Source organism: Pan paniscus, chromosome X, assembly GCF_029289425.2.
Source record: "Pan paniscus chromosome X, NHGRI_mPanPan1-v2.0_pri, whole genome shotgun sequence".
Classification (NCBI taxonomy): domain Eukaryota; kingdom Metazoa; phylum Chordata; class Mammalia; order Primates; family Hominidae; genus Pan; species Pan paniscus.
Window position 1 is genome coordinate 109,001,027 of NC_073272.2, and position 70,099 is coordinate 109,071,125.

At 38.1% G+C, this 70,099-nt stretch overlaps 1 protein-coding gene and 1 pseudogene across 2 annotated transcripts; both read left to right on the forward strand.

Annotated features, from left to right (window-relative positions):
• Positions 1-24,768: 24,768 nt before the first annotated feature.
• NXT2 (nuclear transport factor 2 like export factor 2) lies at positions 24,769-33,718 on the forward strand. 2 transcript variants are annotated; one of them, XM_003822022.4, is made up of 5 exons: positions 24,769-24,994; positions 25,955-26,039; positions 27,075-27,161; positions 30,495-30,639; positions 31,526-33,718. In XM_003822022.4, the coding sequence occupies exons 1-5, from the start codon at positions 24,900-24,902 to the stop codon at positions 31,705-31,707; spliced, it is 594 nt and encodes a 197-aa protein (XP_003822070.2). In that variant the 5' UTR covers positions 24,769-24,899; the 3' UTR covers positions 31,708-33,718. The 2 variants fall into 2 exon arrangements, with proteins under 2 accessions (XP_003822070.2, XP_034805864.1); XM_034949973.3 differs by lacking the exons at positions 24,769-24,994; positions 25,955-26,039 and adding an exon at positions 26,081-26,288.
• Positions 33,719-40,499: 6,781 nt separating this feature from the next.
• On the forward strand, positions 40,500-59,373 carry LOC100995905 (mitofusin-1-like; annotated as a pseudogene).
• The last annotated feature ends 10,726 nt before the right edge of the window (positions 59,374-70,099 follow it).

Below are 70,099 nucleotides of genomic sequence, written 5' to 3' on the forward strand. Positions count from 1 at the left end.
ATGACAGAAGAGTCAATTCACCAGGAAGATATAACAATTTTAATATGTATGTACCTGTCCATCCACACATAAGAAGAAAACATTGGCAGAATTGAAGGGAGAAATGCATAGTAACATAATAATAGTAGGAGATTTTAATACCCCACTTTCAATCAGGGATAGATTAACTAGACAGAAAATCAATAAGAAAACAGAGAACTTGGACAACACTACAAACCAAATAGACCTAATAGACATATACAAAACATTCTCCTCAACAACAGTAAAATACATATTCTTTTCAAACACACACAGAACATTCTCCTGGAAAGATCACATGTTAGTCGCAAAACAAGTCTTAACAAATGTAAAAAGACTGAAATCAAACCAAGTATCCTTTGTGACCACAATAGAATGAAACTAGAAACCAATAGCAACAAGAAAACTGGAAAATTCAAAATATGTGGTAATTAAACAATACACTCTTGAACAACCAATAGGTGAAAGAAGCAATCATAAGGGAAATTAGAAAATATTTTTGACAAATGAAAATGGAAACACAATATATCAAAACATGTAGAATACAGTAAAAGCAGTACCAAGAGGAAAGTTTATAGCAGTAAACACCTACACAAAACAGAAGAAAAATCTCAAATCAACAACCTAACTTTATACCTTAAGACACTAGAAAACAAAGAACAAACTAAACATAAAGTTAGCAGAAGAAAATTATAAAAATTAGAGCAGAAATAAAACAAAGAGAGAAGAGAAACCCAATAGAAAAGAATAAAAATTAAGAGTTTTTTTAAAGAGATTAATAAAATCAATAAGCTATTCTCCAGACTAATAAAAAACTGAAAAGACTCAAATAAAAAAAACTAGAAATGAAAGAAGGACATTACAGCCAATGTCACAGAAATGAAAAAGGGTCGTAAGAGATTATGATAAACTATTATACACCACAAAATCGGGTAACCTGGAAGAAATTGATAAATTTCTAGAAATATACAGCCTATCAAGATTGAATAATTAAAAAATAAAAAACCTGAACAGATCTATAGCTAATAAGAACATTGAATCATAACCAAAAACTTTCCAACAAAAACAACAAAATTGCTCAGAAGAGAATTCACTGGTAAATTCTACCAAACCTTTAGCGAACAATACACATCAATTCTTCTCAAATTCTTCCCAAAAACTGAAGAAGAGGGAACACTTCCAAACTCGTTCTATGAGGCCAGCATTACCCTGATATCAAAATCAAAGATACAAAAGGAAACAAAAACTACAGATCAACATCCCTGATGAATATTGATGCAAAAATCTTCACCAAAAATACTAGCAAACCAAACCCAACAGCACAGTAAAAGGATTATACCTAATGAGCAAGTGGGATTTATTTCTGGAATGCAAGGATGCTTCAACATACAAAAATCAATGTAATACACCACATTAACAGACTAAAGGAAAAACTACATGATTATCTGAATTGATTCAGATAAAGTATTTGACAAAAGTCAATACACTTTTATAATAAAAAAAAAACACTCAACAAACTAGGAATAGAAGAAACTTACTTCAACATAATAAAAGCCATATATGAAAAGCCCACAGCTAATGTCATACTCAATGGTGGAAAACTGAAAGCTTTTTTTCTAAGATGAGGAACAATGCAAGGATGCCCACTCTAGCTACTTCTATTCAACATAGTACTGGAAGTCCTAGCCACAAGAATCAGACAATAAAAAGAAATAAAAGGTATCCAAACAAGAAAGGAGGAAGTGAAATTTTCTTTGTACACAGATGACATGGCCTTGTATGTAGGAAACCGGACTATGTCATTTACAAAACAATTGTTAGAACTAATAAACAGATTCAGCAAAGTTGCATTATACAAAATCAACACATAATCAGTTTCATTTCTATAAATTAAAAATGAACAACTCAAAAAGAAAATTAAGAAAAAATGTTATTTACAGTATCATCAAAAAGAATAAATTATTTAGGAATAACCTCATCCAAAGGGGCAAAATATTTGTACACCAAAAACTCAAAATATTGTAGTAAAAAAATGTTTAAAACATAAATAAATGGGAAGACATTCCATGTTCATGGATTGGAAGACTTAGTATTGTTAAAATGTCCATACTATTCAAAGATATCTGCAGATTAATGCAATCCCTGTCAAAATCCCAACGGCATTTTTCTTCAGAAATGGAATAATAATCCTAAAATTCATATGGAATCTCAAAGAACTATAAATAGCCAGAGCAATCTTTAAAAAAATAAACAAAGAAAGAAAACTGGTGGCCTCACACTTCCTGACATCAAAACATATTATAAGTTTACAGTAATCAAAACAGTATGTAGTAGCATAAAGACAGGCATATAGACCAATGAAACAGAAGAGAGAACCCAGAAATAAATCTTTACATATATGGTCAAAGAATCTTCAACAAAAGTGCCAAGGCTTCAAAATGGGGATAGGATAGTTTCTTCAGCTGGATATTACAAATACAAAAAATAAAGTTGGACACTTACTTAAACCATATACAAACTTAACTCAAAATGGATTAAACACATAAATATAAGACCTGAAACTATGAAACTCCTAGAAGAAAACATGGGTGAAAAGCTTCATTACATTGGATTAGCAATGATTTCTCCAATATGCACACCATACGCACAGGCAACAAAAGCAAAAATAGACAAAAGAGAATACATCAACCTTAAGAAACTTCTACAGAGCAGAGAAGACAGCCAACAGAGGAGAAAGGCAATCCATAAAATTGGAGAAATATTTGCAAACCATACATCTGATAAGGAGTTAATATCCAGAATATGTAAAGAACTACAACTTATCAACAAAAAAAAAATCCAATTTAAAACTGGACAAAATACTTGAATAGACATTTATCCAAAGAAGATAAACAAATGGCTAAAAAGCAAATGAAAAGATGCTCAATCGCATTAATCATTACAGAAATGCAAATCAAAACCAAAATGAGATATCCCACACCTATTAAGATGGCCATTATTTAAAAACCAGAAAATAAGAAGTGTTGACAGAGATGAGGAGAAATTGGAATCCTTGTCCACTGCTTGTGGGAATGTAGAATGGTGTAGCTGCTGTGGAAAAGAGTGTAGTGGTTCCCAAAAAATTGATAATAGAATTACCACATGATCCAGCAATCCCATTTCTGGTTACATATCCAAAAGATTTGAAAGCAGGATGCCAAAGAGATATTTGCACATCCATGTTCATGTTAGCATTATTTACAATGGCCAAGAGGTAGAAGCAACATAAATGTTTATATGCAGATGAATGGATAAAGAAAATACAGTATATACATACAAGGAAATAAAAGTAAAACTACCATTTGATCCGGCAATCCCACTACTGAGTATCTACCCAGAGGGAAAGAAGTCATTATACGAAAAAGATACTTGCACATGCATGTTTATAGCAGCACAATCACAATCGCAAAAATATGGAACCAGCCCAAATGCCCATCAATCAATGAGTGGATAAAGAAATTGTGAGATATATATATATATATATATATATGCCATGGAATACTATTCAGCCATAAAAAGGGAAAAAATAATGGCATTTGCAGCAACCCGGATGGAATTGGAGACCATTATTCTAATTGAAATAACTCAGGAATGGAAAGCTAAACATCATATGTTCTCACTCATAAGTGGGAGCTAAGCTATGAAGATGCAAAGGCATAAGAATGATACAATGGACTTTGGGGACTTCCGGGAAGGGGTGGGAGGGGGTGAGGGATAAAAGACTATAAATTGGGTTCAGTGTATACTGCTCGGGTGATGGACACAACAAAATCTCACAAATCACCACTAAAGAACTTACTTGTGTAACCAAACACCACCTGTCCCCCAAAAAACCTATGGAAATAAAAAATAAATAAAATTAGATTAAAATTTAAAATAAGGAAATCTTGTCATAATCTACAATGTAGATGAACCTTGAGGACATTATTCCAAGTGAAATAAGCCAGTCACAAAAGGACAAATACCTCATGAGTCCAACTGTATGTGGTATCAAAATAGTCAAACTCTTAGAAACAGAAAGTATTTATGTTTTCCAATACAATCGTGGTTGCCAGGGGCTGGGGGGAGATGGAAATGGTGAGTTGTTATTCCATTAATATAAAGTTTTGCAACATAAAAAAAATTCTAGACATCCGTTGCTCAACAATGTAAATAGTTAACACTACTATACTATACACTCAAAATGGTTAAGATGGAAATTTATTTTTAATTTTTTTTTTGAGACAGGGTCTCACTCTGTCGCCCAGGTTGGAGTGCAGTGGCATGAGCTCAGCTCACCACAATGTCCGCCTCCCAGGTTCAAGTGATTCTCCTGCCTCCGCCTCCCAAGTAGCTGGGATTACAGGCACCCACCATCACGCCTGGCTAATTTTTGTATTTTTAGTAGAGATGGGGTTTTACCATGTTGGTCAGGCTGGTCTCGAACTCCTGACCTCAGGTGATCCAACTGCCTCAGCCTCCCAAAGGGCTGGGATTACAGGAAGATGGAGATTTTTATGTTACATTTTTACCATGATTTTTTAAAAGGATATATTGAGAATTCTAGAAGTGTAATTTAAAATTAACTAAATGGACTTATCAACAAATTAGGCACAGCAGAGCAAAAGATTAGTGAACTAAAAGACATTACAGTTGACCTTGAACAATGCAAGGGACAGGGTGCCAGTCCCTCGTGCAGTTGAAAATATGTGTATAATTTTGACTCCCCCAAAACTTAACTGCTAATAGCCTACTGTTTACTGGAAGCCTTACTGGTAACATTTACACTCGATCAACACATATTTTGCATGTTTATATATTATATATTGAATTATTACAATAAAGTAAGCTAGAGAAAAGCAAATGTTATTAAGAAAACCATAAGGAAGAGAAAATATATCCACTATTTATTAAGTGGAATTTGATCATCATAAAGATCGTCATTCTCACCATCATCTTCATATTAAGTAGACTGAGGAGGAGGAAGAGGAAGGGTGGATCTTTCAGTCGCGGGGTGGCAGAGACAGAAGAAAATCCATGTATATATGGGCCCACGCAGTTCAAACCTGTGTTGTTCAAGGGTTACCTGTAGTAGAAAATATCTATATTGAATCCTATAGAGAGAAAAAAATGAAAAATACAGAAAGAGGGCATTGGAGATGTTAAAAATATTTTATATATGTGCAATCAGGGTCAGAGGAGAGAAGAATGACAGTGGGTAGAAGCAATATATGAGGAAATACTGGCCAAAAACTTTCCAAAACTGAAGAAAGACATGAAACCACAGACAAGAAACATTATAAAACCCAAATAAGATAAACCCAAATAAAACTATACCAAGATACACCAGAATCAAACTTTTGAAATTGAAAAGAATAATTGAAAAGTAGCCAGACTGGGGAAAAAAACCCAACATTACCTACCAAGGAGCGATGATAGATTTTTTTTTTTAACTTTTCTACAGAAATGACAGTAGACAGAAGACAACAGTATGGCACCATCAAACTGCTAGAAAAAAAAATATATTTACAAACCTAAAATTCTTTAGTGGGCCAAAAAAAAAAAAAATTCTTGGCCAGGCACGGTGTCTCACACCTGTAATCCCAGCACTTTGGGAGGCTGAGTCGGGTGGATCACTAGAGGCCAGGAGTTCAGTATCAGCCTGGCCAACATGGTGAAACCCCCATCTCTACTAAAAATATAAAAATCAGCCCAGGCATGGTGGCATCGGACAGATCCTCCAGACCGAAAATCAACAAAGAAACATGGGACTTAATCTGTACTATAGACCAAATGAACCTAGTAGGTATTTACAGACCATTTCAGCCACCAGCTGCAGAATACACATTCTTTCCTTACTACATGGATCATTCTCAAGGATAGATGATATATTAGGTCACAAAACAAGCCTTAGAACATTCCAAAAAATTGAAATAATATCAAGCATCTTCTCAGACCACAATAAAATAAAACTGGAAATTGATAACAAGAGGAATTTTAGAAACTATATAAATACATGTAAATTAAACAATTTGCTCCTGAATGACCAGGAGTCAATGAAGAAATTAAGAAGGAAATTGAAAAACTTCCTGAAACAAATGATAATGGAAACACAACATACCAAAACCCATGGGATACAACAAAAGTAGTACTCAGAGGGAAGTTTATAGCTTTAAGTGCCTACATAAAAAAGAGAGAAAACTTTAAATAAACAATCTAACAATGCATCTTAAATAAGTAGAGAAGCAAGAGCAAAGCAAACACAAAATTGGTAGCAGAAAAGAAATAATAAAGATCAAAGCAGAAATCAATGAAATTGAAATAAAAAAACACAAAAGATACATGAAACAAAAAGATCTTTTTTGAAAAGTTAAATAAAATTGACAAACCTTACCCAGACTGAGAAAAAAGAAGATCCAAATAAATCAAATCGGGAATGAAAAAAGACACATTACAACTGATACTGCCGAAATTCAAAGGATCTTTGGTGGCTACTATAAGCAACTATATGCCAATAAATTGGAAAACCTAAAAGTAATGGGCACATTCCTAGACACATACAACCTACCAAGATTGAACCAGGAAGAAGTCCAAAACCTGAGCAGACCAATAACAAGTAACAAGATTGAAGCAGTAATGAAAATTCTCCAAGTAAAGAGAAGCCTGGGACCCAGTGGTTTCACTGCTGAATTCTAGCAAACATTTAAAGAACTAATACCAATCCTATTCAAACTATTCTGAAAAATAGAGGAGAGAATACTTCCAAACTTATTTTATGAGACCAGTATTACCCTGATACCAAAACTAGACAAAGTCACATCAAAAAAATAAAACTACAGGCCAATACCTCTGATAAATATTGATGCAAAAATCCTCAACAAAATACTAACAAACTGAATTATTCAATACACTGGAAAGATCATCCATCATGACCAAGTAGAATTTATCTCTTGGATGCAAGAATGGTTCAACATATGCATATCAATGAATGTGATACATCATATCAAGAGAATGAAAGATAGAAACCATATAGTCATTTCAATTGATGCTGAAAAATCATTTAATAAAATTCAGCATCTCTTCATGATAAAATGATCAAAAAACTGGTGATAGAAGGAACATAATTCAACATAATTAAAGCCATATATGACAGACCCACATCTAGTATTATACTGAATGGGAAAAGCTGAAAGCCTTTCCTCTAAGATCTAGAACATGACAAAGATGTCCTATGTTGGCCGGGCGCGGTGGCTCACACCTGTAATCCCAGCACTTTGGGAGGCTGAGGCGGGTGGATCACAAGGTCATGAATTCAAGACCAGCCTGGCCAAGATGGTGAAACTCCATCTCCACTAAAAATACAAAAATTAGCCAGGCGTAGTGGTGGACACCTGTAATCCCAGCTACTCAGGAGGCTGAGGCAGAGAATTGCTTGATGCTGGGAGGTAGAGGTTGCAGTGAGCCAAGATCGCACCACTGCACTCCAGCCTGGGTGACAAAGCGAGATTCTATCACAAAAAAAAAAAAAAAAGATGTCCGATGTCACCACTGTTATTCAACATAGAATGGAAGTCCTAGCTACAGCAATCAGATAAGAGAAAGATATAAAGGGCATCTAAATTGGAAAGGAAGAAGTCAAATTATCCTTGTTTGTAGATGATATGATCTTATATCTGGAAAACCCTAAAGACTCCACAAGAAAACGATTAGAACTGATAAACAAATTCAGTAAAGTTGCAGAATACAAAATCAATATACGAAAATCAGTAGCATTTCTATATGCCAACACTGAACAATGTGAAAAAGAAATAAAAAAGTAATCCCATTTGCAATAGCCACACATAAAATTAAATACATAGGAATTAAGCTAACCAAAGATGTGAAAGATCTCCATAATGAAAACCATAAAACACTGATAGAAGAAATTGAAGAGGACACAGAAAATGAAAAAATATCCCATGTATTGAAAGAATCAATATTTCTGTTTGTTTATTTGTTTGTTTTTTGAGGCAGAGTCTCACTCTGTTGCCCAGGCTGGAGTGCAGTGGCATGATTTCAGCTCACTGCAACCTCTGCCTCCTGGACTCAAGTGATCCTCCTGCCTCAGCCCCTGCAAGTAGCTGGGAGTGCAGGCATGAACCACCATGCCAAGCTAGTTTTTTTATTTTTTGTAGAGACAGGATTTCACCATGTTGCCCAGGCTGGTCTCAAACTCCTGAGGTCAAGCAATCCACCTGCCTTGGCCTTCCAAAGTGCTAGGATTACAGGCATGAGCCACTGGACCTGGCCAGAATCAATATTGTTAAAATGTCCATGCTACCCAAAGCAATCTACAGATTCAATGCAATCCCTATTAAAATACCAATGACCATTCTTCATAAAAATATGAAACAGAAAAATGAACGGAATGAATAGAAATAGAAAAAACAATCCTAAAATTTATATAGAACCACAAAAGACCCAGAATAGCCAAAGCTATCATAAGGAAAAAGAACAAAACTGGAGGAATCACATTACCTGACTTCAAATTACACTACATAGACCAATGGAACAGAATAGAGGACCCAGAAACAAATCCATATATCTACAGTGATCTCATTTTCGACACTTTCCAAGAACATACATTGGGGAAAAGAAATAATCTTCACTAAATGATGCTGGGGAAACTGGATATTAATATGCAGAAGAATGAAACTAGGCTCCCATCTATTGCCATTTAAAAAATCAAATCAAAATGGATTAAAGAAAGCCCTGGACCAGATGGCTTCACTGGTGAAGGCTGCCAAATCTTTAAAGAATAATTAATATCAATCCTTCACATAATCTCCAAAAAAATTGTACAGCCAGGGACACTTCCTAACTTATTCTCAGAGGCCATTATTACCCTGATACCAAGATCAAAGATATCGCAATAAAATAAAAATATATGCTATACTCCAAAGAATTGAAAAAAAGTACTAAACAAAGACATGTACATGAATGGTCACAGCAGCACTATTCACAATAGCTAAAGGTGGAAACAATCCAAATGTCCATCAACAGATGAATGGATAAGTAAAACATCATACAGCTATAAACTGAAATATTATTCAGTCATAAAAAGTAATGTACTGATATAACATGAATGAACCTTGAAAACCTTATACCAAGTAAAAGAGACCAGACATAAAAGGTTATATATGATCCACTGTATAAACTATCCAGAATAGCTAAACCCATAAAGACAGAAAACAGATTGGTGGTTACTTGGAGCTGAAAGGAGGAGGAAATTAGGAGTAACTGCTTAATGAATACAGTGTTTCCTTTTGAAGTTCTGAAAATATTTTGGAACTGTATTGAGGTGGTGGTTGATCAACATTGTGAATATACAAAATAATACCGAATTTTTCACTTTCAAGTTTTTGATTTTATGTTATATTACTTCACTTCAATAAACCAGGCAAACAGGGTATGGAGTGGACCTCTAGCAAACTCCAACAGACCTGCAGCTGAGGGTCGTGTCTGTTAGAAGGAAAACTAACAAACAGAAAGGACATCCACACCAAAAACCCATCTGTACATCACCATCATCAAAGACCAAAAGTAGATAAAACCACAAAGATGGGGAAAAAACAGAGAAGAAAAACTGGAAACTCTAAAAAGCAGAGCTCCTCTCCTCCTCCAAAGGAACCCAGCTCCTAACCAGCAACGGAACAAAGCTGGACGGAGAATGACTTTGATGAGTTGAGAGAAGAAGGCTTCAGACGATCAAACTACTCCGAGCTACAGGAGGAAATTCAAACCAAAGGCAAAGAAGTTGAAAACTTTGAAAAAAATTTAGACGAATGTATAACTAGAATAACCAATACAGAGAAGTGCTTGGAGGAGCTGATGGAGCTGAAAGCCAAGGCTCGAGAACTACGTGAAGAATGCAGAAGCCTCAGGAGCCAATGCGATCAACTGGAAGAAAGGCTATCAGTGATGGAAGATGAAATGAATGAAATGAAGCGAGAAGGGAAGTTTAGAGAAAAAAGAATAAAAAGAAACGAACAAAGCCTCCAAGAAATATGGGACTATGTGAAAAGACCAAATCTACGTCTGATTGGTGTACTTGAAAGTGATGGGGAGAATGGAACCAAGTTGGAAAACACTCTGTAGGATATTATCCAGGAGAAATTCCCCAATCTAGCAAGGCAGGCCAACATTCAGATTCAGGAAATACAGAGAATGCCACAAAGATACTCCTTGAGAAGAGCAACTCCAAGACACATAATTGTCAGATTCACCAAAGTTGAAATGAAGGAAAAAATGTTAAGGGCAGCCAGAGAGAAAGGTCGGGTTACCCTCAAAGGGAAGCCCATCAGACTAACAGCGGATCTCTTGGCAGAAACCCTACAAGCCAGAAGAGAGTGGGGGCCAATATTCAACATTCTTAAAGAAAAGAATTTTCAATCCAGAATTTCATATCCAGCCAAACTAAGCTTCATAAGTGGAGGAGAAATAAAATCCTTTACAGACAAGCAAATGCTGAGAGATTTTGTCACCACCAGGCCTGCCTTACAAGAGCTCCTGAAGGAAGCACTAAACATGGAAAGGAATAACCGGTACCAGCCACTGCAAAAACATGCCAAATTGTAAAGACCATTGAGGCTAGGAAGAAACTGCATCAACTAACGAGCAAAATAACCAGCTAACATCATAATGACAGGATCAAATTCGCACATAACAATACTAACTTTAAATGTAAATGGACTAAATGCTCCAATTAAAAGACACAGACTGGCAAATTGGATAAAGAGTCAAGACCCATCAGTGTGCTGTATTCAGGAAATCCATCTCACATGCAGAGACACACATAGGCTCAAAATAAAAGGATGGAGGAAGATCTACCAAGCAAATGGAAAACAAAAAAGGCAGGGGTTGCAATCCTGGTCTCTGATAAAACAGACTTTAAACCAACAAAGATCAAAAGAGACAAAGAAGGCCATTACATAATGGTAAAGGGATCAATTCAACAAGAAGAGCTAACTATCCTAAATATATATGCACCCAATACAGGAGCACCCAGATTCACAAAGCAAGTCCTGAGTGACCTACAAAGAGACTTAGACTCCCACACAATAATAATGGGAGACTTTAACACCCCACTGTCAACATTAGACAGATCAACGAGACAGGAAGTTAACAAGGATATCCAGGAATTGAACTCAGCTCTGCACCAAGCGGACCTAATAGACATCTACAGAACTCTCCACCCCAAATAAACAGAATATACATTCTTCACAGCACCACATTGCACTTATTCCAAAATTGACCACATAGTTGGAAGTAAAGCTCTCCTCAGCAAATGTAAAAGAACAGAAATTATAACAAACTGTCTCTCAGACCACAGTGCAATCAAACTAGAACTCAGGATTAAGAAACTCACTCAAAACCGCACAAGTACATGGAAACTGAACAACCTGCTCCTGAAATGACTACTGGGTACATAAAGAAATGAAGGCAGAAATAAAGATGTTCTTTGAAACCAACAAGAACAAAGACACAACATACCAGAATCTCTGGGACACATTCAAAGCAGTGTGTAGAGGGAAATTTACAGCACTAAATGCCCACAAGAGAAAGCAGGAAAGATCCAAAATTGACACCCTAACATCACAATTAAAAGAACTAGAAAAGCAAGAGCAAACACATTCAAAAGCTAGCAGAAGGCAAGAAATAACTAAAATCAGAGCAGAACTGAAGGAAATAGAGACACAAAAAACCCTTCAAAAAATTAATGAATCCAGGAGCTGGTTTTTTGAAAGGATCAACAAAATTGATAGACCTCTAGCAAGACTAATAAAGAAGAAATGAGAGAAGAGTCAAATAGACACAATAAAAAATGATAAAGGGGATATCACCACCAATCCCACAGAAATACAAACTACCATCAGAGAATACTACAAACACCTCTACACAAATAAACTAGAAAATCTAGAAGAAATGGATAAATTCCTCGACACATACACCCTCCCAAGACTAAACCAGGAAGAAGTTGACTCTCTGAATAGACGAATAACAGGCTCTGAAATTGTGGCAATAATCAATAGCTTACCAACCAAAAAGAGTCCAGGACCAGATGGATTCACAGCTGAATTCTACCAGAGGTACAAGGAGGAACTGGCACCATTCCTTCTGAAACTATTCCAATCAATAGAAAAAGAGGGAATCCTTCCTAACTCATTTTATGAGGCCAGCATCATCCTGATACAAAAGCCAGGCAGAGACACAACCAAAAAAGAGAATTTTAGACCAATATCCTTGATGAATATTGATGCAAAAATCCTCAATAAAATACTGGCAAACCAAATCCAGCAGCACATCAAAAAGCTTATCCACCATGATCAAGTGGGCTTCATCCCTGGGATGCAAGGCTGGTTCAATATATGCAAATCAATAAATGTAATCCAGCATATAAACAGAACCAATGACAAAAACCACATGATTATCTCAATAGATGCAGAAAAGGTCTTTGACAAAATTCAACAGCCCTTCATGCTAAAAACTCTCAATAAATTAGGTATTGATGGGACATATCTCAAAATAATAAGAGCTATCTATGACAAACCCATAGCCAATATCATACTGAATGGGCAAAAACTGGAAGCATTCCCTTTGAAAACTGGCACAAGACAGGGATGCCCTATCTCACCACTCCTATTCAACATAGTGTTGGAAGTTCTGGCCAGGGCAATTAGGCAGGAGAAGGAAATAAAGGGTATTCAATTAGGAAAAGAGGTAGTCAAATTGTCCCTGTTTGCAGATGACATAATTGTATATCTAGAAAACCCCATTGTCTCAGCCCAAAATCTTCTTAAGCTGATAAGCAACTTCAGCAAAGTCTCAGGATACAAAATCAATGTGGAAAAATCACAAGCATTCTTATACACCAATAACAGACAAACAGAGAGCCAAATCATGAGTGAACTCCCATTCACAAATGCTTCAAAGAGAATAAAATACCTAGGAATCCAACTTACAAGGGATGTGAAGGACCTCTTCAAGGAGAACTACAAACCACTGCTCAATGAAATAAAAGAGGATACAAACAAATGGAAGAACATTCCATGCTTATGGGTAGGAAGAATCAATATCATGAAAATGGCCATACCGCCCAAAGTAATTTATAGATTCAATGCCATCCCCATCAAGCTACCAATGAGTTTCTTCACAGAATTGGAAAAAACTACTTTAAAGTTCATATGGAACCAAAAAAGAGCCAGCATCGCCAAGTCAACCCTAAGCCAAAAGAACAAAGCTGGAGGCATCACGCTACCTGACTTCAAACTATCCTACAAGGCTACAGTAACCAAAACAGCATGGTACTGGTACCAAAACAGAGATATAGATCAATGGAACAAAACAAAGCCCTCAGAAATAAGACCGCATATCTACAACTATCTGATCTTTGACAAACCTGACAAAAACAAGCAATGGGGAAAGGATTCCCTATTTAATAAATGGTGCTGGGAAAACTGGCTAGCCATATGGAGAAAGCTGAAACTGGATCCCTTCCTTACACCTTATACAAAAATTAATTCAAGATGGATTAAAGACTTAAACGTTAGACATAAAACCCCTAGAAGAAAACCTAGGCATTACCATTCAGGACATAGGCATGGGCAAGGACTTCATGTCTAAAACACCAAAAGCAATGGCAACAAAAGCCAAAATTGACAAATGGGATCTAATTAAACTAAAGAGCTTCTGCACAGCAAAAGAAACTACCATCAGAGTGAACAGGCAACCTACAGAATGGGAGAAAATTTTCGCAACTTACTCATCTGACAAAGGGCTAATATCCAGAATCTACAATGAACTCAAACAAATTTACAAGAAAAATCAAACAACCCCATCAAAAAGTGGGCGAAGGACATGAACAGACACTTCTCAAAAGAAGACATTTATGCAGCCAAAAAACACATGAAAAAATGCTCACCATCACAGACCATCAGAAAAATGCAAATCAAAACCACAATGAGATACCATCTCACACCAGTTAGAATGGCAATCATTAAAAAGTCAGGAAACAACAGGTGCTGGAGAGGATGTGGAGAGATAGGAACACTTTTACACTGTTGGTGGGACTGTAAACTAGTTCAACCATTGTGGAAGTCAGTGTGGCGATTCTTCAGGGATCTAGAACTAGAAATACCATTTGACCCAGCCATCCCATTTCTGGGTATATACCCAAAGGACTATAAATCATGCTGCTATAAAGACACATGCACACGTATGTTTATTGCGGCACTATTCACAATAGCAAAGACTTGGAACCAACCCACATGTCCAACAATGATAGACTGGATAAAGAAAATGTGGCACATATACACCATGGAATACTATGCCGCCATAAAAAATGATGAGTTCATGTCCTTTGTAGGGACATGGATGAAATTGGAAATCATCATTCTCAGTAAACTATCGCAAGAACAAAAAACCAAACACCGCATATTCTCACTCATAGGTGGGAATTGAACAATGAGAACACATGGACACAGGAAGGGGAACATCACACTCTGGGGACTGTTGTGGGGTGAGGGGAGGGGGTATAGCTTTAGGAGATATACCTAATGCTAAATGACGAGTTAATGGGTGCAGCACACCAGCATGGCACATGTATACATACGTAACTAACCTGCACATTGTACACATGTACCCTAAAACTTAAAGTATAATAATAATAAAATTAAATTAAATTAAATTAAAAAACAGAATATATTTTCAGAAAAACAAAAGTTAGTTTTTTTACTAGCAGATGCACACTACAAGAAATATGAAAGAAGAGACTTTGTGCTGAGGGAAGATTATTACACATAGAAGCCTGAAACTGCAGGAAGGAACAAAGAGCACTAACTGTTTAAAACATTGATAATAATAGTTTCCTATGTTTTTATTGTAGTAAAATATACATAACATAAAATTTGCCTCCTATAGGGTTTTAAACATAAATAAAATAAAAGACATAACAACAATTGTACAAAAGTTGAGTGGTCAGTAAAGGGTGAAACTGTTATATACTACATGTTCAGGAAATGGTAAAAATACTAATTTAAGATAGACTGGAATAAGTCATGGATGCCTTTCATAATCCCTAAGATAACCAAGAAAAAGAATTACAAAATAACGTATAACTAAAAAGCAATAGAGAAGAAAATAGTGGAATAGAAATACTTGAATAATAAAGCAGAAGTCAAGAAAGGAAAAATAAAGGACAGGACAAATAGAGAACATATAGCAAAATGATAGCTATAAAACCAAGTATATTTACAAATTACATGCAAATGGACTAAACACTCCAGTTAAAATACTACAATCGTTAGACTGCTTCTTTTATAAAAAAAAAAATACAACTACATGCTGCTTAAAAGAGACTCCAAGTAAACAAAAGGATACAGAAAAGTCAAAAGTAAAAAGGGTGGGAATATATGTCATGCAAACACTAGAAAAGAAAGCTGACCCAGCTATATTTGATGAGACCAACGGAACCCTGAAACCAAAACCTAATGAGAATATAGCAAGAAAGGAAAATGTCAGGCCAATATCTATTATGAACATAGATGCAAAAATCTTGAACAAAATATTAGCTACATTAATCCAGTAATATATAAAACAAATGATGACTAACTGAGATTTAGACCACTAATGGAACCTTGGTTTAACATTTGTAAATCAACCAATGTATTTTATTATATTCGATGAATAAAGGGGAAAGCCACCAATAGATGCAGAAATGGCACATGATAAAATTCAACATCTGTTTTTGATTTTTTTAAAAAAAGCATACCAAACTAGGAATAGAAAGGAAATGTTCTAATCTAATAAGGGTTGTTTTTAAAAACCAGACATCATACTTTATGGTGAAATATTGAACTCTTCCCCTGAGAAAAGAATCAAAACAAAAGTGACCACTATTTCCATTTCTCAAAATTGTACTGGAAACCCTAATCAGTTTGATACATCAAGAAAGTTAATTTTAAGATATAAAGATTGTAAAGAAAGAAGTAAACTCTATTTTGGATAACATGATTTTGTATATAAAATATCCAAAAGAATATACAAATTGTTATAAATGTTTAAATAGGTTGGGCACTTTGGCTAATACCTGTAATCCCAATACTTTGAAAGGCCAAGGCAGGAGGAGCACTTGAGGTCAGGAACTTGAGATCAGTCTGGGAAATATATTGAGACGTTCATCTCTACAACAAAATTTTAAAATAAAAAATTAGCCAGGCATTGTGGTGCACATTTGCAGTGCTAGCTACTCAAGAGGCTGAGGTGGGAGGATCACTTGAGCCCAGGGATTCAAGGCTGCAGTGAGCTATGATCATGCCACTGCACTTCAGCCTGGGTGACAGAACAATACCCTGTCTCAAGAAAAAAAAATATTTAAGTAAATTTAACAAAGTCTCTAGATAAAGCTTAACACATAAGAATGAGTCATATGTCTAGCAGGTGAGATGCCATGGCTAATGCCTGAAATCCCAACACTATAGGAATCCACGGGGGAGGATTGCTTAAGCCCAGGAGTTCGAGATCAGCCTGGGCAACATAGAGAGACCCCCGTCTCTACAAATAATTTTTTTAAATTCAGCCGGGCTTGGTGGTGCATGCCTGGTCCCAGCTACTCAGGAGGCTGAAGTGGCAGGATTACTTGAGCCCAGAAGGTTGAGGCTGCAGTGAGCCATGATCGCACCACTGAACTCCTGCCTGGATGACAAAACGAGACCCCCGCTAAAATAAACAAATAATGGCAAACAATGGGAAAATGTTTTAAAAGACAATATCATTTGCAATAGTATAAAAAATGAGCTATCCAGGAATTAATCTAGTGAACGATGTTGAAGACCTCTCCTATGAAGCATTGCTGAAAGAAATCAAAGAAGACCTAGATAAATGGAGAGATACATCATGTGCATGGATTTGGAAAGTGAATATTGTTAAGATCTCAATTCTCTGCAAATTGGTCTAAGATTCAATGCAATCCAAATCAAAAGCCCAGAAGGATATCTTTGTGTAGAAATTGAAAAGTTACATATAAAAGTTATATGGAAATGCAAAAGATCTAAAATAGGTACACACAAATTTTGGGGAAAAGAGGAACAAAGTTGGCAGACTATACATCCTCAAGTTTTCAAGGCCTATTTTAAAACTCCAATATTTGAATGTGATAGTGATGCAAACACTGACAAAGAAATCCATGGAACAGATTAGGAAGTCAAGTAATTTATAAACCATTACCTGAATTACAGCAAAGCATCCATTGCAATTTAGTGAGTGAAAGAATGGCCTTTTCAGTAAATTGTTCTGGATCACCAGATCTATGCTTCATACTACACACAAAAATTTATTTAAGAAGGATTAGATATTATGTGAAATATAAATTAATAAAACATGGGATAATATCTTAAGGACCTTCAGGCAAGCAAAAATCCTTCATTAGGACACAGAAAACATAAACTTAAAAGGAGAAATTGACAGACTGTACTTCATAAAAATTAAAAGCTTCTGTTCATCAAAAGGCATCCAGACAGTAAAAAGGCAAGCCACAGATTTAGAGAAGACATTCACTATATATATAGTATATATATATATATATATATATATATATATATACTTAATGAATATATATATACATACACTATATATATGCATATATATTCACTATATATATATACATATATATGACAAAAGACTTGTATCTAGAACGAAGAAAAACCCTACAAATTAATTTTTTTAAAAGACAGGCTACCTATCTTTTAAAAAAACAGGTAAAAACAGACTACCTATCTTTTCAAAAAATGGGTAAAACACTCAGACCTTTCACTATAGAGGACAAACAAATGGCCAGTAGACCTATTACAAGGAGTTCAACTTATTACCTATCAGGACATGCACATCAAAATCATGCTGAGATACCAGTACACATCCATCAAAATAGTTAAAAATAAAAGGACTGACAATACCAAGTGTTGGCGAAAATATGAAGTAACTGAGATTTTCATAGGTTGCTGGCGAAGGTGTCAATTGGAAATCCATGTGCCAGAATCTACAAAAGCAGATCATATGTGTACCGTATAATGTAGCAGTGCCACTCCTATGTATATGCCCAAAAGAAATGAGTGCTCTTGTCCAATTTTAAGGCACATGTAAGAATATTCACAGCCTTGGGGATATTTAAGATATACCCAAGAGGCAAGAGGATTGCTCGAGTCCAGGAGTTTGAGACCATCCTGGGAAATATATCAAGATTCTGTCTGTTAAAAAAATATATTTAGCCAAGAATTGTGGCATGCACCTGTATTCCCTAGTGACCTGGGAGGATGACAGTGAAGAATTGCTTGAGCCCAGGAGTCTGAGGTTGTAGTGAACCATGATTGCCCTGCTGCACTGGAGTGAGATCCTGTCTCAAAAAACAAAAAAAAAAGCCCCAAACCAAAAATAACACAAAGGTCAGTCAATGGGAGAATAGACAAACTGTGATATATTCATACAAATACTTCAAAGCAATGAAAAAGAATGAACTACAAGGCAAAAACATGGATAAATCTCACATTAATGTTGAGTTTAAGAAGCCAGACATTTTTCAAAGTCTATTGCACGACGAGGTGACCACAGTTAATAATGTATATTTCAAAATTGCTAAAAGAATAGATTTCTTTTTTGAGATGGAGTCTCACTCTGTCACCCAGGCTGGAGTGTAGCAGCGTGATCTCGGCTCACTGCAACCTCCGTCTCCTGGGTTCAAGCAATTCTCCTTCCTCAGCCTCCCTAGTAGCTGGAATTACAGGCGTGCGCCACCACACGTAGCTAATTTTTTTTTTTTGTATTTTTTGTATTTTTAGTAGAGACAGGGTTTCACCATGTTGGCCAGGCTGGTCTCAAACTCCTTACCTCAAATGATCCGCCTGCCTCAGCCTCCCAAAATGCTGGGATTACAGGCATGAGCCACCACACCCAGCCCCAAGAATAGATTTTTAAATATTCTCTACAAAAAAGTAAGTATGTGAGGTGATGCATATGTTAATTAGCTTCATATAATCATTCCACAATGTATAGATATTTCAAAACATCACATTATATCTCATAAACATACATAATTATTATTTGTCTAGTAAAAATTAAAATTTAAATTAAAAAAGAAGCCAGATACTAAAGAATATGTATTATATGATACCATTTATATGAAGTTCAATAACTGACAAAAGCTATTTATAATCATAATAGTCACTATAGTGGTTACCTTTGGGGAGTGTTGACTGGGAGTGGACAGGAAGGAGCTTTCTGGGACAATGGAAATATTCTGTTTTAATGGAGTTAGTAGTTATGTGAGGGTATACTTCTGTAAAATCAATCCAGTAGTACACCTAAACTTTATGAACATTACTTCATGCAAATTATACATCATGTTCTTAAAAAAACGGATCGTCAGGCCAAAAAAATAAAATCCAGCTATATGCAATGTACAAAAGACGCATCAACATAAGGATTCAAAAAGGTTGAAAGTAAAATGATGAGAAAATGTTGTATCAGGCAAATACTAAAATAATTTAGTAGATCTATTTTAATATCAGAAGAAAATATACTTAAAGGTAATAGAGAAAAACTGAGTAACTACATTAAGCCTCTAACATTTTATGTCTTTTTTGCGGGGAAGAGTCACTTTTTGTTTTCTCTATTTGTTGTTTCATTTTTACTGAGTTCAAGGGAGGGGGAAGAAGTTTGGGGCTAAATGGTAGGGAGAAAGTAAGAAAGAAACAGGTGATTAGTATGAAGAATACTTCTCAGGTAGAGCCAAATAACTTAAGGAAACAGATTTTAGTTCATCTTGTTAATTAAATGTATGTCTCTGCCTGAACCTTTCATTATGATATCCTGACAATTATAAATTACATTTTTCTAAGAAATTTGCAGACTGGGTAAGCCAGAGTCTTAGAGGGACTTCCCAAAACCTGAGAGCTCAACCAATACAAAAGCCTTATTATTCGTTTTGCTTCTGCAAATAATTACTTGAAGAAAAATAAGTTTCCAGCAGGGAGTTGAAAGAATTGTTCTCCTTTAAAGATAAGACTTGTGAATATCCCATAGAGGAAGCAATTGGAAAGTAATGAGGCGAAAATGGATTATACTCTCACTTCTATGCCACAGGAGGAAAACGTTTCCTTTATAGGAAATTAATTCACACCTTCACTTCCTTAAGAATGGATTCAGAATGGGGATAGAGACAAGCTAAAAGGAGGAGGAAATTTTATTTGGTCACTCAATTTTAACCACCTACTTTGTGTAAGATTTTTTCTCAGTGCCAGTGGTTTGGGTAAGTGTTTAATATATGAAAAATATATAGTTATCCCCGGGAACTTAAAATATAGTAGGAATTTAAAATACAAATAATAAAAGACAGACTATAATGTCTTTTTAGAATGCATTTTATGGTATGTATCTAAGGTATACAAAATTATGTTATGAGATACATATATAATAAAATGGTTATCATAGTGAATCAAATGATCATATCTATCATTTCGCATAGTTACCCATTTTTCCCATGTGGCAAGAGCAGCTATAAACTACTTGTTTAGAAAAATTCCTGAACATAATACTCTACTATTCATTACAGTCCTGTTAGATATTAGATGTTTAGATTTGTTCATCCTACATATCTGCTACTTTGTATCCTTTGACCTACATCTACTCATTTCCTCTCCCTACCTGCCCCAACACCCCTGTGACCACTATTTTATTCTCTATCTCCATATATTTGACTTTTTTGTCAGATTTCACATATGTGAGATCATGCAATATTTTTTGTGTGTGTCTAGCTTACTTTATTTAGCATAATGTCCTCCAATTCATCCATGTTGTGGCAAATGACAGGATTTCTTCCTTTTATAGGGCTCAATGATATTCAATTGTGTGAGTGTATATATATGTACACACACACACACACACACACAATCACAGATTCTTTATCCATTCATCCATTGATGGACACTTGGGTTGTTTCCATATCTTGGATATTGTGAATAATACTGCTATGTACCCAAAGGAAATGACATTATCACCTCATAAAGATATCTTCACTCTCATGTTCATTGCAGCATTATTTATAACAATTTATTTTGAAGGATGTGCAAAAGTACCATCTAGGCAGGACTACTGGAATGGCAGAGTGCACATCTCTATAAAACCACCACTCCATAAAAACAATGGAAACAGTGACAAAAATGGTCAAAATCATCTTTTGCAGAACTCTAGAAGTTAGGTAAATATCTGTGAGAATCTGAGGAGTATTTATTCAGAAACTGCTAAATATTTCTAAGGACACCAGGATTTGTAGAATTATAACTTGACACGCTCAACTACTCCCAGACCTCTCTCAACAACTCCACAATAGCAAAAATTAACCCACAAAATGAGACAAAATATTTGTACATCATATATCTGATCAGGGACTTGTAACTATATATATAACACAAAACTCAATAATAAAAAGCCAAATAACCCAATTTTAAAAGTAAACAAAAAAAATCTAAATAGACATTTCTTCAAAGAAGATATATACAAATGGACAATAAGTTCATGAAAAGATGCTCAATATCATTAGGTATCAGGGAAATGCAAATCAAAACCACAATGCCCACTAAGATGGCTGTAATAAAAAATACAGACAATAACAAGTGTTGGTAAAGATGTCAAGAAATTGGAACCCTCATGCATTGCTGGCAGAAATGTAAAATGTTGTAACCACTGTGGAAAGCAGGTTGACAGTTCCTTAAAACATTAAACATAAATTACAATATGAATTAGCAATTCCACCCCTAGGTATCTAGGATATGTCAATACAAAAACTTGTACACGAATGTTCCTAGGAACGTTGTTTATAACAGCCAAAAAGTAGAAACCATCCAAATGTCCGTCAATGGATGGATGAATAAATAAAATGTGTTATACTCATACCATGGAATATTATTCTGCAATTAAAAAGAATGAAATGTTCATACATGCTACAACACAGATGAATCTTGAAAATATTCTGCTAAGTGAAAGAAGCCGGACACAGAGGACCACATAATGTAGGATTACATTTATATGAAATGTCCAGAATAGGCAAATACATAGAGACAGGAAGTAGATTGGTGGTTGCTAGGAGCTGGGGTAAAAAGGGAAGTGGGAACTGACTACTAATGAGAAAGAGGTTTCTCTTTGAGGTGTTAAAAATGTTTTAAAGTTGTGCAGTGATGCTTGAATAACTGTAAATATACTAAAAACCACTGAATTGGTTTTTAAATTAGTGAATTGTATATGTGAATTATATCTCAATTAAACTTTTTTAAAAAGCACTATTTGATGTGAACACTATGGTTACCAATTAAGGAGCTCAGAGGAAGGAGTTGACTGCTCAGATCACTTCCCTGGTTGTTCTAGATTAGTTCTTCTCAAGTCTTGAGCAAGGCAAAGGTTCAGTTGGGGATGTTGGTAATTCCCAACAACATTAATTCCATTAGGTTTACACTTGATCCGAAGATTTGGCTGCACAGCACAGCCTCATTTAATCCTACCTGACACAATTTATTGCTCCTTACAGTCTGTCATCCCAGGGTCACCAGCCATCTCCTAAACTGTGCAGATAGATGCCTCTCAATACCTCAAACGTTATCTAATCTGGACCCGCCTCATACTCTCAAATAAGTGGTTGCCTAATTTCCTCTGCCATGGGTAGGAAAATAATGCTCCTCAAGCAGGAACTATATGACAGGCACTGACTCATTTAATTCCTAAAGCAATGCTGTGAAATATGTACTAATATCATTTCCATTTTACAGATCGGGAGTATGAGTCATGGAATGGTAATTTTGCCAAGGTCACAAAACTAGTCAGCAGCATGATTAGGATTTGAGCCCAGACTGGTGCCAACAACAACGTGCTTAATCAAAATGCTATGCTGTGTTCCAAGAAAAGCTCTTTCACACCCTTCCTAGTCATTCTTCCCAAGTTTTATACATTTGCAGTTATCTAGTGAAGAGCAACTCCGTGTCTTATTCACTTTGTTTCCATTTGCATCCCTCCCCCTCCATGCAACATAGTTTTCATATCTTTAAATTCACTGCTCTGACAACCAGAGCCCATCATTGGTTTCTATATTATCAGTTTACCCAGTCTCCTACCTTTGTAGCACAATGTAGCAATTTCCACTTTGTAGCACAAAATTCTGTGCAAAAATTCAGTGCAAAACTGAGCTCCCCTCCACCTCTAACTCAGCTGTCCCTTTCCAGTACTTCAACCCTCCCATATTTTTCAACACTATTTCCCACACCAATAGCCATCCTCATAGCCATTAAAGAGCTCACAACAGTTGGGGTTCAGGGGACATGAAATGAGGGAAGACTTCATAGGGAAGATCGCACCTGTTCTGGTCCCTGAAGGGCAGGTAGAAATGGAGGGAACATTCCAAAATAAGAATATATAAGTAAATGCATGAATAGCCAAGTGTCTAAAAGCAGACTTTGGGATTTGAAAGTTTGGGACTGAAATCCCAGGTCCACTAGCTGTATCATCTTAACCAATTTACTTAACTTCTTTAAACTTAAGTTTAAATTTTTAAAAATCTAGATAATAATGTCTGCCTTTCTGGGGGTTGTGAGGATTGAATGAAATCATATAAAACACAATCTCTCAATCAAGAAAAACAATCACCAATGAAGTAGTAAACATCAGTCATTCTTGGCAAACAGTAGTAAACTTTGCCAGTGTTGGTGAATTTGGGAGAATAGCCTGGGAAAATAAATTCAGATCAGACCAAGGTAGGTATTTAAAGATTATGAGAATTTGGAAGAAAATAGACAATAGAGTTATCAAAGTTTGTGTGGGAGGAGAGAATGAGAGGGGGAATGAGAGGGGGAAAGAGAGAGAAGTGGGGGTGAGAGAGGGAGGAGAGAATGAGATGGGGAAAGTGAGAGAAGTGTGGGGGAGAAAGGGAGGGAGAGAGCCAAGAAGAGCGAGGGAGAAAAACGAAGAGGGTTAGCCGGACGTGGTGGCTGGCGCCTGCAGTCCCAGCTACTCTACTCGGGAGGCTGAGGCAAGAGAATTGCTTGAACCCGGGTGGCGGAGGTTGGCAGCGAGCCAACATCATGCCACTGCACTCCAGCCTGGGCCACAGAGTGAGACTCTGTCCCTAAAAAAAAGAAGAAGAGGAGGAGGAGGAGGAGGGGAGGGGAGGGGAAGAGGGAGAAGGGTTGCTATAGGGAATGGTCAGAACTAAGCAAGTTACTTAGTATTTCTTTGTAACTCAATGTTATGTTTATTGTCTAGCACTCTCATTACACTTTGAGCCTCACAAGGATTCGAAACATGCCTATTTTATTCACCACTCTATATACAGAGCCTTGCACAATCTTTGGCACATAGTGAATACTTGATAAATATTTATTGAATGAATTATGATGAGGAGGAGAGCGGAACCAAAAAAATAAAGATTCCGAGAATTCAAGATAGGTGACTGGGAGAATATAAAAGTTTGGAAGTGCGGAGGAAATAATGAGTTTAAATTTTGGACGTACAAGTTTGAGAAGTCTACAGTGCACTCACGTTCATGGTTAGCAAAATTATTATGTGTAATTGGAGCTCAGATAAGGGGTGGGGGCTTGGGATAGGTTGTTGAGATTCATTAGCATACGAGTAGCAATTTAGATCACCCTGAAGAAGGGAGGCTTTAAAAGGGGGGATGCACCGGAAGTGACGCCAGTCAGAGGTTAACGGAAAACGGAAGCAGGCTGGCTGAGAAGAAGCTTCCGTTAGTGCTACCTTGAAGAGAAAAGAGCCAGATAAAGAGAAAGATTAAAAGTATGAGAAAATACAGAAGCCACTGGTCTCAGGGAGACAGAGAAGGATACCAAAGAAGAAGTAACTATTATGAGGGGCCACACACCAGCCACTCAAGGTAAAACTACGACATCTAATTAATTTGCCATTTTAATCAGAAGTCATTGGCGGCTTTGGGATGAGAGGTTTTTAAGGGGTGTTGGGGAGCAAAGCCACATTGCCATGACAGTTATATTGCTTGAGTTTGAATCTCAACTAGTTTGTGACCGTGGGCAGATTTTTACAGTCTTAGCTGTAAAATGAAGATGATAAAATAATAGCAATTACCTCAGCATTGTTATAATAAGTGAATATATGTAAAACTGATTAGAAAAGCACCTTACATATAGTCAGCACTCGACATTTTAGTTATTGTTAGAATACCTTGCAGAATAAATAGCCCTTAAAAGATGGTGAATAGCACTGTAAACTTAATTTTTGTTGGTGTCCGCGAGACATTTTAAAATGCCAGAATGGAGAAACCAGATGAACTTTTCCTGTTGAATGTGGCTGGGTTAAAATGAAATAGTAATTTTAGGCATACTGCCAAAACGTAGTAATTCAGTGAGGATGATCCTTCCAGAACGTTCCAGAATGCTGAATTGTTCACTAGTCATGCACGCCTTTCCCCAAGCTCTGCCCACTTATCCTATAGGCTACGGAATAGTAGGTCTCCTCGCATTTCTAATTGGTCTTCAGAGGGCTTTGGCTCCGCCTCCTGGGGCAAAAAAGTCCCTGTAATTGAACACTTTCATTTTTGCTTGTCCCCAGGCTTGTCGTTAGAAAACTAGGGGACTTTCCTGTTGAGTATCATGTTTACGAAAGCAAAGTGGCTTTTAAATTTTAAACTAAGTATCAAACAAGTAGATAAGGTGGATGGGAGGGATCTTCAGGAACTGAAGGGAAGTGGAACTTAAGGTTGGAACATCGGTGTGCTTTTAACGACGGACCGAGCTACTTCCGGGAGAGAATGGGAGGGTGGAAAATTTTGTGCGTTTGGCGGGTTTCGCTCTCTTCATAAGTATTGATCATTCCGCAGCCCTGCGGACCGGACACGTGAGGAGGTAGTGACGCCGACACTGCCGGGACACGCTGCTACAAGGTCCCAGATGGCCACGTCTCTGGTGAGTGCCTGGGCCGTGGCAGGACGGCTGGGCGCCGGACTCCAGTGGCTGAGAGGAAGGATTCCGGGGCGGTCTGGCTGCTGCTCACGTGGATAGGTGACGAATCACGTCCCGGCTCTCTGCACTGCGGGGCGGGGCCCACGCTTTGCTGCCCGCCCTGCCGGCCCCACCCCCAGCCTGGTTAGCAGTCGCTTTCTGGTCCCGGAAAGGACCCTGAGCTGGGAAATAGCGAGAGGCGGGGATGTTGGGGTTTGTTGTTTATGGCTTGCAGTCTCTTTCTCTCGATTATCTTCCTCTCTAAAAATCACTTTCAGTCACCTGACAAAGAAACTGGCGATTCATTGTTCTTAATTTAGTAATAGACTGGGCCCCGTACATGAATGAGAAGGAAGGTATTCCTTAATTCTCCGGCACGAACGCCAACAGCGTTGCTTTCTTCGGTGTCACAGTTCTTAGGCAAACAGCAGTGAATATTTACGCAATGTGGGAAAGTTTCCTAAGTGGAGCGGCCGGTTTTTCAAGTAGTTGAACTACTTTCGTGTGTGTGTGTGTGTGTGTGTGTGTGTGTGTGTGTGTGTGTTTCCCATTCAACAACTTTGGAGTTTGGCTCTAACACCTCACTTGAAAACAGAAAACACTTTCCTAGCTTATTCAGTGGCAGTTTTTGCCGCTCTCTCGCCTTTTCTAAGGTTCAGGTGGTGTCATTTTCATTGTCGTGAATGTTTGTAAAATATTGAAAGTCTAAAGTGCTTAGTTGCCAAGAAAAGATTATAAATTTATATGTGGAGACTGAAAAAGACTCAGATTCATTGAGAAGATTATGTCCTAAAGACATGCACTTAAAATTAGTGAAAAATTTTAAAATTGCAAACTTCAGAGTCCGGCCTTTAAAATGTCTGAATTTATATGAAAGAATGTGGACTGTATATAGAGCTACATAGTGGTTGAAATAAATCATCAGCTTCTGTCAGTGGTTTTGTGTTTGTGAGGGGTTGAAAAGGTTGGTAATCTATACTTTTGGAATTTTTCTTGTAGGATTTTAAAACTTATGTAGATCAGGCATGTAGAGCTGCTGAGGAGTTTGTCAATATTTACTATGAGACAATGGATAAAAGAAGACGGGTGAGTGTTATAGACTCTACTACTCTTTATAGACTACTACTCTTTATTAAATACCAGGTTGTGTCTGGAGCCAGCGTTTCATCTGACTTGCATAAGTGGTAACTGTGGATTTACTCTTTAAAAGCAAATTGCTCAGGGAAGGATTGGTATGGCATTAGTGGGAACATGGGCTCTGGAATCATATCCCAGGTTTACTTTTACCTAGTTCTTTGACCTGGAGCAAGTTGCCATTTTCCCTTAACCTCATTTTATTTTCAGGTTGGTAAGTATGAATTAATTAAAATACCGCACTTAACATTAGGCCCAGCATATTTTCTTAAATATGTTTCCTTTTCTTAGTTCCATCAATTAACCAATATGGTTAAGGTATTATTAGTGCTAATGAAGGGGTGGGTCATTACGGGGAATATTTCCTGATTCGCCCCTTTTATTTCATATATTTATAGATAATTTCTGATTATGGCTCAAAAGTATAGCTTACACCCACAAAAAGTATGCATGTAGCATGGATAATATTAAGTCCTCAACAGACCGAGATTTCATCAGCTTTTTCATTGCAACTTATCCCTGCACCATATCTTTTACATAATTATGTCAGTATGTGGTCAAGTGAGTCTTGCCTAGGTCTCTTACCAGCATAGAACTGTGCTTTGGAGAACTACTTCTATCCTGCAGCTGCAAAAGTTAATACCCTATCTCTAAAAACCTATTTTTTATATAAAACCCATTTATTAAGCATAGGATTTTATATATATATATACTTTAAGTTCTGGGATACGTGTGCAGAATGTGCAGGTTTGTTACATAGGTATACACGTGCCATGGTGGTTTGCTGCACCCATCAACCCGTCATCTACATTAGGTATTTCTCCTAATGCTATCCCTCCTCTAGCCCCCCACCCCCTGACAGGCCCAGGTGTGTGATGTTCCCTTCCCTGTGTCCATGTGTTCTCATTATTCAACTCCTACTTATGAGTGAAAACATAACTGTGTTTGGTTTTCTGTCCCTGTGTTAGTTTGCTGAGAATGATGGTTTCCAACTTCATCCATGTCCCTGCAAAGAACAGGAACTCATCCTTTTTTATGGCTGCATAGTATTCCATGGTGTATATGTGCCACATTTTCTTTATCCAGTCTAACATTGATGGGCATTTGGGTTGGTTCCAAGTCTTTGCTATTGTGAATAGTGCTGAAATAAACATATGTGTGCATGTGTCTTTATAGTAGAACGATTTATAATACTTTGGGTATATACCCAGTAATGGGATTGCTGGGTCAAATGGTATTTCTGGTTCTAGATCCTTGAGGAATCGCCACACTGTCTTCCACAATGGTTGAACTAATTTACACTCCCACCAACAGTGTAAAAGCATTCCTATTTCTCCACATCCTCTCCAGCATCTATGTTTCCTGACTTTTTAATGATCACCATTCTAACTGGCCTGAGATGGTATCTCATTGTGGTTTTGATTTGCATTTCTCTAATGACCAGTGATGATGTGCTTTTTTCATGCTTGTTGGCTGCATAAATGTCTTTTGAAAAGTGTCTGTTCACATCCTTCACCCACTATTTGATGGGGTTGTTTTTTCTTGTAAATTTGTTTAAGTTCCTGTAGATTCGGAAATTAATAGATTGCAAAAATTTTTTCCCATTCTGTAGGCTGCCTGTTCACTCTGATGATAGTTTCTTTTGCTGTGCAGAAGCTCTTTAGTTTAATTAGATCCCATTTGTCTATTTTGGCTTTTGTTGCCATTGCTTTTGGTGTTTTAGTCATGAACTCTTTGCCCATGCCTGTGTCCTGAATGATATTGCCTAGGTTTATGGTTTTGGGTGTTACGTTTAAGTGTTTAATCCATCTTGAGTTAATTTTTGTATAAAGTGTAAGGAAGGGGTCCAGTTTCAGTTTTCTGCATATGACTAGCCAGTTTTCCCAGCACCATTTATTAAATAGGGAATCCTTTCCCCATTGCTTGTTTTTGTCAGGTAAAAACCAATTTTTTAAGGCAAAAGATAAAAGAAGTTTCTTGTACTGATATTTGATGTCAGGGAAAAGGGTTGTGACAATGGATGTTTATTGTGCCTTGCCTTGAATGTGTATTGTACCTTACTGCTTTCAAAAAATAAAGTAGAAAAAAAAAGACAACATTGTTTATTACCAGTGTCAAGATACGTGTTGACCTTTTTTTCTATTTTTATTTTTTTTTTTTTTGAGATGGTGTCTCACTCTGTCACCCAGGTTGGAGTGCAGTGGCGCGATCTTGGCTAACTGCAACTTCTGCCTCCCGGGTTCAAGCAATTCTCCTTCCTCAGCCTCCCAAGTAGCTGGGATTACAGGCAACTGCCACCACACCCGGCTAATTTTTGTAGTTTTAGTAGAGATGGGGTTTCACCATCTTGACCAGGCTGGTCTTGAACTCCTTACCTCATGATCCACCCACCTCAGCCTCCCAAAGTGCTGGGATTATAGGCGTGAGCCACCATGCCTGCCTGGCCTTTTAACCCAAGTTACATTATAGAATTAAGCTAATAGTGTGTCTTGTGACCCCAGAGTTTTAACTGTGGAATTTCTGCCTCATTTGGGCCTTAACTTATTTGACTTATCGAAGTCTCTGCTTTAGCAAGTACTCATGATTCTTTTGAACTAAGTACACTAATAGAGTAGTACTATAGCCGAGCATGGTATGACATGCCTGTAACCCCAGCTACTTGGGAGGCTGAGGCAAGAGAATTTCTTGACCCCAAGAGTTTGAGACCAGCCTGAGGCAACAGAGCGGGACCCTGTCTCAATTTTTTTAAAAAACAGAATAATTTTTAAGAAAACATAAACCTCTTCTCTAAAAAGTGGGAGTAGTGAACTAATTCTTTCTAACACATGCAAATATTAAATGTTTCATATATATATAGCCACTAGCATTAAAGGGTACAGGTAGGGCTTGATCAAAAACTTTGTTAATTCTCATAATTACAAAAGGAAGACACATTAAAACTGGCTTGGGGCTGCATTTGCTTGGAATTTGTGATCATTTAATTCATTTTAATACAGAAAGCAGAACTTAATTGGGTGGAAGGTTTTATTGTGTCTAAAGTGAAATATGAAAAAATATATTTTACTGCCTAGTTTATAAAGAGTAAGGTGATATTTATTTAAGGCCAAGATTATAAGACAGACGTTTTGTTCACATTGGTTTCCAGTGGAGATGGAGCAAGGGGAGTGGAGATGAAGGTAGAACTACAAAAAATGTTTATATACCATCTGTAATATTTTAATCCATTTCTATAAAATGTTTATCTAGAAACAGAATTATTTCCCTTTTTGAAATTTGTCTTTTTAGGCACTAACCAGGCTGTATCTGGACAAGGCCACCTTAATATGGAATGGAAATGCTGTTTCAGGGCTGGATGCCCTAAATAATTTTTTTGACACATTGCCTTCTAGTGAGTTCCAGGTCAATATGTTAGATTGCCAACCAGTTCATGGTAAGATCATGATCTTTCAAGATGCTTCCTTTGTTTTCCTTTAGTAAGCACTGAGCTTTTACACCAAAAGCAGCGAGAAACTTTTAGTGGTAGAACTATTTACTTACTTGAGCAAGTTAAATATTATGAAAAATGTAACTGTCCAGTCAAACTTTGGTCTTCCTTCAGATTCTTTCCACTAGTAGGTTTTGATGGATTATGTGATTTTGGCTTATTAAAAGTTGTATAAAAAGCTGAGATTAATGTGATTTTTGTAAATGGCGGGGAAAGATTATCTGATTTCTCTAAATAGTTGCCTGCTGGACCCTGAAATGTCTCCAGAGTAAAATTATACCATATCTCTGATTAATGTGTTCAGTATCTTACAATCTATTAATATTTCACAGAAATTTACTCTGTTATGTGAACGGATGACTTTTTACAAGAAAATTTGATTCCAGGTAGATTGATACAGTTTAATAAAACCTCTAGGTGGGGTCCTAAGTGTCTTAAATTGTAGTTTAGGGTGATTTTTTTCCTTTATAATTCCTGAAAAGAACAATAGTTTAAGAAGCAAAGCATGAATAAGCTCTGTTAGAAACCTGAAATATTAATTCTGAAATATTTATATATATATGAAGCAAATGGTCCTATGCTAGATATAAGCTCCTCATTTTGAAACTAGAGTATCCCAAAGTTTTCTGGACTGAAAATAATTTTAATATATTTTACTAAGTATTTAGTTTTCTGGGTTTGAGTATGCATGCTTAAGATTATGCTCAAGGGACAGAAAGTGTATGAAAAAAATTTTAAGCATTAGTCCATAAACAATGTATTTTAAGCCTGAAAATCTGCTTATTTAGAGATAGAAAATGATGTGTTCTCTTTTTTTTTAATGTGGATGAAGAGCAAGCAACTCAGTCCCAAACTACAGTTCTTGTTGTGACCAGTGGAACTGTGAAGTTTGATGGAAACAAACAACATTTCTTCAACCAGAACTTCCTGCTGACTGCTCAGTCCACTCCCAACAATACTGTGTGGAAGATTGCAAGTGATTGCTTCCGTTTTCAAGATTGGTCTAGTAGTTAAAGGGGCAAAAGTCCATTCTCATTTGGTCCATTAGTTCCAGCAACTGAAATTTATGTGAATTATTTTGATTGTAGAAGCACTATAATATGTGCTAAAACTAAATTTCTTTAATATTTTCTATTCCTGTCAGCACCTTTTCTAGCAGCTGCCAGTTTGGAGCATTGCCCTCTAAGAGCTTTAAAACTATTTTTTTACATGCCTTATATACATTCCACTAATGACATTCTTATAGTAATATTAAACACATGATCTTGGTACTAACATACTCACTGTGAACCCAGCCTATTGCAAAAATAAAATCTTTTTATAATATTATCTATGGGATGTCAGCACAATATAACACTCTGGGAAGAAGTGGAGTTTTTTGGTTATTAGGTTAATTTTCTAGTAAAACACATTGCCTGTTTTCAGTTAACACTGGTAATGCCATTTTAATATATGGCTTTTTCAAATCAGTTCAGTGAAAATAGTACAGATTTAGGTTTACATAACTACTCTGACATATTGGAATTGCATATAGAGATGTTTAGTGGTCGTTTTTCATTTTAAGTAATTTTTATTTTGGCATTTTTTTGTGTGAAGTAAATTAATCAACTAGAGAGGTGCAAAACGTTCTCAGTTGATATCTGAGTATTGGGTGCATTTGGTGGCTTAAAAGCAAAGCTTCCTAAAAAGATTTTTCTTGGCAGCTCCAGGTCTATACATTTAGGTAATGAATGGTAGTAGAACTAATAGCTTTAACAGGAGAATAGGGAATGAGAAATAGAAATCCAAGGCTGAAGCCAAAAGTAAGGAGGGTGGCCAAATGGTAAACTATTGGTACTTGTTTTCTACCTCCAAAAATGTAGCTTATTTTTAGGATTTAAATCACTAAGTAAATAAGTATCCTTGCCAAGTGATCATGAGTGTCATTTTTGTTCTAAGACTAATATTTTTAGATCTTTTTACTTCACCTCATACTTATCACCAATGTATATCTCCATTTATTCAATAACTTACTGGGGTAAAATAACAGCAATAAACCTAACCTTTTAACAGGGTCTAACATGAGAGTTGGAGTCAAAGCCATTGTTATCTTTTGGTGACACCCTTAAATTTTAAGTCTTCCAGTCTTCCATGTGAACTTTAGGCCCAAAGTTTCTTATGTATCACACATCCCCCAAATAAGTGATTTTTCCCCAGTGCTTTGTACTGTCAACTGCATTATCTTTAATTACTTAAAGGTAGAATTATTTAATTTTGTGATTTGTTCTTCCATATGACATTGAGCAAATAGATCTGTTTCAAAATATGTTCCCGCTATGTGGATAACTCGTCTTTTTAAAAAGAAAATAGAGAATAGCAAATCTTCATGATAATCCTCAAAAGAACAAAATGCTTAACTTTATCTCTTAATTTCTAAAGGTAAATAACCTAGGTTCAGCTTTTGCTTAAACATTAAATATCTTTTCCATTTTTTAATGTTTGTAAGCTAGATATGCCAGCTTTGTTTCTACATTGCAACCAAAAACTGTTTCTTTTCACTTAATTATAAAACCAGTAATTCATTTACTCTTGCCCAAAACTATACACTGTATTTCTGTTATAGTAACAAAATAGAGTTATGTAGAATTGTATGGAACTCAAATTTAAACCATGCTTTCTTGTAGTACTGATTGAAACTTACACGTTTTATTCTACTCATAGTGAGCTTATTCTTATTTTGGATTGATTTTCCAAAACCACAGCTTCAGCAGCAACAATCAGAATGTCCAAATGCTGTCCTCTCCCTTACAGAGAAGAACAATGGTAACTAAAAGCTGCATATAACTAGCAATAACTACATTGAACGGTGTGCATTGTTCATGATTGTTGTGTGTTTTAAGACTTGTATATAAACTGCTTTTTCCAAACTCTGTATAACTTTTAAATGGCTGGAACTACTCTTATAAGGACTAGACTGTATTTTTGACATGCTCCTATTTTTGTAACTTGAAAAAATAAAATTTTGCCTTGTGACAGATTTTCTCAAGATTGTTTTAAGGTCTTTTGATTTTTGTTCTTAGGTTTCAGAATGGTTACTTGTTTCTTTACAATATAAGGTTTTTTAAATTTAGAAAAAAATTACAGTAGTGTGTTGACAACAATGGTTAACAACTTGGATCTTCTTTTGGTTCTTTCTGTAACCTGCCACATCTGTCCCCTTTTCCTGCCAGTTATTCACATTCCTGAGATCATCACTTGTTTGAGATACCTGTAGGTTTTTGGTGAGAACTTGGAAATCTTAACCTTGAGAAACCAGCTAAAATGCTATATGCGATAGGCAGTGAAACCAAAATACAGTTGATTTCCGGAAAGAATGGTTCATTAAATTTAATTCTACATTAAAAATATGTCAACACTACTGGGTAAATAACGAAATGAAGGCAGAAATAAAGATGTTCTTTGAAACCAATGAGAACAAAGACACAACATACCAGAATCTCTGGGACACATTTGAAGCAGTGTGTAGAGGGAAATTTATAGCACTAAATGCCCACAAGAGAAAGCAGAAAAGATCGAAAATTGACACCCTAACATCACAGTTAAAAAAACTAGAGAAGCAAGAGCAAACACATTCAAAAGCTAGCAGAAGGCAAGAAATAACTAACATCAGAGCAGAACTGAAGGAGATAGAGACACACACACACAAAAAAAACCCTTCAAAAAATCAATGAATCCAGGAGCAGGTTTTTTGAAAAGATCAACAAAATAGATAGACTACTAGTAAGACTAATAAAGAAGAAACCCCTGTAGGAGGCAATTAATTCAAAGAGAACTACAAACCACTGCTCAATGAAATAAAAGAGGACACAAACAAATGGAAGAACATTCCATGCTCATGGATAGGAAGAATCAATATTGTGAAAATGGCCATACTGCCCAAGGTAATTTATAGATTCAATGCCATCCCCATCAAGCTACCAAGAACTTTCTTCACAGAATTGGAAAACACTGCTTTAAAGTTCATATGGGGCTAAAAAAAGAGCCTGCATTGCCAAGACAATCCTAAGCAAAAAGAATAAAGCTGGAGGCATCATGCTACCTGACTTCAAACTATACTACAAGGCTACAGTAACCAAAACAGCATGGTACTGGTACCAAAACAGAGACATAGACCAATGGAACAGAATAGAGCCCTCAGAAATAATAACACACATCTACAACCATCTGATCTTTGACAAACCTGACAAAAACAAGAAATGGGGAAAGGATTCCCTACTGGTGCTGGGAAAACTGACTAGCCATATGTAGAAAGCTGAAACTGGATCCCTTCCTTACACTTTATACAAAAATTAATTCAAGATGGATTAAAGGCTTAAATGTTAGACCTAAAACCATAAAAACCCTAGAAGAAAACCTAGGCAGTATCATTCAGGACATAGGCATGGGCAAGGACTTCATGACTAAAACACCAAAAGCAGTGGCAACAAAAGCCAAAATACACAAATGGGATCTAATTAAACTAAAGAGCTTCTGCACAGTAAAAGAAACTACCATCAGAGTGAACAGGCAACCTACAGAATGGGAGAAAATTTTTGCAATCTACCCATCTGACCAGAATCGACAAAGGGCTAATATCCAGAATCTACAAAGAACTTAAACAAAATTACAAGAAAAAAATCAACCCATCAAAAAGTGGGCAAAGGATATGAACAAACACTTCTTAAGACATTTATGCAGCCAACAGACACATGAAGAAATGCTCATCATCACTGGCCATCAGAGAAATGCAAATCAAAACCACAATGAGATACCATCTCACACCAGTTAGAATGGCAATCATTAAAAAGTCAGGAAACAACAGGTGCTGGAGAGGATGTGGAGAAATAGGAACACTTTTACACTGTTGGGATTGTAAACTAGTTCAACCATTGTGGAAGACAGTGTGGCGATTCCTCAAGGATCTAGAACTAGAAATACCATTTGACCCAGCCATCCCATTACTGGGTATATATCCAAAAGATTATAAATCATGCTGGTGTAAAGACACATGCACACATGTTTATTGTGGCACTATTCACAATAGCAAAGACTTGGAACAAACCCAAATGTCCATCAATGATAGACTGGATTAAGAAAATGTGGCACATATACAGCATGGACTAATATGCAGCCATAAAAAAGGATGAGTTCATGTCCTTTCTGGGGACATGGATGAAGCTGGAAACCATCATTCTGAGCAAGCTATGGCAAGGACAGAAAACCAAACACCGCATGTTTTCACTTATAGGTGGGAATTGAACAATGAGAACACATGGACACAGGGTGGGGAACATCACACACCGGGGCCTGTTGTGGGGTGGGGGGAGTGAGGAGGGATGGCATTAGGAGAAATACCTAATGTAAAGGATAAGTTGATGGGTGCAGCACACCAACATGGCACATGTATACATATGTAACAAACCTGCATGTTCTGCACATGTACCCTAAAACTTAAAGTATAATAAAAAAAGAAAATTAAAAAAATATATATGTCAGCAGACTTTTTTGGAGGGGAATGAGAAGAAGCAACAGCCAGCCAGGCACGGTGGCTTACGCCTGTAATCTTAACACTTTCTGAGGCTGAAGTGGGCAGATCACTTGAGCCCAGGAATTTGAGACCAGCCTGGGCAAAATAGCAAGACCACTGTCTCTACAAAAGTAAGTTAGCAGGGCAAAATGGCATATGCCCAGCTACTCAGGAAGCTAAGTTGGGAGCATCGCTTGAGCCCAGGAGCTCAAGGCTGCAGTGAGCCATAACTGCACAACTGCACTCCAGCATGGGCAACAGCAAGACCTCATCTCTAATTTTAAAACACAGTAATAGCTCTTAAAATTAAATATCATATTTTATCTCTTCAAAGATGCATGTATTTTTCACATTTTAACATCTCTGGAATTGGTACAGATCTTAAATTGATGCCATATTATAGTTGTGTCTCATTTCCCCTTTCTCAGTGGTAAAGTAATGGTGAGTCTTATAAACAATGGCATCTTAGGAGTTTTGCCTAGATAAAAATGGCTAGGAATCTACTTAGGTCTAAATTTGTAGGCGTTAGTGGAAGTAAAAGGCTGTAAGCTTACAAGACTAATAATTCATGACTCAAACAAATTCTGTCACCATGCCATTTGTATTTCCTGAGTAGCCCATATGGCTGTAAGAGCCACAGACTCCTCAGTGAATTTGAGTCATGGTAACATTTTCACACTTTTTGGAAATCACCTAGTAATGTATAGTGTATCTATAAAGATAGCCCCAGTAAGGTTCAAGGATAAGCACAGTGTTTGGAAAAGGAGCAGGAAGTCAAAAGCCAAGAAGGTACTGTGAATTCTTTTCTGAAATTTTGATGAATTCACTATTTGCCTGAAATTGGGCAGGAAATTTGGTAGAAGGGGATTCCATTTACTGATTTTTGTTATAAGCCTGTGTTGTCCTTCCTGTCCTATGTGTGCTTTAACATAACCACACATATTTAGGGGAAAATGGTAAGGCATTTTTGGCTTTTTGATTTTGTAGTTGGCTCTGTATATTAAAAGTATTTCATCAAAACACTTTTTTCCAAACTGCTGTATTCTATTAATAAATGCTTACCTTTTGCCAAATGCAGCTTTCTTTACAAAAGAGTTCTCAGTGACTCTCAGTCAGCTATGTAGGTCAGTCTAGCTTTCTAGGGAAGCAGTAAAAGGTAGAAAAATGTATTGTTGGAATAATGTGTCAGATGGAGGGGTCTTAGGACACAACATAAATCTGGGATTGTGGTATATGCATTCTTTAGAGAGATAGCTTTCAAAATTTTCACTATGACCCACAGTGAGAAGTATATTTTACATCACAACCCGGTATACAGATGCACAAGTAAACCTATATATGTGGGTGTATGTGTGTGTGTGTGTGTGTGTGTGTGTGTGTGTATGTGTGTGTGTATAATGTCCAAAATAAAACTCATGTTTACCACTTGCAGTGTGGTCCTTGCATTTTCTATTTCATTCTATTATTTTTTTAAATGCTGGTCATAAGTTGCTCAACTGATTTTTTTACAGCTTCCTAACGGGTTGTACCATCAGTTTGAAAAACACAAAAATAGATCAAGCATATTTTCACTATCACTTTTGAGTAGGGGTATAGGGCTGGCTTCCAATAGGTAGTGCCATATATCAATGATGTCACCCTGACTTAGAAGTGACCAAAAACTTCTTTCTCTTCTCAGGTTTTTCATATTTGTTGAGGGCCATGAAGGGCAGCAGTGTTTGCCTCCCGTTCTTTGGTTTGCACAAGAAGTTCAGAGCTAAGAAAGCAAATGTTTACATAGTCTTTAGGCAGAGTCTGGGAATAGAATGAGCGGCAATGAAAAGGAGTTGAAATGGAAGGAACTGTGCTATTTCAGGTGTCCAAGGAAAGAAGTGAGAAGGCTTTCTAGCAGGACCACTTTTGAACATGATCTGATATTATGTAAGCTGTATTTTGATAAATTTTAAATTTCATGTGTTTTTTTCCTTTTCCTCCCTCCTTGAACACCCCAAACATCTACATATCAACTCCCCTTGTTTGACAAAGGCTGTGGTGGTCTCTAAGGTGTAATCCTGGTCCCAGACCCAAAGAAGACCTGTGTTCTAAGGCTGTTCTGCCCCTAATGTGTTTTGTGACTTTGCACAATTCACTTACTCTGGGCCTCTCTCTTCAGCTATTGAATGGAGATACTATTTGTCCTATCTGGCCCACCAAGTGGTTGTGAGAATCAAATAAGGCAACAAACGAAAATATTTAAGTGCCACGTGCTACACAAATACAATGGTTATAGTTTTTGGCTTGATGATTGGTTTCCTCCCTTCCAAAAATTCTGGTTTTCTTTAAGGGTAAAATCAATTGAGAGTGACTGTTTCCCGCAGCCAGACACTCATTCTAAACCTTGCCCCTGACTTTACAAGGTAGTTGTTAAACCAGCTCCGCAAAAAAAGTCTAAGATTAGATTTATAGAGATGGTTATTTTACTGTTAAAAAAAAAAAAAAAAAAAAGGATTCAGGGCCCTAAAGGAAACGATAGTAATTTTGCAAATGTATTTTCAAGTAGTCTTTCTGTAACTAGAAAAACAAAATTGACTGTAACATTATTCATTCCAATTCTCTTGCTCAACGGCAAGAAATTGGCAGTAGATGCCTGCAACACTTAACCAAGCCCAGGTACCACGGTCTGACTTGGAGACCTGAGCTGCCTGAGGTAGCCAATAAGCACTTTGTTTTCCTGACTCTTTTTTTTTTTTTTGAGAGGGGTCTCGCTCTGTCGCCCAGGCTGGAGTGCAGTGGCCTGATCTCAGCTCACTGCAAGGTCCACCTCCCAGGTTCGCACCATTCTCCTGCCTCAGCCTCCCGAGTAGCTGGGTCTACAGGCGCCCGCCACTGCGCCCGGCTAATTTTTTGTATTTTTAGTAGAGACAGCGTTTCACCGTGTTAGCCAGGATGGTCTTGATCTACTGACCTCGTGATCTGCCCGCCTCGGCCTCCCAAAGTGCTGGGATTACAGGTGTGAGCCACCGGGCCCGGCCGTTTTCCTGACTCTTTTTTGTTGTTTCTGAAAGAGCCTCTGGAAATGATTTTTCTAAGGTACTAATCTGTCCATCTGTGGCATCCAGGATTCCCAATGGTCTGGGCTCAATCTCAGACCTAATAATTCACTGGCTTTGGATGTTGCTGAGGAGAAAAGACAAGCCTGGGAGAAGGGATGGAAGGAGTAATTAGCTGGGGGAAGGTGAGGGAGAATGGTAGGTAGGGACAGTTGGGAAGATACTGCTTTCCAAACAACTGAAAATAAAAGGAGAGGAAGACGGGAGAGAGAAACTAGGAAAAACAGCCTCCCCAGACAGGTAATTTATAATAACTGGGAGGAAAATGAGAACTGCAGCTAAAAATATGTATACACTCACAAATCCCTGGAAGGCCAGTGGCAAAACTAGGAACTAGGAGACTTCCTACCTCCATGCCCCTTTCTCCCATCCTTCTCAGGCCCTATATTGCTATGCTTCCTAAGGCCCACACTGTGGTAGACTCTAGACCTAGCCTGCCCTCTTTTCAAATCCCTCAGGCCTCACCCTCTCCTTTTGAGCTAAATCTGTTAACTCATTACTTTGGAGGCAATAGGCTTTTATCTTGGGGTTGTTGCATTTTGGCTGGCAGTATCTGGAACAATACCATAACTGAAAGGAATATTTCATTAGTCTTGGTGTCAGAAGCGTTTGAACCATAGCAACTCCATCTTAAGCAGTGGCTGGGTAAAATGAGGCTGAAACCTGCTGGGCTGCATTCCCAGGAGATTAAAGCATTCTAAGTCACAGGATGAGATAGGATGTCAGCACAAGATGTAGGTCATAAAGACCTTGCTGATAAAACAGGTAGCACTAACAAAGGCGGCCAAAACCCACCAAAACCAATATGGTGACAAGAGTAACCTCTGGTCGTCCTCATTGCTACACTCCCACTAGCACCATGACAGTTTACAAATGCCATGGCAACATCAGGAAGTTACCCTATATAGTCTAAAAAGGGAAAGCATGAATAATCCACTCCTTGTTTAGCATATAATTTTTTTAAACATAAAAATAGGCAACCAGCAGCCCTTGGGGCTGCTCTGCCTATGCAGTAGCCATTCTTTTTATTTCTTTACTTTCTTAATAAACATGCTTTCACTTTACTCTGTGGACTGCCCTCAAAATCTTTCTTGCTCAAGATGCAAGAACCCTCTCTTGGGGTCTGGATCGGGAGCCCTTTCTGGTAACATTTTTCTGGTGAACCCCAAGGGATGATACTGAAGAAACTCGTGACCAAAAGGAAAATCATCTGTGCACACCAATTGGCCGACTTTGGGTAAGTGAGGTGCATATACCTGGGTAAAGGATGGGATTGGGTTAGAGGCCCAACTTAGGGGAGTTAGAGTCTCTCCTAAGACAGAGAGGGTTAAAGGGCCCTCTCAATAAAAGGCAACGACGCTTGACCAAACTTGGGTTGGAGGCCCAATTTAGGAAGGTTAGAGTCCTTCCTAAGATTTAGGAGGTTAGAGGACCCTCTCAGTAAAGGTACTCTCAGCTAAGAACAGGTTTGGCACTATGGGATGTTAACGGCTATTCTCTGAATTAATCTACCTTGCAGTCTGCTGATGGCTGTGGGTGACAGGATGAGGCATGTACGGGACCATGGGACATGGGGAGCTTTTTTCTCCCTAAAAGGGGAAACTTGAGAGCTAATGAGACTGCTGGAAAAGATCCCTTCGCAACCGACAAGCAGCTGCCTGAACTTTTCAATCATGCTGGGATGGGTGGATCTTTCTTGGGCCTCTGTGAGATGCTCGCCTTCCCCACCCTGCCGCAAGCAATGCTTCTCTCTCTCTCTTCCTCTTTCCTGTCTTTTCTATTACTCAGGGCGACCATCTTGCCCAGAGACCACATGTTGAAAAATGTCCTTGGCAGATTAACCTTGTAACCACATGGCAGTACTTTCTCTTGGTCTCTGCCATCACAATAGCAGCCTGGGTTCAATTCCCAGCTTAGGGAATGAGTACTTTCTGGTTTAATATCTGTGTGACCTTTGCCATTTGTTGGTTCTCTTTCCTTCCACTAACTGTCTTGAATTTTACTTTCTCAGTGCAACTATTAGGTTACTTTTGGTAAAGTTCAAAAGCCAAAAATATCAGCCGATTGGCCTGGCTAAAAGTTGGGTAATACATTTTAATTTTAAAATTTTAAATTTTAAAAGGACTCTTTTTTTTAGAGTGCTGTGGTTAAAAGTCAGCTTAATTAAAAGCAGATATTCTAGCTCTAACAGGTGGGGACTCAGGAAAAGCAGAGGAGGCACCACAGACCCTGCTTGGGGGAAAAACCTCTGTCTTCCTCATGAAACCCCAGGAATTAAAAGTGGATAGATCCCTCTCAAAATCTAAGGCTTTGTTCTGTTTTGCATTGCATTATCTGACATTTTTAACTTTTGGGGGTATCAGAAATTACTTTGCATTATGAGAGACTTTTAGTGTGTAATAACTAGGTAGGAAATATAGTTTTGGGAGGTGGGCTGATTCCCCCTTTTTGGGGATCCAGGATCTGGTATAAAAATGGGACCCTTAATTTGAGGGGATCTGTTTTGCCTTCCAGCTGTGCCTGCTTATTATGCCCTAAAAACTTCATGCTTTCCTGTTTCCTGGCCCTGTTCCTCCAAGGGCTCCATCCTAAGCCAGTAATCCATTTAAGAAACTGGCAAAAGAAAAATCTTACAAGTACTGGATCTTCTTCTGTCTGTGTATTTATATGTGTTATGTCTGTGATATTTATATATGAAAGAGCTTTAATTAATTGGCTTAAAAATAATAAGTTCTTATTTTATCAGAAAAGTAAAAACTGTAATGCCTTTTAGTTCATGTGACCTAAGTAATCTTTGGGCAATAAAAACAGTTTTACATGCAAGGTATGTAAGGAAAGTGAAATGTGTTTTTGGTAAAAGATTATAAGAAGTCATAGGAATGTGGATTTCTTGCCTAAGTTTAGAGGGTTAAAGGATTGTTTTAAGTTGGGATAAAACTGCAAGTTTGAGCAAGTTGTGGAAGATTTGCAAAAAATTAATTGTAAAAAAAATTCTTTGTGTGAACATATTGCCTAAAATTTAAAAAGGTATTCAATTTTTCCGTAAATTGAACATTGGAATAAGAGCACAACAGGTTTTTCTTAGAGCACTGAACTGCTCTTTCACAAAAATTGTAAAGGGTTATAAAAGGTTTATGATCCACTTTGCTGAGGAGGTGAGGAAAAAAAGTTTGTAGGAATCTTATGGTCAAACTGATTAAGATGGAATAAATTTGTCTACAAAGTTTTATTAAGAATTGGGGTTGACATTAATAGTACACTAGTGCAACAGTGAAATTTGTCTTATTTGGTATAAAAATCCTGCAGGAAGCATTGTCAAATATAAAATGATGTTTGGCTTTCTTTGGGCTGTATTTGTGTAAATATGTTATTGGTATGTGTTCCAAAATTATGAGAAACTCCTATAATTCTAATATGACTTAGTGTATGTTATTAATAATCATCATTGTTATGTAAAATAGTTGTATGCCACAGAAATAACCAAAATTTCCTTGTCAATTGTGGTTTTAATCGTGGCTGTCCTAACTAATAAGACTTTTTGTCATCTATAGACTATTGTCTTGTTTTGGTCCTCTGTAGAAGGTGGTTTTATAATCAACTATAGAACTCTAACAGGTGGTCTTAAATGAAGGTTTCTAATAACTTTGGAGATTGTGACATTAGAATAGCAGAAAAAACTTTCAGGACTCTTATGGAGAGCTGAAATGTTAATGGATATCAAGCAAAACAGGACTTAACTGCATGGACTGAACTAATAGAAGACTGAAGTAATCTTTTTAACTTTTTGCTTAAAACGTTGCTGATCCTTTGTTTTGTTTTTCACAGTCAAGGAAATTTTTCTTTTGAGCTATTAACAGCTTTCAACAATTGAGTAAAATATACTCCTGTGAACAAAATTTGGAGGATATTTGTTTTGCTCTATCTAATTTCTCCAGAATTTGGAAACTAAGTTGTGGGTATTCTTAACTTATGGCAATATACTTATTTGCATAAGTGCAATAAGCATCTGTTTTCATTTACAACAAGACACAATTGGAGATACTGGTTATTTTAGGAAGGCTTTGACTTGAATGATGTGCTTTCCATTAAGGAATCACACTTGACTTATAGAGCCAATCAGAGCCCCTTGGGAAAACTGGCCTCATACCTTGTCTATACAGTCCCTGTGCAGGGTTCCTGACCTGTGGTAAGTTCCTAACCTGTGGTAAGAATGTCACTTTCTGACAGGCCCAGGAGCCTCAAGTTATCTTGGGACCTCAAGAGGAGAGAAATTTACCCAAGTCACAGGTATTTGACAGTACAACCCCATGGCTGGGCTCAGCTTAAAAAAAAAAGTCTGATTTGAGATTCCTTCTATGGAACAGAGTTCCATCAAAGCCAATTTTAAAAGCCTATGTGAAAAATAATTATTCTTGCTGCACTTTATACAAATATTCAGGGCAAGTATAATAAAGCAAATCAGTCATACCATGATTTGTCTTTAGTAAAAAATGAGAAACTGGAGAGAGAAAAATTATGTTTCAACAACTGTGGTACACCTGTTTTTAGATTCTAGTCTCATCAGTTGTTTTTAAGGTTTTTTTCCCTGCAATTTAGACTAACCCTGCTTATTCCTGTGAACCAACCAGTGATCTCTGGCTGCTGCTCAGAAGAAACAAGAGGGATGGGTAATGTAAAAATCTGGATCAATATTCTAATTCTGGGCACATTGGAATAAGCTAGTGATCCCATATCAGCTTGGTTCCAACAGTTGCTCCACTCATGGAAAGCCTTCTAATTTAGTTTACTTGGATAATTTTATTTATTTTGCTTTACTGTTGTGGAATACAATGCTGTTATACTCTTTGTGTAGGAATGCAGGATAAGCTTACTCAATATTTTCTTAAGCACTTATTAATCTTCCAGATATCACTTTTGTTGGAACTCAAGAATTATGAATGACCCTCACCATACCAAGGCTTTCTGACTGAGCTCCTTTCTACCCTGAATACAAGAGACCCAGTAGTTAGGTAGGAATAACATTGCCTCTGTTCAGCATGAAGAAGTTACAGAAGATGGATCTTTGTCCCTCTACAACCCTTAGGATTAAGGGTTCACTTGTAAAAGGGAGGGGGGAAATATGTCAGAGGCATTTGAATCAGAGCAACTCCATCATGAGTAGGGACTGGGTAAAATGAGGCTGAAACCTTCTGGGCTGCATTCCCAGGAGGTTAAGGCATTCTAAGTCACAGGATGAGATAGGAGGTCAGCACAAGATACAGGTCATAAAGACCTTACTGATAAAACAGTTTGCAGTAAAGAAGCCAGCCAAAACCCACCAAAATCAAGATGGCAACAAGAATGATCTCTGGTCCTCCTCACTGCTACACTCGCGCCATGATAGTTTACACATTCCATGGCAATGTCAGGAAGTTACCTTATATGGTCTAAAAAGGGGAGGCATGAATAATCTACCCCTTGTTTAGCATATAATTTAAAAATAACCATAAAAATCGGCAATCAGCAGCCCTCAGGGCTGCTCTGCCTATGGAATAGCCATTCTTCTATTCCTTTACTTTCCTAATAAACTTGCTTTCACTCTATGGGCTCATCTTGAATTCTTTATTGCGTGAGATCCAAGAACCCTCTTTTGGGGTCTGGATCTGGACCCCCTGTCTGGTAACATTGGCACTTCAGGCATATACTTTGTGTTTTAGGAGCAGAAGGAGTTTGATTTGAGGATCAGAGGGACCTTTGGTGCCTTTCAAACTATACCTTGCAGAAAGCAAACCTCTATATATCATTTGTCATGAAAATATACATTAGCCCAACATGTAGCCACCCAAATATCTCACCAGTTATGCATTATTTTGACTTTTGTTCGCTGGAATAAATGGTTTGCATCCCACTGCTGCTCTCTCACCTAGTCGCTAGTGATCTGAGAACACCTCTAAACCCTGTTTCTGCTTCTTGCTTCCTGTTAGCCTGCAGAGCCCCTTCAGCAGCAGCCTAGGAAAACTAGGAAGTATTGTGGTGTGGGATAATGGGTCTGGGCTCTGGAGTCAGACCTGGAGGTGAAATTCAGACCTGCCAGTTGCAGGCTGTGTGATCCTTTAACAAGTTGTTAATCTACCAGGGCCTCTGTTTCCTCATCTATAAAAGGGAGATGACCTCACAATAACCTTAGGAAATAGGTATTCTTATGATTACCATTTTTCAAACGAGGAAATCGAGACTCAGAGAAATAGTCACTTGTCCAAGGTCACTAACTGGCAAAATCAGGATTCAAAACTAGACCTTTTTGATTCTTAACCACTTGATATTAGAAGTACAGGCAGTTCAGAAATGGTAGTGATTATTAAAATTGTTGTGTTGTACATGCTTAGAGCCAAAATCGAAGGAGACTTAGTTGCCCATACACCCAGTGTGTATATATATATATGTATATATACACGTATATATATGTATATATACGTATATATACACGTATATATATGTATATATACGTGTATATACACGTATATATGTATATATACATATATATATACACACGTATATATATGTATATATACGTATATATATACACACACACATATATATATGTTTACTCATCATATGTCTTGACAGCATCTTATTTCCTTATCCCCCTGACTGGGTAAACATGGAGTAGAAGCATATTCAAATATATGTGCGTGTATGCATCTATATATAGTAACTGAAGGTGAAGCTTGGGCTAATATCTGGAGGAAAAAATACAACAGCACAGGTGAGAGCTTCTCTCACCCCTTCTCCTTGTGGGGCAGAATGAACTAGCCCAAGTTGCACTCCCTGTCGTAGAGGTGTCACAAGGTGACACCTTGCGTTCATGCTGATCTGCTTATATACACCCATGCTGGCCTTTTGCTGGTGGTTAGAAAGAGTTAGACGTTGTGGCAGCTATGGACACTGCTCAATTCTCCCTTCAAGCAGGAACATACCTTTCATCTGTGAGCAGGGAAGTTAACTGAGAACTTCTAGCTGTAGCACCTGCAAGCTTTGCACCATATTTGAACCAATGCCATGGTCTTCCAGGGCAGCCTGTAGTCAATGACTGAGCACACTAAATGTACTCAAGTCTGGCCATTTCATTCCAGTGTGGGGCTTTTCTCATGGGACATCTTTGCTGCACAGCTCTCTCTTGGATATGGTGAGACTTTGTCAGAGCCACATCACAGCCTGCCTAATTCTGCTTTTGTCCTTCTTTCCTTTCACAAGTGTCAGATGTACATCAAGGTCTGAATGCTTTCCTGCCCAACACTGCCTCCTTTTTGATCTTTCACAGATATTAACTATCCCCCAATAAAGCTCTTTGACTCCTAACTCTATCTCAATATATGCTTACTACTAGAGAACAAGAACTGACCCATGGGTTTCTGTTGCCTGTCCTTTGCTGAATTGAAGCACTGATCAATATTGAGAGTGAGCGGAGAGTGAGAGCCTGGTGGCTTCTCAGGCAGCTATCCTACTAGCCTGCTTGACTGTTACCACGGAAACATACACAGGGAAGGAAAACAAAAAAACAAAAAACAGGAGACAGGGACTCATGGCAAAACACCACTGCCAGGCTGTGGGAGAGGCTTCCCAGCCACTTGGGCAGAAGGCTTGGATTCACAGCCAATTGCATTTGGCCTTGTAAGGGCTGGAGTTGAAGAGGGAATGGAGAGACACTTAAGCTGCCCAGGCCTGAGATACGGCGGCAGGGAATAGAGGATAGAGGGGAATGCTGGGTAATAGGAGTGTATGGCCCACATTGCACTATTAGTATTCACTAAGGGACCCCAGCTTCCTAGCATCTTCACATCCTGGCAGCAAAATCCGCACTTAACCAATACTTTCCAAACAGAAGCTGACCTGCGAAAGATTTCTGTATACCCTGGCCTTCTGGCCCACCCTACCTCCCACTCTTGCCTTTGTGTGTCCTTGAATCATTGCTCCAGAACAGAGATTCTGAATCTGGACTTGGGTCTATAGAACTGCTGGAACTTCCAGAGGGTGGTCTGTGATTCCCTCAAGGAAATTTTACAAATACTTATCTGGGAACAAGGGCCATAGCTTTCATTGGAGATTAGGAACTTTGGGTTCAGGGAAAGTGAGTCCATTTTTATGGATTAAGTAGGCAGTACTGGCACATAGTAGGTGCCCAAAAAATTATTACATAAATGAATGCATGACTAGAAAGAAGAAAATCAAGGTAGAAAAAATTAATTTAAGTGAGATAAGACATAAAACACTTAACACAGTACCTGACTCATGGTACCTGACACATGGTCAGTCTTTTCAACAAAAATCTAATACTCCAGGCTGAGTAAACAATAAGGTACTTAACCATTTCTGTCATTGGATATACCAATTTTTCTCCATTTTTTCTTACACACTGAGACATTGAACATCTTTGTACACATATTTTTGCACACATGTGAGAACATACCTAGAGGATAAAGTTCTAGAAGTGCAATTGCTGGATTAAAGGATAAGCACATTTTAAATCTTGATTAAAACCATGAAATTTCCCTCCAAAAAGGCTCTACCATTTCATACTCCCACAAAATGTATATGAGTGCTCATTTACCCACACTGTACTTATTAATTTTTAGGAAGTTGCCAAACTCATGAATGAAAAAACAGTATTGTGTTTTAGTTTATATTCCTTTAATTTTTAGAAAATATAACTCCTAAATGTATGCTTCAGTTATGACCTCCAAACTTATACTGTAAATCAACTGCCTACTCAAACGCCTGACAACTCTAATTTAATTTAATCAAAATCCTAAATTTTTTAAAGGTAGAACTAAAATATGGACAACCATAATATTTAAGATAGGAGAGCATTAACATGTCCAAGCTGAACTGATCTTATCCTCATATCTGCTCAACCTATGCACTATCCAATCTCTGAAAATGGCAACTCCATTCTTCCAATTGCTCAGGCCAAAAACATGGAACCATCCTGGATTCCACCCTTTCTGTCACACCCACAGATTCAGACACTTCTCACTACCTCCACCAATACCAGCCTGGTTTAAACCACTATCATCTTTTGACTGCATTATTGTTCAAGCTTCCTACATGATCTTCCTGATCCCATTCTAACTGTTCCCAACCCCAGTCTATTCCAAGTATAACAGCAAGAGTGTTTCTTTAAAAAACACGATTCAGATCACGTCAGTCCTCTGCTCAAAAACCCCCAAAGCCTTTCCATCTCATTTTAAATGAAAGGTAAAGTATTTTCAGTGGCTTACAAGGTCCCCACTGTCTGGCCCCTGCTGACTCTCTGGACCTCATCTTTCTCATGCTCACTCAACTCCAGCTGCTTGTCCTTTTTGCTGAATGTGGACCACTCTAGGAAAGACACCTACTTATGATCTTTGCCCCTACTCACAAGGCTGTTCCACCAGATATCTTCCTTCATGCCTCATCCTCACACTTCAGTCCTTTTCTGCTAAAATGTAATATAATAAGAGATCCTCTCTACCTATCCTTTCTAAGATAGCACATCCTTCAGCACTCTCTATCCCCCTACTTTGCTTATTTATTTTGTTATAAAGCACTTTTCACCACTACTATGTATCTTAATTTTTGCTATTTGTCTAAACCCACCAGAAAGTAAATTCCAAGAAGGTGAGGATTTTGTATATATCATTTACGACAGAATCCTGAGCACCTATTACAGTGCTTGGCATGTAGTAGCTGCTCATTAAATACTTGTTGAATAAATAAATGACCAAGATTAAGCATTAGTGAGGATGACCATTTGTGGTGCTTCATCTGTGAACTGCCATTTCATGTCCTTTGCCTGTTTTTCCATTGAAGTTCTTTTTTATTTCTTATTGATTTTTGTAGGAGACCTTTAGAGAAAGTGCATATTAATGCTTTGTCACCTGTTATAAATATTTTCTCCTTTTTGTCACTTGCCTTTTTATTTTGTTTATACTTTTGTCTATTGTAATGATTAATTTTCTATGTCAATGCGACTAGGTTAAGGGATACCCAGATAGCTAAATACCCAGATACCCAGGTAAAACATTGATCCTGGGTGTGTCTTTGAGGGTGTTTCTAGAAGACAGTAGCATTTGAGTCAGTAGATTCAGTAAAGAAGATGCACCCTCACCCTCATCATCCAATCCATCGAGGGTCCAGAGAGAACAAACAAGTGGAGTAAGGGAAAATTCACTCTATCTTCTTCTGCTGGAAGATCCATCTTCTCCTGCCCTTGGACATCGGAGCTTCTGGTTCTCAGGACTTTGGATTCAGCCTGAGTCACACCACCATCTCTCCTGTTTCTCCAGCTTGCAGATGGCAGATCATGGAACTTCTCGGCTTCCATAATCATGTGAGCCAATTCCCGTAATAAATTCCCTCTTATCTATTTATCTATATCTATCTATCTATCTATCTATCTATCTATCTATCTATCTATCTATCTATCATCTATCTATATCTCTGTCAATCATCTATCTCTATCTATCGATCATCTATCTCTATCTATCTAGCTATCTATTTATATCCTATTGGTCCTGTTTCCCTGGAGAACCCTAATACAGCTGTGCAGCTATTTTATGATTTTTATCTGTTCCAGCTTGGCGTTTTTTTTTTTTTGTTTATAACTTCTGATGTTCATGGAAAGCGTAACACAGTATTCCCTACCCCAGAATTACAAATATATGCTCTCATATTTTCAAGTACTTACATAGGTTTGGAGATATTTGTTTTCCTTAAGCTTTCATAAGGTTTAGATTCATCTTAGATTTTTTTTCATTAGATATATGCTGTCAAGCAGAGGTCTAACTTTATTTTGCACTTCTATCTTCTACATCTGTATGCCTGTGACCCTTAGAAAAATGTATGTGGGACCCACAGACATAACTTGGCAGCAAGCACTGAGTTCATCACTCCTATAATGGACCTTCCTATCAATCGGTGTGGTGGGAAAAAGTAAAATACCTTTGCCCACCACCACCCCCTTCTGCAGCCAGATGAGAAACCAAGGGATTAGGGAGCAAAGGTACCATTAGTTCCTTCATTCTCAGTCAATGTTGAAAAGCTTTTCTGGACAGAGGAGGGGCAAATACATTCTTAGCATAACATATACTTGCAATAGTTTGGATGTGGTGTGTCCCTGCCAAAACTCATATTGAAATTTGATCTCCAATGTGTTAGGAGGTGGGGCCTGGTGGGAGGTGTCGGGATCATGAAGGTGAATCCCTTATGAAGAGATTAAGGCCCTCCTGTGGAGGTGAGTTCTTCCTCTCACAGGAATGAATTAGTTCCTGTGAAAGTGGGTAGCTAATGTGAAATGTGATATACAAATTGTATCACTCTGCTTCAGAGCTCTAAAATGGAGCTGGGAAGCCATTCTCAGAAGGACTACCTATACAACATGTGAACTTGCAAAACAGGAACTTGCCTTGAACTTTGAACTGGGCTAAACCACCACAACAACAGCATCCTGGAAAACAGCTGAATTTTGCCAGTACTGCAACTCCTGAACAGTGACAACTAATGAACTATAGGCTCATTTACAAAGCCAGCCACCTCCACCAATGATACTTTCAAAACAACTTCTGTAATCACCCTCAGCATCCTTTTAAAAATTGCTACTCTGCTTCCTCCCTTTGGCAGATAATTTGGCTTCTCGCTGAATCTGTGTCTCCCAAATTGCAATTCCTAAGGCCCTAATAAATGCTTGCTGCGTTGCACTCAGTTCTTTTGCCTCTTCTTGGTTGACGTTAAATGGTGTCAGAAGTGGGATATGATGTTACTCTCTTACTATGCATTCTGGTGCTGCCACAGATTTGAGCACTGTACCTGCAGGAACTCCTTGTGTTCCATCACCTCCCTGACAGCTCCATACTCTGTTAGTGAGTCCCCTCTTTTCCCTGACCCTCCTAACTTGGTTTGAGGTTCATATCTTTATTGGGTGTTCTTTGTTGCCAGCTGTCCACAAAGGAAATTTTCCCCTTGTGGTGAGTATTCATGAGGGCTTTTGCTTCTAAGAGTATAGGTGCTGAGTCACCCCTTTCTAGGAATCTCGGTTTCTTGGTGCAAAAATTACAATGCTTCATCTTGTGAATGTCTTTCTTGATGGACAAATATAACTGAAAGTGATTTGGAATTACAATGGCCAACCTGGTGATCTTTTGAATTTCCACAATGCATTTTCTTCCACAGTTAGAAGGGCTAAAAGAAAAGACCAAATAGCCTAAATAGGATGTCTGCTTTAATTTGGTATCTTAAGGCATCTGAAAGATTCTAGGAATCTAAACTAGTGTCTCTAAAAGATAACAATGCCAAATTAATTCAAAGACTAAATTAGAAAAAACCCAGAAGCTTCTAAAAATGAAACAAATCTGGAAACAAGCACTTCTCTATTTGTCTTTGTCTTGTGTCCCCTCCCCCTCCTAGCCCTAGCTATTCCATTTCACTGCCATTCTTGGCACCCTCTTTGCTTATATGGTAAAAACTTATTCTAAACCTGAGCAATTCCTCCTGGGCTTTCCATAAAGAGGGTTATTGGATTGAGTCGCTATTGGAATAATTATACCATTGGAAATTCTAATCATCAGTGGCCAAAAGATGGATCCTTTTAGAGATCTCTCATTCTAAACAATTACCTTATTTGTATATAGGGGAGGATCAAATTTCTTTTAAAGGACATATAATAGTGTCATGCCTAGCCTTAGAAATTTTCTTGACTAAATTAAAGGGCAATCCTAAATCAAAGTTAAAATATTTTGTATGCTCAAACTGTCTGCTTTGGAGCCCATGCAGGATTTACCTCCCCCCACCCACCCCCCAAAAAAAAACACTTTACCCTATGGTCTAGGGCTGGGATTTGATGCTCTCACTGCCAGGGCCCAGGTTCGATTCCCAGTCAAGGAATCAGTCTCTGCTGATGTAAGCCCTTAAACGCAGGAAAAGAAACATTTATTGAAAAATTGGTTTGATATTTATGTGACTTAACTTTTTGGGGTATTCATTTGTTATTGATCCTCTCCCCTCCCATGAACATCTTTTGAGTTCCTGTCTTACCAACTTTCTCTTTTAATCCTTCATCTGTGGGTACATGGGATGGTCAGCTTTTGTGTGTAGACAGTCAGCTAAGAAGCTGAGATGTTAGAGAATATTGCTGGACACAAATGTGGGTTGTATCCCATTTGTGGCTAGCAAAACTGTCCTTTCTTTGAGCTGTCTTTGGGATGGTTCTGGGTCTTGTGAGGAATACTTTGCATTTGGAAATACCTCATGTGTCCTTGGTTAGGTCATATGCTTGGTTAAAGCTTTTCGGGTTTGGTGAGTCATTTGAAAGTCACCTTTGGGGGAAAAAAGTTCAAAAGCCAGTAATATTGACTGTTTTTCCTGGATGAAATCTGATAAGATATTTGAAAAGACACCCTTTTTATAGGAACACTATAGTCAGAAATCGGCTTAATTAAAAGTGGATTTTCAGGCTCTAATATTTTTAAAGGCCTTTCTGCTTTTTCTAATTTAGATTCTGTTTTGGGGAATTTTTTCAGTCAACTGAAATCTCCTTTTCAATGATATGTTTGGTCCTTCTGTTTGCTCCCTTTCTTGTTGGCATGATTTTTGCTGAGAAAAAAATGTAAAGCTTCATTGGTCTTTCTGGGAAACTTAAAATTGGCTCCCCAAATTGGCTCCACTAAGACTTGTTCCGTTTCCTTCCACTTCTCCTCCTCCTTCCTTTTTGTCATCTTCAATTCCATATAACAAAATCTAGAGGAGACTTCTAGCCTCCCTAAAACCCCATTAAAAGGTGCACAGAGAAAGGTGCCACACAACTCCTTTTTAAGATCTTCTGTTTTCCTTGTGGAGTCCCAAGAGTCATGGACAGGTTCCTTTCAGATCTCAAGCTCTGGTCTCTTTTGCATTGAGTTCCCTGGTCTCTCTGGCTTTTGGGGGTACCAAGGATTAGTTTATGCTGTGAGAGAAAACTTGACCTATGTGTGTTTGATGACTGGTGGGTCACTAGCAAGGGCTGCAGTTTTGAAGGTGGCTGACAGTGGTTATTTAGAGTGAATGGTTATTACTGCACAGGCTACTCATTTATTTTTTTTTGCATGTTTAAATTTTTTTAAAAATGTGGTTTGCACATTTGCAGGCCATGAGAACATTTGCCACTGAGGGATGACTCCTGTGGTGAATGGGCTGATCACAGAGTGGGCTAATGAGTATTGGGTCTCCCACCACCTTCTGGAAATGTCTTTGCAGCGAAGTACACTGTGGAAGCCTTGCGCAGCCCAGTCCTGTAGTGTTTCTCTCTTTTGGAGGACAAGGGATTCAGTGTAAAGATGGGATCCTTGATTTTGGGGGATCTGGATGCTCTGCCTTCCAGCTGCTCCTGCTTTTCACATACATAAGTGTTAGGTCGTGGAAAGTGCAAATGATTTGTTGGCCCTATTCTTTAATGGGCTCTGCCCTGAGCTCAGTGGTCCAGTTGAAAAACAGAGACTAAATTAGAAGCCACCTATCTAAAAATATTAGTCTTCAAAATATGGCTTTCTGGCATTTGGTTATTTTGAAAAGCTTTCTGAATTTTCCTAGGCTCATCTGTATAATCCTATGGTTAATTCCTATTTATTTTGCGTTACATTGGTATCCATTTTTAATCTTTCTCTCACTAACACACCCAAACTCTTTCTTGAAAATGCTTAAATTCTCTTCCTGTGCTTTGAGATGTAAATTTTCTACCCTCTTTTCTCTAAAACTCAGTAAAAGCTTTGGCCATGTGGGACAGATAAACTTCAACTTGTTCCATTTACAGAGGCACAATTTAATCCAACTTTCTTTTTAAACTAGTGAATTTCACCTGTCACATGACTAATATTTTACAATCAAAGCTATACATTCTTTGTATTTTATGTATACATGTGTACATGTCGGTTTGTACATTGAATAAATGATACTAAATTTACTTATAAATAAATGAGTACTTATAAATTAAATAACTAGGCCATATGCTTTTTGAATTCACGTGACTTCAGTAATTTTTAGTAAATAAAGCTACTTTAAAAATTGTTGGTAAAATAAAATAGAAGTGTCTTCAGAATTTTAGATATAGTCACCTGAGTCTACCACTCAAACAAATGTATGCCATCTCTACTAGATATTTTAAGGTCATAAAAGTCTTGCTTCTGTGATCATTTTGAGACTTGCTTGATGTGTCTGTGAGCTAAAGCTGTAATGGGAGGGTGATGGACCTCCCTAAAACCTTGTACACATCTTTCTGTGAACTTAAAGTCTTTTATTTTCAGCCTTTAAATACTGGGGTGTAGACAGGTGGCCATGGTGAAGCTGGAAGACATAGGTATGTCCACAGTGCCTAGGCCACAAGCTGCAGAGCAGAGCCAAGCCCAATATGGCCTCATCCTCTCTGGCCCAGCTGTGCCCCTTGACCATACTGGGAAGGGTCGGATCCTTCAGGCATTGTCTTCACAGCTCTGTCCCCTGTCTTGGGCTCTGCACCTGATATATATAACATTAAAATTACTTAACTCATATGTTTTACTCTAGAAATTTGGGTTACTGAAAGTTAAAATTATAGTTAATATATGTAATTAAAATTACTGGATATAAGAGAAACAATTCTGTACACAGACTGCATAAGAAAAGTAGGATGTTTTTGGTAAGAAAGTTTATAAGAAAGACAAGTGAATGTGTTTTTTCTTCAAAGAAAAGTAATCTTTGTCTAGTTTAAAGGTGATTTAAAGGTTGCTTTTGTTAAAGGAATAAAAAAGAATTATAGATATAACTGAATGGATATAGAAAGTTGAGGAAAGAGAGAGAATAAAAAAACTTGTAAGAGTTTATAAAAGAGTTGTGGAAATCTTATGTGGTCAGTCTAAGAATGGATAAATTTGTTTATAGAATTTTAGTAAAATTAGCTTTGTATTGATAATAGACCAACGCAAAGGTAGAATTTGATTTTCTCTTTTGAACAATATTTTTGTTTAGTAATAATAAGAAACAGTAAAAGACTAGTTCAACTTTTAAGTAAATTGCAAAAAAGAGAGGAGTTTGCCTCATGCTGTCTTTATTAGGTCATTTGATTATTTAGAAAACTGTTTTCTGTCAAAGAGTAAAAGATTTTAGCTTTGTGAAGCCTTTTTATTATCACTTTGGCTAAATGAATGACTATTATTTTACAGTGACCTGTGATCCTATTCTGATATCAAGTGTTTTAAATCTTTGATATTTGACAAACTTCCCAAAATGAAATTTAAAATTCTAAATTAAGTCTTTTTGACTTTAAACAAACTTTTAGACATTTTTAAAAGATCCTCTGAGAAGGAGTTTGATACCAGCCTGGCCAATATGGTTAAACCCTGTCTCTACTAAAAAATACAAAAATTAGCTGGGCATGGTGGCATGCACCTGTAGTTCCAGCTACTCAGGAGGCTGAGGCAGGAGGATCTCTGGAACCCGGGAGGCGGAGGTTGCAGTGAATGAGATCGTGCCACTTCACTCCAGCCTGAGCAGCAGAGCAAGACTCCATCTCAAAAAAAAAAAAAAAAAAAGATCCTCTGAGAGTTCAAGAAAACATATTAGGCTTATTTTGTATGTTAAAATCAAATGGAAATCATTGTCCAATAAGAAATTGTGTTTAACTTTGAATTATGTTCATAGGGATGTTATTAATACGTGTTCCAAAATTGTGTGAGATTCAAAAAATCTGATATGTCCTAGTAAATTGCTGTATTCTGATGCTCTTTTTCTAAAAGGTCTTCGTAAATCTTAAAGTGTTGTGTCTTCAAGGAGGTTCATGGAAGAGGGTCTGACAGATACTCTGAAATACAGAACTCTGCTTATGACATTCAAATTATTCAACTGTACTTGGTAAAAATTTTTTTTAAACTCTAATTTAAAAAGCTGTATTCATAAAATTGGTAACCCAACATTAAGCAGAACAAGAATTAATTACATGAGACTAACTTGATGAAGGACTGAAATGATTTTTATGACTTTTTGCTAGAACCATTGCTAATTCTTTTTATGGTTTTGTTTTCCAGAGTTAAGAATTTTTTTCCCTCTTAAGCTATTTTTACCTTATATCAATGGGTAATGTATACTTTTGTTAACAAAACTGAGACATTTACCTTTCTCTTTACCCGATTTATCTAGAATCCACAAATTATTCATGAGTATTCTTATTTTATGGCAATATAGTTGTCTGCCTAAGTTCAATAAGAATCTGTTTTCTTCTGTGACAGGATACAATTGAGACACTGGTTATTTTACCAAGGCTTTGACTGGAATATCATATTTTTGAATGTGACCAGACTGCTTTGAGAAATTGAGATTGACTTTAAAGCCAATAGATGTGGAAAAAGACTGGCCTGGTACCTTGTCTACATGTTCCCCTACAGGGTTCCTGACCTTTCAGTATTTAAAGAATGTCACTTTCTGATAGGTCCAGAAACCTCAAGGTATTTTGACAACTCTAACAAGAGAAGAATTCAGCTGGGTGTGGTGGCTCATGCCTGTAATCCCAGCACTTTGGGAGGCTAAGGTCGGTGGATTGCTTGAGCCCAGGAGTTTGAGACCAGCCTAGGCAACATGGCAAAACCCTGTTTCTACAAAAAATAAAAATTAGTTAGGTGTGGTGGCATGCACCTGTGAACCCAGCTACTCTGGAGGCTGAGGTGGGAGAATCACCTGAGCTAGGGAGGTCAAAGTTGCAGTGAGCTGTGATCTTGCCACTGCACTCCAGCCTGGGTGACAGAGTGAGACCCTGTCTCAAAAAAATATTAAAAAAAGAGAATTCACCCAATTCATACAAGAATTACAAGCACAAGTCTGACGGTGAATCCTTAGCTTGGCTTCCTACACTTAAGAAGCTTTTAAAAATCAAATCTGGTATTTCCTATTTTAAAAAGTTTCAGGAGTAGGAAGGAAGAGCCTCCTGGGAAGGTGATGACTCAACTGTCCTACTGAGAATGAGAAATAGGTATAGCTTTGGATGTGAAAAAGGTCCAAAAGCCCATTTCTTGCAGAAAGCCATAAATAGAAAGGGGGAGAGAGACCACAGTGTGTTTGGAGAACTCAAGTAGTTAAATTTAAGGTGCTACGAAACCACTGAGCAAAAGAAGAGGGTAGAGACTTTGTAAGCAAAAGCCAGATTGTAAAGGACCTTATATTAATATATCATGGCCAAGCAGTGGGAAGAGCTCTGTTAACAATGCAATGTTGTGGGATAAAGTTCTCACTAGTGGGATTGGCCATATAACCAACTGCTTCCTAAGTGTTGAAGGAACCGATGGAGATAAATCCTATCTTATGACAGAAGGATCAGATGAAAAAAGAGTGTAAAGACAATTAATCAACTGGTCCATGCCCTTCACATGGACAAAAACTTGAAAGCTGGCTGTCTTGTACATGTGTTTTGGCCAAAAGCAAAATGTGCCCTCTTGAGAGATTACCTGGTGTTAGTAGACAGTCCAGGCATAGATGTTACTACAGAGCTGGATAGCTGGATTGATAAGTTTTGCCTAGATGCTGATGTCTTTGTTTTGGTTGCAAACTCTGAATCAACACTAACGAATACGGAAAAACATGTTTTCACAACATGAATGAGTGGCTTTCCAAGCCTAATATTTTCATTCTCAATAATCGTTGGGATGCCTCTGCATCAGAGCCAGAATATATGGAAGATGTGGGCCACCTGCTGAAGGATTTCAGGCAAGATTACAGGAATTTCAGAATTTTGAACAAATCTTTGAGGAGTGTATCTCACAGTCAGCAGTGAAAACAAAGTTTGAACAGCACACTATCAGAGCTAAACAGATACTAGCTACTGTGAAAAAACAATGGATTCAATAAACATGGCAGCTGAACAGAAAAGGCATTATGCAGTGGAAGAGAAGGAAGACCAAATTGATAGACTGGACTTTATCTGAAACCAGATGAACCTTTTAACACTGGATGTTAACAAAAAAACCAGGGAGGTTACTGGGGAGGTGGCAAAGTGTCATGTGCAATGACAGATGAAATTTGTCAACTGTCTGTTTTGGTTGATGAATTTTGTTCAGTTTCATCCTACTCCAGATGTATTAAAAATATATAAAAGTGAATTAAATAAGCATATAGAGGATGGTATGGGAAGAAATTTGGCTGATTGATGCACCAATGAAGTAAACACCTTAGTGCTTCAGTTCCAGCAAGAAATTGTTGAAAATTTGAAGCCATTACTTCCAGTTGGTATATAGGATAAACTACATACACTGATCCCTTGCAAGAAATTTGATCTTAGTTATAATCTAAATTACCACAAGTTATGTTCAAATTTTCAAGAGGATATTGTGTTTCATTTTTCCCTGGGCTGGTCTTCCCTCGTACCTCAATTTTTGGGCCCTAGAAATGCTCAAATGGTGCTCCTAGGATTATCAGAGCCTATCTTTCAGCTCCCTAGATCTTTAGCTTCTACTCCCACTGCTCCTACCAGTCCAGCAATGCCAGATAATGCATCACAGGCAGAACTCATGATTACATTAGTAACAGGATTGGCTTCTCTTACATCTAGAACTTCTATGGGCATCGATAATGTTGGAGGAATGATTTGGAAAACTATAGGCTGGAAACTCATATCTGTTTCATTAACTATGTATGGAGCTTTGTATCTTTATGAAAGACTGTCCTGGACCACCCATGCCAAGGAGAGAGCCTTTAAACAGCAGTTTGTAAACTATGCAACTGGAAAACTGAAGATGATTGCTAGCTCCACAAGTGCAAACTGCAGCCACCAAGTAAAACAACAAATGGCTACCACTTTTGCTCGCCTGTGCCAACAAGTTGATATTACTCAAAGACAACTGGAAGAAGAAATTGCTAGATTACCCAAAGAAATAGATCAGTGGGAGAAAATACAAAACAATTTAAAGCTCTTAAGAAATAAAGCTGTTCAACTTGAATATGAGCTGGAGAATTTTACTAAGCAGTTTCTACCTTCATGCGATGAAGAATCCTAGCAATAGAGATTGCTTTGGTGACCATGATAGGAGGAAATGAAACTTGTAAGATCGGGACAATTGTTATTTTTATGAAATGACTTTAAATGTGAATTTTACTAACTGTACCTAAATAGCAAAGCCCTATGTAGATTCTGTTAGTGATGTATCTCAGGGTATTGGTATTTTTGAAGAGTATTGTGTCCTTAGTTTTAATTTTGGGTAAAGAAAAAACTAAAATCTGGAATTAGTTACAAGCAACAGCACCAACTTATGTGACCCTTGAGGGGTGGGGCTGTGAGCTCTTAATTTGTTTTTGATTCTGAAAATCTCTGCTTCCTGGCATCCAGGAGTTAGAGATTGAGCCTTTCATCTTCTTTCTCAAAACTAGTTTTTGATGCTTTCTTTCCTGGGAATAGTCACTTTTTAATTTTATTTAATAAACTGCATTGCTGGAACCACACACACAAAAAGTTTCAGCAAAGCCAACTTAAAAGGAGCATATATGACCAATCATTATTTTTGCTACACTTTATGCAAATAATCAGGCCAAGTATGGTAAGACCAAAAGTTATTTTGCAAATAAATTGGCCCTACTATGATTCATCTTTGGTAAAAGTGGGAAACTGAAGACAGAAAAAATGTGTTTCAGAAGAAAACTATAGAACATCTGTTATTAGATTCTAACCCCGACCATTATTTTTTTGAGTTTTTATTACTTGCCTACAATTTAGACTGAATCTTGAATTCTTTCCTGGCTACAAGTCTCCAAACTAACAGTTCCACATATTTCTTCCATTTTTCCAACTGAAATTGCTACTAGGTTTGTTTTTAGGACCTGCAAACTGAAGCTCATGTATAAATGACCTTGACATACAAACTACAGACCAGAAAATCCTTTCATATTGCCACTGCCTATTTCCACTTTAATTGAGGGTTTTTCAAGTCTAACATCTAGACACCTCAACTGACTGCTCTCTAGACTCCAAGGAAACTGGTTTATAGACTATTTCAAACAATAGCTGTTTTTTGTTTGTTTGTTTGTTTGTTTGAGACGGAGTCTCACTCTTTCGCCCAGGCTGGACTGCAGTGGCGCCATCTTGGCTCACTGCAAGCTCCGCCTCCCGGGTTCACGCCATTCTCCTGCCTCAGCCTCCGAGTAGCTGGAACTATAGGCGCCCGCCACCACGCCCGTCTAATTTTTTCTATTTTTAGTAGAGACAGGGTTTCACTGTGTTAGCCAGGATGGTCTCGATCTCCCGACCTCGTGATCCGCCTGCCTCAGCCTCCCAAAGTGCTGGGATTACAGGCGTGAGCCACCGCGCCCGGCCTAGCTGTTGTTTTTCTTCTGCTGAGAGCCGGCTTGCAATGCCATCTCCTGAAATATGACACAACTGTTTAATTGGACTGGCCTCTTCCAAGAAATAGGGGACTAGTTTAATGGGATCCTTTGTCATTCAGCTATTGACTCAATTTTTTTCTCCACAGACACCAACTCAGATTTTAGTGTGTGAAAGTCTTGGGGAAGTATCAGATAGGGGAATACTGGAGTGCAGAAAATGATCCCCCATAATATGGCACGTTGGCATGCTGAGTGTTTTTGAAAATTGAAAAGCCCAAGAAATTAGCCTCATAATCAAAGTCGTTTTAACCTTGTCTTATTCTTCCCATCGAAGGGCCAGGAAGGACTCTCTGAATTTCCTTATCTGACCAAGAAAGTTCCTTTCCAAAAGAAACACAATTGCCTTCTATGCCCACCCTGAAATCTCATCTATTTCGGAAAAGAAGAATGAGGAATAACATTTAGACATGGTTAATTAAATGAATGCCTCTCCTGATATACAGCTAATTACTATAGACTAATGTGGGCCTCCTCACTTAAATAGCTCCCTTGTTACTCAAATTGATCAGTCTCTAAAGCCTTGGATACACACTGACTTTCAACAACCCCACTCCATGGAACATAACACTCTAGAAACAAATGCTTCCAGATCTGAGGGAAACTAATAACAAATCTGTAGCTTACCAATCAATAATTGATCAGTGATGCTGCCTCACATCAGATCTTAATCAAAACAGGGGAATGTGAAATGTGATCTACAAAATGATGTCATTCTGGTTCAGAGATGTATAATGCAGTTGGGAAGTCACTCGAAAAAGTACTACCTGCACAACCTGCAACCTTGTAAAACAGGAACTTGCTTGAACTTTTTTTTTTTTTTGAGACGGAGTCTCGCGCTTGTCACCCAGGCTGCAGTGCAATGGTGCGATCTCGCCTCACTGCAACCTCCACCTTCCGAGTTCAAGCTATTCTCCTGCCTCAGCCTCCCAAGTAGCTGGGATAACAGGCACCCACCACCACACCCGACTAATTTTTGTATTTTTAGTAGAGACAGGGTTTCACCATGTTAGCCAGGTTGGTCTCGAATTCCTGGCCTCCAGTGATCCTCCCGCCTCAGCCTCCCAAAGTGCTGGGATGACAGGTGTGAGCCACTGCACCCGGCCGCCTGAACTTTGAACTGGACTAAACCACCACAACCACAGTATCTTGGAAAACAGCTGAATTATCCCAGTGCTGCAACTCTTGATCAGAAACAACCAATGAACTACTCAGGCAGCCACCTCCACAAATGATAATTCTTTTGAAACAACTTGGGTAATCATCCTCATCATCCTTTTGGAAACCCCTACTTCCCTTCCTCCCTTTGGAAGACATTTTGGCTTCTAACTGAACCTGTGTCTCCTGAATTGCAATTCCTATGACCCCAATAAATGCCTTATCTTACTGCTTTGCAGTCTAGTCTTTCTTGGTTGTGTTAAAGTTGCAGATACCAGGATGAAATCACTTTTGTCCAATCCAGACAAAATAATACCAGGAAGGACCAAAGGAGGGGAGGCACATGCTTACATGTCTGAGATAAGAACCATTTTCAAGGACTTTCTAAAAACCCTTTACATATCTCCTACTTTGATGAGGCTTATCACTACACATTCTTTAGGACTGCAGTAATTCCAATAAGATGTTCTCAGAAGAACAGTTCTCCAGTAATTGCATCTCCACCAATAAACTGACAACTCTAGTACTGAACCTGGGGAACCAATGAACTCTTTTTCTATGCAGCTTATGTAAATCTTTTTTTGCTCATAAAAGCTCCCCTTCCCCTTCCCTCCCTGAAAGTACTGGTGACTTGTGATTCCATGCATTCTGGATTATGATCCCTATTTCTTTTTTTTTTTTCCTATTCCTATTTCTGAGTAAACCCAACATAGAGGTAATTTTCTCTAGTGTTATTTTTTCAGATTAACAATTGACATTAAAAAGAGTCTAGCTTCCTCTGTTCTTCTTTCTGGCTTCCTTTCTCACCATGTGATCTCTTAGCACATGCCCACTTCCCTTCCATTTTCTGCCATGAGTAGAAGCAGCCTGAGGCCCTAACCAGATACAGCTGCTCAATCTGGAAGCATCCAGCCACCAGAATTATGAGCCAAATAAGCCTCTTTTCTTTATAATTTACTCAGCCTCTGGTATTCTGTTATAGCAAAACTAAATGGACTAAGAGAGAAAGTTGGTGCCAAGGAGTAGGGTGTTCTTATAAATACACCTGAAAATGGGTAAGTGGCTTTGGAACTGGGCAATGGGCAGAAGTTGAGTTTGAAGGTACAAGCTAGAAAAAGAAAATATTACAGTGAAAAGAGCATTAAAGACAGTCCTGGTGGGGGCTTAGAAAATGAGCTAGAACTTATTAGGGATTGGTTAGGTGGTTGTAACCAAAATGCTTACGGAAATATGAACAGTCAAGGCCAGTATGATGAGGTCTTGGATGGACATGAGGAATATTTATTTGGAAACTGGAACAAAGGTCATCATTTTATATAGTTGCAAAGAACTTGACTGCATTGTGTTTATGCCCTAGGGTTTTGTGGAAGGCTGAATTTAAGATTGATATAATAGCATATCTTGTGGAAGAAATTTCTAAGCAGCAAAGTGTTCAGGCTGCTGCCATGGTTACTTCTAAGTGTTTATGGTGATTTGTTGGAGAATTTGGAAACAGAACAGAAGGATTTGGAAAACTCACAACCTGGCTGTGTAATAGAGAACTTTCAAAAGAGCACTTTCAAAAAGAGCACTTTCAAAACAGTACTTTCAAAAGAGGAATCCAAGGGAATGGCAGACTTGCTAAAGAGATTAGCATGTCTAAAAGAGTGCCAGGTGTTAACTCAAGACAATGGGTGAATAACCTGAAGACATTTTAGAACTTTAAGGCTGCCTTTCCCATCACAGGCCCAGAGACCTAGAATGATAGAATTGTATTGGAGGAGAGACTTGGAGGGCTGCTGCTCTGGTGACCTCGGGACACTGGTCTGTGCATCCTGACCACTCTGGCTGGAGCAGCCATAGCACAAGTGGCGCCACATGCAGCTCATGCCCCTGCTCCAGAAAGCACAACTGGGAAGCCTTGGCAGCATTCATGTCTACGTGGTACTCATTTTGCATGCATGCAGAATATGAGAGTAATGGAAGCATGGTGGCTTCCACCTAAATTTCAGAGTATGCATCAGAAAGCCTGGGAGCCAAGGCAGAAAGTTGTTGTAGTGCAGAGCCACTACAACAGTAGAGAGAGCCTGTACTAAGGCAATGCTAACCAGAAATGTGGAGTAGGAAATACCACAGAAGGTCCCCATGAGGGTAATGAATAATGGAGCTGCAGGGTAGGACTACAACCTGGACCCCAGAATTGTAGAGCCACCGGCAGCATGCAACCTCAGCATAGAAAAGCCACAGTCATTTGACTCCAACCTTTGAGAGTAGCTACGTGGGCCATGTCCAGCAAAACCATGAAGGCAAGGCTGCCTGATGTCTTGGGAGTCCCCCCCTCATACCAGTCTGCCCAAGATGTAGGATATGGGGTCAAAAGAGATTATTCTGGAGTGTTAAGTTTTAATATCTGTTCCACTGGGTTGTACTTGTATGAGGCTTATCATTTCTTTCTTTTGGCCTATTTCTCGTTTGTGAAATGGGACTGTTTACCAAGTGTTTGTCCTACTGTTGTATCTTAGATGTAAATAGTTTCTTTTTACTTTCGTTTGTTTATCTGTTTATTTTTTAGAGATGGGTTCTTGCCGTGTTGCCCAGGCTGGTCTCAAACTCCTGGGCTTAAGCAATCCACCTACCTTGACCTCCCAAAGTGCTAGGATTACAGATGTGAACCACCATGCCCAGCCTACTTGTTTTTGATTTTACAAACTCATAGCTGGACTTTGGACCTTTGAGTTGGTGCTGGAACAAGTTAATACTTTTGGGACAATTGAGATAGAATGATTGTATTTTGCATGTGAGAAAGACATGCATTTTGGTGGGGCCACGGGTGGAATCCTATGATTTGGATGGGGCAGCTCCATCAGAACTTCTGTTGAAATTTGATCCCCAATATGGTGGTACTGGAAGTGGGGCCTAGTAAGAGGTGTTTGGGTCATGGGGTTGAATCCCTCATGAATACATTCATTCCCTCCCACAGGGGTTAGTGAGTTCTCCCTCTTGCAGAAATAGATCAGTTCCCATGATATCAGCTTGTTAAAATGTCTGACTTCCTTGGTTTCTCTTTCTTGCTTCCTCTCTCACCATGTGATATCTTGGCATGAGTGGAAGCAATCTGAGGCCCTCACCAGATCCAGCTGTTCAATCTTGAACTGTCCAGCCACCAGAATCAAGAACCAAATAAATCCCTTTTCTTTGTAAATTACCCAGCCTCTGGGATTCTGTTATAGCAACACTAAATGGACTAACAATACTGCCCACTGTCAGGCCTCTGAGCCCAAGCTAAGCCATCATATCCCCTGTGACCTGCAAGTATACATCCAGATGGCCTGAAGCAACTGAAGATCCACAAAAGAAGTGAAAATAGCCAGTTCCTGCCTTAACTGATGACATTCCACCATTGTGATTTGTTCCTGCCCCACCCTAACTGATCAGTTGACTTTGTGACAATACACCTTCCCCGCCCTTGCGATAATGTACTTTGTGACATTCCCCCACCCTTGTGAATGTACTTTGTATGATACACCCTCCCTACTCTTGAGAAGGTACTTTGTAATATTCTCTCCCGCCCTTAAGAAGGTACTTTGTAATATTCTCCTCACCCTTGAGAATGTACTCTGTAAGATCCACCCCCTGCCTGCAAAAAATTGCTCCTAACTCCACTGCCTATCCCAAACCTATAAGAACTAATGATAATCCCACCACCCTTTGCTGACTCCTTTTTCAGACTCAGCCCACCTGCACCCAGGTGAAATAAACAGCCTTGTTGCTCACACAAAATCTGTTGGTGGACTCTCTTCACACGGACACACGTGACACCCACTCCCAAATGTCTGTCTTTCCCTTAAATCTCTTCTCTGAGCTCAAGTCTCATATATCCAACTGTTTGATTGCCATCTCTTCTTGGATGGATAATCGCCGTATCTAACTTAAAATGCTCAGAATTAAACCTACCATCTCCCCTTCAAACCTGCCCCTCCCCAATGTGTGGCATCACTGTTGCTCATTCAGAAACCTGGGAATCCACCTTAACACTTTCCCTTCCCTCATTTTCCACATCCAATCCATTATGAACTCCTGTCAGTTTATATCTCTACAATACATCTCAAAAATTTCTACAGGTGATCTTCCCTATTCACAGATTCTATATCTATGAATTCACCTACTTGCTAAAATTTATTTGTAAGCCCAAAATTAATTTTTCCAGCATTTTCAAGATCATTCCCAGACTAGTGCAGGGAGGTGAAAAACGTGAGTCAACTGACATTCACATTCCCAGCTGAGATGAAAAAGGGCAATGCTCTGCCTTCTTGTTTCAGCTTTCATATTATAAAGAAGGATCTTTTCTGGAGTCTATTTAGTGCCACTTTTTTTCACATTTTTGTGCTTTGGTTAATGACTTCACCGTTTTAAATGATCCTGAAGCATAGTACTGAAGTGCCTTCTAATATTGCTAACTAAGCAAAAGAAGGCCATGATGATAGAAAACACATGTATTAGACAAGCTTCATTCAGGTGTGAGTTATAGTTATCTTGGCTATGAGTCCAATGTGGATTAATCAACAGTATATGCTAAAGCAGATATTTTAAAACAGAAACACACATAAAACAAAGTTATATATTTATCAGTTGAAAAAAAATTTGTGATCAGACGCTGGTAGAAACCTGTTTCCCAAATGGTTTGGTATTCATTAATGCCATATTCACAGCCACTTTGTAGAACATAACTACCACAAATAATGATAATCAACTATGCTTCACTCAATTTCCACAGCCTCTACCCTAGACCAAGCCACATGCAATCATCATCTCTTGTCTAAATTGCTGCAATGTCTTCTAGAATGAAATCTTTGATTCTACTCTTGTACTACTAGTGCCCATTCTCCACACATTAGCCAGAGTGCCCTTCTGAAATATTAAATCATTTTATGTTATAATACTTCCCTCACTAAACCACTGGGGGAAAGTATCCAGTTGTGCTTAGAGTGAAATACAAATTCCTTACTGTATTAGGGTTCTCCAGAGAAACAAAACCAGTAGGATAGATATGTACAAAGGGATTTATTATGGGAATTGGTCTACATGATTATGGAAGCCAAGAAGTCCCACAATTTGCTTTCTGCAAGTGGGGAACCAGGAAATCCAGTGGTGTAATTTGGTTAAGTATCAAGGCCTGAGAACCTGGGATGGGGAGAGAGTCACTGGTATAAGTTCTGGAGTCCAAATACCCGAGAACAAGGAGCTCCTATGTCCAAGGGCAGGAGGACACAGATGTTCCAGCCCAAGAAGAGAGTGAATTTGCCCTTTTTCCACCTATTTGTTCTCTCCGGACCCTTAATGGAATAGATGATGTCCGCTTACAGTGGTGAGGGTGGATCCACTTTAGTCAGTTTACTGATTCAAATGCTAATCTCTTCCAGAAACACCCTCAAAGACACTCCCAGAACCAATGTTTTATCAGCTATCTGGATATTTCTTAACCCAGTCAAGTTGACACATAAAATTAACCATCACACTTACCACGGCCTACAAGGCCCTGCGTAATGTGGCCCCTGCTTGTCTCTGCATCATAATCTTTCTCTCTTACTCTGCTTTAGCCACACTGGGATTACTGCTCTTTTTTGAATATACTGAGCCCAGTTGCTCCTCAGGGTCTTTGCATTTGCTCCAACCTCTGCCTAAACGTTTTGACCAGCTCCTTGAATGGCTGACTTCTCAACTTTGAGAGCTTAGCTAAAATTTCTATGTCCTCAGAGAAACCTTCTCTGACCACTCTGGCTAAAGTAACCTATCAAGTATTCATGGTTACAGCACCCTGTTTCTTTCTTCAGAAGAAGTATCACAATTCATAATTACATATTTGTTTATTAGTGTAACCCAGCAGTTGCATGCACATCAGACTCCTTCCAGATTATGTAGGTTCAGTTCACAACTTTGAAAATTTTGCTCTTACTCAGAGCCTTGAATACTCTCATATTTAGAGGATGATGGGAAATTTTGCTTGGCTGTTTCCATTAAGGAGTCTTTTAGCCAGCACCATGTCCATAGCACATGCACTCCTAGAAGTCCCCCTTTTTACCTCCCTCTTGTCTTCCTTTTTAACCCCTTTCCCCTCATTTCATCATGCAATTATATCCTGTGCTTGAAATAGTCCCATTTTTACTCCCTCTTCAACTTCTGTGAAAAGATAACAGTTTTGAGATAGGAAGTTATAGTTTTATTTTTTCCTCATTTCCCCTATTTCCCTTCTCTGTTTATTTAAGCAAGTAGTCAACCTTATGCCCCTGTGTTTCAGGGAAAAAATGGGTCAGAGTGCTTTCCCTGACTCCCATTATTATGTCAGGCTGCCAGGGAAATCTTCAACTTAGAATTCGCCTTTCAATTTAGCCAACTGCAGCTGAGGCTGTCATCCCACAATGAGCTGCTTCCAACACAAGGCAGTTTAGGCTTCCCTCTGAACGTCAAGAAATAATGAGTAAAGCTAGTGGCATCCTCTTGCCAGTGTGAGGTGACAGAATTCCACCAGTGTATTACATAGGATCCTTGGGATCTCTTCCAAAAAGTCTTCTTCATGGGAAATATTTTCCAGTGAATGCATCCAGTCCATTTGAAAATTTTTTTCTTGAATATCCTTGATTATTTAGAGCCAAACAGCAACCAGTTAACTAGTTCTAGCATTTGCTCCATTCCCCAAAGCACTGCCCTTAGCACTCTGGAACTTTATTTCTTAGGCTATAATATCTGCTGCTATACTATATCTAAGGGACACCATAGTATCCTACAAATGGACTGTTCATTAGTGATAGTTTTTGCCATTCCCATGAGAACTTTCTTATGCCAGTAGAGTAAGTTCACATATTCTTTACCACCAACAAGGCTACTTCTTTCCTTCCCACTACTGAATACAACTCAAATATTATCCACTGAGCTTTGCACTAATTCTCTATCCTCATTTGGTGAAATAGTGGTCAGCTTAGGATTAAAGGTTTCATGGCTGAAACTTTTAGCAAAGCCTTTCAAGATAGTATCTGTGTGTAGTATAAAGGCCATATTTGAATCCTCGAAAGGCTAAAATGTCCATTGACTAGTTGGTCTGTCGGCATCATGCAGTCTGCCCACACCTAGAATTTTTACACCTGTACAAATCAATTGTACACAGGAACTGGGGCAATGTGGCAGAAACTGATAGTTACCACCCTCACTCCCACCCCACCTTCTGAATATATCCACTCTTCACTTCTTTCTTTAAATATAGAAACCTTAAGTTTTACTTGTCTTCTCAGATGAAGACTACATTTCCCAACCTCCCTTGCACCTAGGTTAAGGTCATGTTACTGGAATGAAGGCAGAGGTGATGTATTCAAACTTCTGAAAAGCAGCTTTAAGAGGAAGAGATATATGGATATGACGGTAAGAGCTGGAGAAGCCATCTTAGATCACAGGAGGGAAACTGTGTCTTAGAACACTTTATCTCCATTTCCCCTCATTTTGACTTTTGTTTCTGTCATCATGCACTGTTAATTTGACATATACTTGGAATCTCACAAGATATTATTTTTATGGTTTTATAAGTTGATATTAATTTGGATTTATCATTTTCATTACTATTTATCCTTCCTGCATTTCTATGTTTCCATTTAGGAAAATTTTCCTTCTATCAAAGAATAGCCTTTACTATTTTTGTTGTTGCTATTGTTGAGATAGAGTCTCGCTCTGTCGCCCAAGCTGGAGTGTAGTGATCTCGGCTCAGTGCAACCTCCTCCTCCCAGGTTCAAGTGATCCTCCCGCCTCAGCCTCCCTAGTAGCTGAGACTACAGGCACGTGCCACCATGCCTGGCTAACTTTTGTATTTTTAGTAGAGACAGGGTTTCACCATGTTGGCCAGGCTGGTCTCTAACTCCTGACCTCAGGTGATCCACCTGCCTTGGCCTCCCAAAGTGCTGGGATTACAGGCATGAGCCAATGCACCCGGCCCTAGTATTTCTTTTAGCCTGGATCTGCTAGTGACAGATTCCCTCGGGTTTTGTTTGTTTGGAGAAGTCTTTATTTTACCTTCCTTTTTAAAGAGTATTTGACTATATATATTATAGAATTCAAGGTTGGCAGTTATTTTTCAGTACTAAAGGTAGCACTTTGTCTTCTGGCTTCCATTATTTCTTTTGAGAAGTCAGCCAATATCTTATTATTGCTCCTTTGAATGTAATGTGTCTTTTTTCCTCTAGATGCTTTAAAATTTTTTTTTAGTTTTCAGAAATTTGAA

Bases quoted from the DNA above. Each gene is read 5' to 3' on its own strand.
- NXT2 (XM_003822022.4), top strand. From the start codon at position 24,900: ATGAGAAAATACAGAAGCCACTGGTCTCAGGGAGACAGAGAAGGATAC. The intron at 26,040-27,074 runs GTGAGTGCCTGG...TTTTTCTTGTAG, and splicing joins CCCAGATGGCCACGTCTCTG to GATTTTAAAACTTATGTAGA. The intron at 30,640-31,525 runs GTAAGATCATGA...ATGTGGATGAAG, and splicing joins AGATTGCCAACCAGTTCATG to AGCAAGCAACTCAGTCCCAA.